Source organism: Mesoplodon densirostris, chromosome 12 (assembly GCF_025265405.1).
Source record: "Mesoplodon densirostris isolate mMesDen1 chromosome 12, mMesDen1 primary haplotype, whole genome shotgun sequence".
NCBI classification, from domain to species: domain Eukaryota; kingdom Metazoa; phylum Chordata; class Mammalia; order Artiodactyla; family Ziphiidae; genus Mesoplodon; species Mesoplodon densirostris.
Genome location: NC_082672.1, coordinates 1,413,083 through 1,484,746, shown reverse-complemented (window position 1 = coordinate 1,484,746; position 71,664 = coordinate 1,413,083). Strand labels below are relative to the sequence as shown.

The 71,664-nt window shown below is 48.5% G+C and overlaps 1 protein-coding gene across 4 annotated transcripts; it reads right to left on the bottom strand.

The window, feature by feature from the left end:
• Positions 1 to 15,459: 15,459 nt before the first annotated feature.
• THBS2 (thrombospondin 2) lies at positions 15,460 to 45,285 on the bottom strand. Of its 4 annotated transcripts, XM_060115280.1 has the most exons (23): positions 45,015 to 45,285; positions 44,642 to 44,784; positions 42,260 to 42,334; positions 40,299 to 40,855; positions 39,066 to 39,150; positions 36,290 to 36,486; positions 34,559 to 34,699; positions 33,914 to 34,010; positions 32,418 to 32,585; positions 32,000 to 32,176; positions 31,086 to 31,259; positions 30,473 to 30,600; positions 30,238 to 30,390; positions 29,603 to 29,821; positions 26,838 to 26,945; positions 25,901 to 26,060; positions 24,321 to 24,439; positions 23,462 to 23,696; positions 21,934 to 22,161; positions 21,185 to 21,456; positions 20,546 to 20,643; positions 19,288 to 19,427; positions 15,460 to 17,520 (listed from the first exon to the last, which is right to left on the bottom strand). In XM_060115280.1, exons 3-23 carry the CDS (start codon positions 42,309 to 42,311, stop codon positions 17,513 to 17,515), a joined length of 3,516 nt encoding a protein of 1,171 aa, XP_059971263.1. In that variant the 5' UTR covers positions 42,312 to 42,334; positions 44,642 to 44,784; positions 45,015 to 45,285; the 3' UTR covers positions 15,460 to 17,512. The 4 variants fall into 4 exon arrangements, with proteins under 4 accessions (XP_059971263.1, XP_059971264.1, XP_059971261.1 ...); XM_060115281.1 differs by lacking the exon at positions 44,642 to 44,784; XM_060115278.1 differs by lacking the exons at positions 44,642 to 44,784; positions 45,015 to 45,285 and adding an exon at positions 43,475 to 43,614.
• Positions 45,286 to 71,664: the final 26,379 nt, after the last annotated feature.

The following is a 71,664-nucleotide window of genomic DNA, read 5'->3' as shown; positions in this document are numbered from 1 at the left end:
CTCTCCTAAGAAGGATGTGTCTGTCTCGGGAATTGGAAGTTAAGCTGCTCATTTCATTCTGTTCACGGCAGGTGGGACCCCTGAGGACCTGACTGCACCCAGGTCCCCCTCCCAGGACTCTTTCAGCCCAACAGGCCCTGAAATCCAATGGCACATGTGTCTTTACAACCAAATCCGTCTTCTTATGGTGGCTGGAGCGGTTTCACTCCTGACATCTGTACCTGCATAAATGTGTGAGGTATGGTCCCTGTTCCTGATGAATTTCTGCCTTGAGAAGGACAGAATCACAGACATACTTTCAGTGCAACGTAGTAAATATTTCATTGCATTTGTTGAGGAAAAAGCCTTGACATTATAAGACAACTTTTGCCCAATACTGTTATAATCTGTTTTAGTAATAGACTTTTTTTCCAGTCTGTCAATAAAGAAGTAAGTGAGGGCTTCCCTGGTGGTACAGTGGTTGAGAGTCCGCCTGCCGATGCAAGGGACGCGGGTTCGTGCCCTGGTCCGGGAAGATCCCACATGCCACGGAGTGGCTGGGCCCGTGAGCCATGGCCGCTGAGCCTGCGCATCTGGAGCCTGTGTTCCACGGCAGGAGAGGCCACAACAGTGAGAGGCCCGTGTACCGAAAAAAAAAAAGAAGTAAGTGATATAGATGGACAAATTATATACATAATTTTTCTACCAATAATATCTGGGTTCTTAGTGCTTTATCATTATAGCAATAAGAAAATATGACACAAATGGAAATATATAGCAATATGCATATAACTTTTGCACAAATATTGCAATTCACCAAGTCTTTCCTACATTCCTTTACCTGTGTCTGTCATGTTGTATAATTTAGCTGTACAGGAAATTGCAGAGGACGTGGGAAAGGGATGCTTTAATTTACCAAAATCTCATACTGATTTTACACAGCAAGTCCACGCAGAAAACACCCAGCCCCCAGGTGAGTTCTGCTTTGGGGTGTGCCATGGGTTCTTGCTCAGGTTAGAAAAACATTAGAGCAGGGGCGGTGAGATGAATTGGGAGATTGGGACTGACATATATACACTAATGTGTATAAAACAGATAACTAATGAGAAAAAAAATAAAAGGATACACTTCAAAAAAAAAAAGAAAAACATTAGGAACAAAAGAAGCTGTTAGGCTTATGGGTTCTCACTTTCTACAGCTAGAAAATATAATTCCCTTTCCACATATTAGCTAACAATTCTGCCCCTCTTAGAAATGCAAGATTTATTTCTCATTTCTCATGTGGTTTGTGTCTTTTAAAATGTGAAGTCACCTCACTCTATTTTGAGATGGTCACCTGTCTGAAAGGGGCACCTGTAACTTCAATGATGGTTCTGAGTTCCATGTTGGGAGGGTGTTTCCCAAGGTGCCTGTGAAGGTGCGTGTGTGTGCATGTGTGTGTGTGCGTGTGTGTGTGCACACGTGTGTGTGTGTATGTGTGTTTGCAGGGATGAGGAGACGGTTCACATGGGTAAACGCTGCCCTCATATCCATAAGGTATGTCACCCACAGGTATTTCATAAGGACACTCTCCTTTATTCCAAAGCATATATTCAAAAGAAAAACAAAATGTAATTGTCTCAAATGACTTGTAAAAACATCTATATATATTATTAAACCTATAGTTCTCTGAAAGAAAGCACAGCATGTTTGGAATTAAAGTAGACAATACTTTTGCTTCCATAAGTTTAGTTTATTTTCAGGAAAACAGTGATGATTACAGTTTAATATAATATAAAGAGAATATGAGCATATTTAGGCAATGTAATGTTTATAAAAAATATACAATATGAGGAGAAGTCTTGATAGTTAAAACATGAAGAAATAAGGCCTCAAGATTTTGTTTAATACTTGGCTTATTTTATGTCATGTACTTAGGTGTGTCTATTTTTCATGAAAAGTCTTTCCTCTGGTATCTCTGCTGTGGCAGGAGGATTGTCGGGACTGGGGCTCTGGTGCAGCAGGAAAGTCACCTGGTCCTTCTTCAGCCCATCTTCCCTCAGCTGTAAGAGGAGGGGAATCACCCCCCCCCCATCACCCAGGTGCACAACTTACACACAAAGCCCCGATGCAGCTGGGGTCCTGGCAGGGGTCTCCAGGTGCTATGCACAGCCCTGGGCTCCTGGGGGGTTGTGGAAGAGAAGGGTCCCCAGGCTTGGGAGCACAGAGGCCACCCTAAATCACAGGCCAGGTCTTCAGACAATGGAAGGCCGTTCAGGGCAGGGCTCAGGTCTCCACCAGAAACTGGAAGGGAGATAGTAACCTATGAGTCCGCCACTAGGGAAACCCTGTGGTTACCTCGACTGGACACAGGGCTGGGCTCAGTGGGAGACACTGCCTCCCCAGGACCAGGGGTACTGACTAGACACAGGCTGTGGAATTAACACCCAGTGAGCCAGTTTGGGGAGGTCAGGCCCTGCGTCTGGGTAGGACGGACCCACAGGCTTGTTGTGGGGATGGAGTCATCTAATGCGAAATGCTTGGTGAACTACAAAGCTTGTCTATTTCTAAGGTGAAATCTATTGACTCCTTTACTTCCTGTGCATGAGTGCCGAAATTATTACCGAAGAGGATGAAAACGTGCTCTGGTTCACACAGACCCGCGCAGGTGCCCGACGTGACTGCCGTTAACAACAACACCTGCAAGACGGCCCGTGTGCCCGAGCCCTCCCCGGCGACGGCTCCTGCCCTGTCCTCACAGCTGTCAGTCACGAATCCTGACGTTACCTCTTCTCTGCATGCACCCTCCTCTCTCCCCTGGTCCTAAGAGTGTGAGATCCATGAGGGTCGGGTCTCTGCCAGAATCATCACGACCACATCCCACACACCTAAGTGTGTCTGAAACATATAGGATTCCAGGAAACATTGCTGAACGGTGAGTGAATGAATCTTTCCAAGACCACAAGTGATCATTCCTCCTCTTGGATTCCTTAATCCTAACGTTGGAACCGCTCCCCACCCCCATGCTCCTACACAGTGAGCGTCCCCTCTGACAAGCTGAGCATCTCACAAGCCCTGGAGTGCAGAGGGGCACATCTCTGGGGGGTCCAGCAGTCCTCAGCCCACAGGGTCTCATCACGCCCTGGATTTGCCACAGCCCCGGCCACAGGCATGAGTGTCTCCGCAGCCCATCCTGACGGGCCAGCGCTCCCTGCCACATCATTAGCCTCACAAAAGGCCCCTGACTGGGGTGCTTGTGGGGACTGTGGCGGCTGGAGGCCATCAGCCCCAGGAATCCGGGTTCTTCTTACTTGAATCATCATAATTGCACTTTTCTGGGAAACTTGGAATCTTGATGTCTGACAAAATTCATATTATTTATTGAAGGTGAATGTTGCAACTTGCCTTTCATAATAAAGTAAAAGCTGGATATATTCTCACTAGCCATTAAGAGAACCACAAATTATTTGCTGATTTGTTTTCATAGAAATATTTTTTAAGTCATGTTTTGGCAAACAGCGTAGTAGCTCTTTCTGGGTTTTGAGCTTTTCTTGAACAAGAATTCTGGACTTAAAATGTTGAAGACTACTTCCATTTAAAAACTAAGATAACTTACAAAACACTGTGAGAAGATGAACACTGTATAACTTAGTGTCATTAAAAGATGCAGATTCTCAGTTTATTAAGGTGAAAGGGAAACACACACAAAATAAGCTCAAAAGAATGGTTGCAAGAACAGAAGTGGGTCTTGAAAACAAAACACAGACAAGACTGAAAGCCGTCCAATCCCGGCAGCAGGTGGGGCCCTGGGAACCCTGATGTGGCCCCGACAACGGTCCCTGAGTGTGGAGTTTGGGGCTCAGGGAAGGGAGACAGGAAGCAACGGACCACCAGCACGGCTCGGGGCCCAGCAGACACTCAGAGGGGCTCTGCAAGCCCGCAGGGGTCTTCCCATTTCTCAGATGAGTAACTGGATGGTTTAGTCAGAGCTACATGGCTCGGAGATGACAACACACCTATAATTTGTGCCTGAAACCTCTGTTTCTCATTACAAAACAATGTCTGCCTTTTACAAATGTTAACTTCTGTTCATGCGTGCAAGTTATTTTTTAAGTAAAAGATTATAAAATAATAGCCCAAGAGTCACAGGGTCAAAATCAGAGACCCTGGGTTCCTCACATATTTGCTTTATGATCTTACACAGCTACTTACCACCCCTTTTTCGGGTTTTCGTTTGCAGAAAAGGGCAATTCCACCCTCCTGGACCAGCTCATTCGTTATCAGAAATAAGTGAGAAAATAAGGTATCAAAATGTCTAGTTTTTCTTTTTACAAATGAATCAGGTTTCAAATGTTATTTTTCTCCATCTGGAATGTATTTGGATGGCAATTTCTCTTTCATCATTTTACCGCTGAGCAGGGTGAACAGCGTAGAGCAGGGCTGGGGGACAAGAAGCACAGAAGCTACAGAGACCCCCAACCCACTTGACCCCTGACCTTCTGCCTGATGACCCTGATCCTCACCCGATGATCCCAGATGATCCCTGGGGTCTGACTCCTTAACCATTTGAAAACACACTGGAACCTCCCTCCACCCTCTGGTTAAACTCAAGGTTAGATTCACCCTGCCCTCCATCCCTCTTACTTGATGCAAAGATCGGATCATGAAGACACTTCCAGCTGGAAGATGCCACAGGGTGGCCCGTGCCCATCTGCTTGGTGATGCCCGAGTCTGGGAAGGTCCTTGCATCTCCTTCCGCAGTTTTAACAAGTTTTCGTGGCCCCAGCCTCTCTCATCCTCCCTCTCAGAAGAACAGCCCCATTTCCCCATCGTAACGGATGGCTGAGCCCTCGGTCGCACCTCCCGAATCAGAGGACAGCATCTGTGCTCTTCCGGTTTCCTGCTGCATTGGACCCTTCTGTACCCAGGCCCTTCACAGGGCCCATCTTCATTTGTTCCACGGACGCTTTTGCTTCTTGTGGGCAGGTGGCCTACGCTGACACCCCGCTTCTCTCCTCTCCCCTCGGCTCCAGGTCGCGGGTTCCCCTGGGCTCTTTCCCGCAGAGCCCGCGTGCCCATCTCCGGATGTGAGGGCTGCTCCACCAACGTCTTTCCCTGGGCCTCCCTGCGGGGAAGCCCGGGCCGGCCGCCCTTCTCTGCTCCTCCCCTCCCCCCCTTGCGGGCCCGCCTGATGCGTCCCCACATGCTGCCACGGAGGAAACGGGTTACTGGGGGTGGGGGGGAAAGGTGGGGACCACGGGAGCTGATTTCAAATTGTGCCCCGTTTCACTCCGTGTTGCCAAATGTCTTGAACTCTTTTAAACAAAATCCCTGGTATCCTTATGCTGCAAAGACAGTCATGCCCCATCAGAGGTTGGTGTGAGGAAAGAAGAGAGAAAAATAACACGCCTCTGATGTGGACACGGGGACGTTTGTGGCGTCTGTTTTGTGCCTGGAGTCAACTCCTATTCTCTCCATCTGGCCGTCAAACTTCCTCAACAAATGATGCAGGGTCTCTTCCAGGAATTGGGGAATCCTTTCCAGAAGCAGATTCCGTGTGCTCCAGGAAATCCCAATGTATCACATGAAATGCTGTTTCAAGCTCAAAATGGTGAGCCTCTCAGAAAACTCTTCTAAGCTGGGAAGGTTAGACTCCAACCCTTTGAGGAAAGTGGCAGAAACACATGTTGGACACCAGAGAACACCATCAGCCCTGGTCACATCACTGTGGTTCTGTGTCCACTCCATCTCTTTGGTGGCAAATCAGCTGCATTTGGAGAGGAACAATGTAAATGCATGGCTTTGCACTGTCCTGCAGGCGGGACGGGGCATCCTGGGTGGTGCTGTCTGCCTTCGCAGGAACATGTACACATGGCCCCAAGGTAGATGTCCAGTGTTCCTGAGCTATGCCCGTCCCCTCAGACCAGCCCCAGCCTGAGGTGCAGCCGGGTGGACACGGCCATCCCTCTCTGACCCTCCCCTGCTCAAGCACCGACATTCTCCCATGTTCATCCTCATGGCCTCCTTCTTCCTGCTTAGCCCACAGGTGGGTGCAGCCCCAGTCATGGGATGATTAAAAGCACTAGGGGTTTGGGGTTGGGGGGCAAATGGCCTGGACTCCTTCCTTTCAGAGGGACCTCTGGTTCCTCAAATGAACCCGAGGACTATTGAGCTTGAATTGCCCACAGCAGTGACCCCTTGGTGACGGACATGTTAATCCCCTCTGTCACTTTCCAGATCCCACTCCAGCGCCCGGAATCACCTCCAAGATAAGTGGCCTGATCCCAAGCCCATGGCCACACTCCCCTTTGGGGCAACCAAGCTGAGACAAAGCCCAGCTGCAAAGTCTCCTTGGTTACTGGAGAATCGACAGAGAAACTAATCGTATCATCATAAAAGCCATAACCTTCAGACTCTGTTAGCATCACATCATGACCATCCGGCACTCTGGGAATGAAGCCGTCTGGCTGTCCACACGCTTCACAGGAAGCCCTCGTCCTGCACAGGCTCCCGGGTCTCCCTCTCTGCTGCCCCTTTGTCTGTGCCCCGGGGCTGACTGTCCTTGCTCTGATAGCACAGTCTGCTTTTAGCAAATCAAACTGCAGGGAACACATTCAAGCTTTTAAAAATGCATTCCTTTGGAAGGTTACATCCAGGACATCTTGATTAGGATTTGGGTGTTTCTCCTTCAAGGTTAAGGCTTGGGGAGGTTCCCCTCCGTGAGGACGACCTCACCTGAACCAGGCCCACCTGAACCAGGCGGGCTCATCAGGACCGAATTTTCCGAGGGTCCCACCTTCTCTTCAGGCTCAGAGGCTCCTCACAGGGGGACTGCATTTCTCACGCCTCCCCCATGTCTGGCAAGAAGCAGGGGGGCCGTGGGAAAGTGACTTGAGGCCTCCTGAACCTTCTCCAGGCCTCCTTGGCCTGGTTTGGCTCCTGCTGGAGATTTAAGGGAAGTCCCCGCTGTAAGAGTTCACATTAGCAAAGGCTGTTTGCCAAGTCCCTTTGCCAGCACGCTGTCCCCCGGGAGGACCTGCCCACGTACATCCACACAATGGTACGCATCGTAGGTGTCATAGTCTGAGCACGGGCTCGAAGAAGAACTTCCAGACACCAAGTATTTTAGAAAAGAGTGAGTTTATGTAGAACAAAGAACAGAGTTAGTGAGGTCCTGCGAATCCAGCGGCCGACTTCCTGATGGACCAGGGAGAGCCGGCCCCCTTGGTGGGCTGGTAGCCAACCTTTATAGCCTCAAGACAAAGAAACTTCCTGCTGGCAGGATAGCATTAGGTGATTGGTCAAGATCCTACAAGGTGACTACATGGTGATTATTTTGCCTAATATGGAGTCCGGGGCTGTCCGGTTTAGGTCGGGAGAGCCCATGGCAACAGTTGCTATGGGGGCTAGGTTAATTCTGGAGTTTTTGTCCTGTGTCCTTGATGTAGTGTGTCCTTGATGTAGGGCTCCACAGTAGGGACACCGGATCCCGGGAGCTTTTCTTCAGACACTCCAAGCTTGTTTTCTGTTCTTTTAGGAGTTTTTGTTTGTTTGTTTGTTTGTTTTGCGGTACGCGGGCCTCTCACTGTTGTGGCCTCTCCCACTGCGGAGCACAGGCTCCAGACGTGCAGGTTCAGCGGCCATGGCTCACGGGCCCAGCCGCTCCGCAGCATGTGGGATCCTCCCAGACAGGGGCACAAACCCGTGTCCCCTGCATCGGCAGGCGGACTCTCAACCACTGGGCCACCAGGGAAGCCACTTTTAGGGGTTTTATCCAAAGATGTTTTGAATTTGAGTCAATAATTTTCCTCCCAAGGCAAATAATGGTCCGTGATGGAGACAAAGGTGATGGCTTACCCTCTGCTATCGACTTGATTTGGGACAAAACTAACGCACTTTTCCCCGGCGTGTGTTTCTTGTGTCTCCAAAAAGTTCACACGGTAACGGCTTCTGAGCAGAGTGCCTTCTGTCCAGAACCCTCCAGTCGCCTTGTGTGCCTTCCTCCTAAAACACGGCGCAGGTTTCCTTGACTCGCTCTGGGCAGGATCACAGCGGGGTGTCTGGTCACTGCTCACGGGCAGCGTTGACCCTCTTCTCCTCCAGCTGAGGGAACAGGTGTTGGAAACGGCATTCTTGGTTGAGACGGTCTTTGCTTCTCTGACCTCATGGTTAGACATCATCCAGCTCTCAGCCAGACTTTGGCAGGGTGGCCGGGGCCTGGGCTCTGAGCCCGAAGCGCCCGCCTGTGGTTGTGACCACAGGCCTTTATGTCTCTGTCCCTCCAGCCACTGTGAGCACAGGCCTCGTGACCCTGCTCGCTGAGCGCACGGAGGAGGGGGAGGAAAAGAGAGCTGCTCTGTGGGGAGCAGGCCCCGAGGCACTGGGGGTCCGACCCCCCTGCCTTGTCACGTGGGGGCCTCCTCACCGCCTCGGGTCCTCCTCCCGGGCCCAAGTCCGAGCCCCACTGCACTGAGGCCCCGACTTCTCCACCACCACGCCTGCTGCCTTCGAGCGGCCCCTCCTCTGCTTCCAGCAGCGCCTCTCCTGCCCCGAAGCCCCTTCTGCTGGGCTTCCTAATCCTTCAGGCCACCGTGTCCTTTCTGTCTTCTAGCCACTCCAAAACAGCTCCGATGAGCAGTTTCATTTATTACTGTTACTGTTAATTTCATTTCATTCTTGCGCTGGCCCCTTAAGGACTCTGTTGTTCCTGCCGTACAGTAGAGAAGGAAACCGAAGCTCAGAATGGTTAAGTCACTTCCCCAGAGACATACAGTCAGTGTGGGGCTGAGCCCCGCAAGGAGCGCAGAGTCCTGTGCTGCTGCGCTCTCGTGATACACGCCTCCAGAACGTTCACGTTTCTTCAAGGGCAAACAGAAACTCATAGTTCCACTTCAGTGACTGCTGACTTCCTGTGAGTTCTCTGCTAAGAGCGTTACATGGACCTGGTACATGAACACATCACAGCACTCGGGGAGCACTCGGGGAGGATGTCCTCCTGGCACACGTGATAAAACTGAAGTCCCTGGGGTTTAATAACTCAGCCAAGCCAAGTGGCCAGTGCCCTGGAATTTGGGCATTTTCATCGCTCATGTCATACAGCCTCCCAGACACAGAGCAGCACGGAACAGCACACAGAACATTATTCACTGATTTTAACCCTTCTCTGGGTCACATGGTGATTGGATTCAGCTAAGGTCTTGGATAATATGAGATCTCTAACATTTAGACCAGCTGGGAATCCAGGCGTGGAAGGCCCGTCCCTCCCACAGGCCTGATGCCCTGGCCTTCCACCTGCCTCTAAAAGCCATTCAGCAGTGGAGGTAAACCCGAGTGTCCATCATCCTGTCCTGGGGCCGCCACCCCTTCCTCACACCCAGCCTGTTCACAGGCCACGTAGGGGTAAGGGCCCTCGCTAACTCTGGACGTCGGCCCGTCTCATCTCCTGGGAGCTCGGAAAGGAGCTGACGCTATTCCCCCACCTCGCAGAGCATGAGTGAGACTCTGTGAGCAAGTACCACCTGCACGGCTGGCAGCATCAGAGCTAAAGTCAGAACGTGGGTGTCCTGGCTCCAGAGTGTGTTTCCAGCTCCGAAGTCACCGGGGATCAGCAGGAAGGGGACACAGGTGGGCCTGGGAGGAAGAGGGACCAGAGGTAACGAGCAAGACCCCCAGAGAGGGCGGAGGGTGGAGGGCGGCTCGGAGACAGCGTCCCAGCTTCTCCCTGTCCTGTTCTATGTGTTTACCTTAAACCTTTGCTTATGCAAAACAAAGCATCAATCTAAGTTCTCACCTGACCAGTTCATTTACTAGGTACTACAGTTGTGATCATGTAGTTCCCATTTTTACATTAAGGTGAAATTCATGTCACATAAAATTAACCATGTTCAAGTGTGCAATTCAGGGGCATTTAGAGCACTCACAATGTTGTAAGACTATCACCTCTGTTTAGTTCCGGAACGTTTTTATCTCCATGAAGGAAACTCTTGTACCCATTAAATAGTCACCGCCATTCCCTCCTGCCCCAGGCTCCCGTCACCACGAATCTGCTTTATGTCTCTACAGATTTACCTATTCTGAATATTTCACATAAATGGAATCACACAATATGTACCCTTTTGTGCCTGGCTTCCTCAATATTCAGTATAATATTATTTAGGTCCAACCGTGTCATAGCAGGAGTCAGAGCTTCAAACCTTTAAGGCTGAATAATATTCCTTTGTCTGGAATCCATTCATCTGTGATGGGCATTTGGGTGGCTTCCACGTTTTGACTGTTATGAGAAGTGATGCTAAGAACATGCATGACATGTCCTTGTGTAAGTTCTTGTTTTCAGTCCTCTTGGGTTTATACCCAGGAGAGGACTTGCTGGGTCACATGCTGTCCCTGTGCTTCACTTCTGGAGGAGCCACCAGCTGTCTCCCACAGCAGCGGACCTGCTTTACAGCCACAGCAGCAATACGCTCGGGCTCCAGCTTCTCCGCATCCTCACCAGCACTTGTCCTTTTTATTATTTTAGTGGGTGTGAGGTGGTACCTCGTGGTGGTTTTTCTAGTGACTGATATTGAACAACTTTCCACGTACTTGATGGCCATTTGTGTGTCTTTAGAGGAATATCTCTTCAAAGTCACTGCCCATTTTTAATTGTTTCCTTTTTTTTTTTTTTTTTTGCCTTTTGTTTTGGGGTTAGAAGAATTCTTTATATATTCTGAACACCAGACCCTTATCAGATCTATGATTTCTAAATATTTTCTCCCATTCAGTAGATTGTCTTTTTACTTTCCTCATAAGGTTCTTTGATACAGAAATGTTTTTTAATTTGATAGAGTCCAGTTTATCTGCTACTTTTTTTTTTCTTGTGGTTCATGCTTTTGGTGTCATATTTAAGAATCCGTTCCCAAATCCAAGGTCATGATGATTTATTCATGTTTTTGTCTGAGAGTTTGGTAGTTTTACCTCTTATATTTAGGTCGTTGATCCATTTTAAGTTAAGTTTTGTATATGGAGTGAACTAGGAGTCAACTTTATTCTTTTGCATGTGGAGATCCATTTGTTGAAGAGACTGTTCCTTCCTCACTGACGATCTCAGGACCCTTATTGAAAACCAATTGGCCGTGAATGTCTGGGTTTATTTCTGGACTCAGTTCCAGTCTATTGGTCTGTGTGTCCGGCCCAGTGCAACACCACACTGTTTTGAACACTGTACCTTTGTAGTACGACTGGAAATCAGGAAGTGTGAGTCCTCCAACTTTGTTCTTATATTTCAATTTTGTGTTGGCAATTCAGAGCCTTGCAATCCCATAATGAATTTGAGGATCATCTTTTCCACTTCTGCAAATAAAAAGTTGTTGGAATTTTGATAGGGATTGAACTGAATCTGTAGTTTGCTTTGCATAGTATCACTGTCCTAACAATGTTAAATCTTGCAGTCTATAAATGTGAGCTCTCTTGCCATTAATTTAGGTTTTTGTTAATTTTTTCACAACGTTTTGCACTTTTTATTATACAAGTCTTTCACCTTTTGGTTGAATTTAGTTCTAGGTACTTTATTGTTTCAAATGCTATTGCAAATGAAATAGTTTTCTTAATTTTATTTTCGTATTACTTCTTGCTGGTGTATAGAAACACAACTGATTATGTGTGTTAATCTTGTACTCTTCAGCTTTGCTGAATTCCCCTTTTATCCTCCAACTTTATTGAGATATAATTGATACCTTTAAACATTGTTTTAAGTTTAAGTTGTACCCCCACATCCATTAGGGTTTTGTACACCCATATCCATTTTTTAAGTCCCCCAATCCATTAAGAAAGAAAGAGCTTGGGAATTAAAAAGAGAAATTACCTATGAATGAGATATCATGGCATTCCAGTAATGGATTTTAGAATAGTCTGATATTGTATTCTTTAGCAAACAACATGCAACAGCCCAAAAGGATAATCAGCTACATGAATATGTTTTAAGAAACTGCCAGGATGGACCATGTTAACAAGTCTCCTTGTCCAATTATTTAGGACCCAAGCTTTGATCAATCTGGGGTTGCATGTCCTATTCTGGAACTGGCTCGGCTCACCACAGCATGGTGAAGGTCACTCCTCCCCAACATAGCAAGAAACTCCAAAGTCCGGTAGAATCCTCCTGATGCTAGTCTCCTAATTCATCCTTCCCAGCAGCAGAAACCTTTAGCTGAAGTGCCAATGACTCTTGTGTGCAAGATGGTAATTTCTAAAGAAATGGCTCCTTATGGAGAGGCTGTATCTTCATGAGTCATGTGTATGTGTGTGTGTGTGTGTGTGTGTGTAATATTAAATATGTCATTAAATATTTTAATATATTCATGAATTCTATATTAAGTGTATATGAATATGTTTTGTATATACAGTTATATATCTTGTTTAATAATTGTAATTATTCCTGAAACTATATTAAAGAAAAATAATTCAAATTTTTTAAATTGAACTATAGTTGATTTACAATGCTGTGTTAGTTTCAGATGTACAGCCCAGTGATTCAGACCTTTTCAGATTCTTTTCCATTATAGGTTATTATAAGATATTGAATATAGCTCCCTGTCTTAATCCTTGTGATTTATCTGTTTTGTATATAGTGGTGTGTATCTGTTAATCCCATACTCCTAATTTGTCCTCCCTCCCCCTTCCCCTTTTGGTAACCATAATTTTGTTTTCTATGTCCGTGAGTCTGTTTCAGTTTTGTAAATAAGTTCATTTGTATTATTTTTAGGTTCCACATATAACGGATATCACATGATATTTGTCTTGCTCTGTGTGACTTACTTCACTTTGAGTATGATTATCTCTAGGTCCATCCATGTTGCTGATCATTTGAAAGTTTAAATGGGAAAAATTACATGCATTCTATCCCAACCCAGGATAACTAAACAATTTTCACAGGTAGAAAAATAAATCCACTGAACAACAAAACACATTTATATAAATAATAAACAACAATTTGAAAGTAAATTAATAGTACACAAAATGAAGCGCAGTCAGGTATTATGGACTACACTTTTTTCCTCTCCCTACACTACGTTTTTCAAAAATCAGCCCTCTGGGTGTAGACAGCTGTCTTACAGTCAGACTGTCTTCTTACCATGAGGCTGTAGCCCAGAAGAAGCCCCTCTGGCCATAAAAGGCTGACCTCCCAAGAGCCTGGGGTCTGGGAACTGAGCCGGTGGCCAGGGTCTGAGATGCTGTGGGTGTCTGTTCCCCAAGCTGACCATCGGGTCCCATCCACCCTCAGGCACTTATATAAGCGTGTTCACTGGGATGGCCTCTGACCGAAGCTATTGTGTCAATGGTGTGGAGAATGTGTCTTTGCTGTAAACGTCAGAATCTCACTTCTCATGTGTATTTGGGGTGTTTCGTGTGTTTCGTAGCCACTCTACGAAACAGTGACAACTGAAAGTGGTCCAAGTTTCCAGGCCTCTTTACGGCTGAGGGACCTAAACTGGAAGGTAGTCGGGGAGGCCAGACTGTAATCTCAGGCCCCCTGCCCTGGTGACCGGGGACCTGCGTGGCCTCCACAGGGCTCAGGGCCTCCTCCATGTCCACCACTCAGGCGGCCACACACAGGGGACCCTGGATGGTGAGGACCCACGTGGGGCGAGCTCAGCCAGGGTCAGATGTGGAGGCGAGACCCAGACATCTTGGCAGGAATTCTGCGGCTTCCCCAAAGCTGAGGTCCCTGACTGCCCAGCAGGAGTCTCTGTCACCTCTGGACCCCTGCCCTCTGCCAAGTCACTCCCCTGGGAACGGGGGCCCAGGCTTGGCCAGGCCCAGATAGCCCCGCTATTCCCTCTGCTTGCCCCGGGATTCTGGGGCGTGGTCTGTGGGGTCCAGATGAGGATCCTTTAGTCCTTAGCAGAGCCGTGCAGGCATCCATGATTGCATGACTGGAGCTATGGAGCTGTTGGGTGGCAGCTCCTACGTGTCCCCTAAGCCCACGCACCACTCCGCTCCCGTGGCCAAAACGCCACTTTGTGAAGCTCAGACTAAGTGAGCAAAACCTGCCTGAGACGTTTAGACCCACAGCGACCCCCGGGCAGTGCGAGCGGCTGGCAGCCGGGGGTGGCGGAGAGGCGCTGCCTCCACTCTGGACCCTCAGCCACTGCAGACTCCACACTCCCTGGCTGCTGTGTCATGGGAGGGTGAGCTGGCCTCTGGACCCCTGGGACCCCTGCACCTCGGGCTGGATCCCCCCGTTCAGAGTCACCCCCAGCTCTCCTAGATAATGGCTCATGAAGCGCGGCCTGAAGGTGCACAGCTGGGGCAGGGTGGGGCTTTTTGTCTCTTCTTTCAGGGACAGTGACTATGCACAGTTTTACCTCGTGTGTTAGAACCTCACACAAAAGGAAAAGACACTCCACAGGGCTGCCCTGCATGTGGGTCACCTAGTCCCCCGTTAAGCCACAAAGACACTAAAAATTAGTTCTGGGACTACCAGGGCGCTGACAGGGAATCTGTCAGAAATTTGTATTTTCAATAAACTTCCCCCAAAATCTGAATGTGTGAAAACTGTATCTCGTTTTAATGTCCTGACTTCTCAGCATCGTTACTAACACATGCTATACTTGCTGTTTCACCAGCGAAGTGCACGTTAGGGTCTCCCAGTGGCTACATTGGACCCACAGTCCAACCCTCATCCTTCTCCTATCTCCTTGTTTCTAAACTTCTCAAAGACCTCTTGGGTCACTTCTGCAGGTCTAGTCTCTTCCTCCATCTCCATGTCCCCAAGTCCACCCATTCTCAACACCATTCAAGGCCGGGGCCTTCAGCTCCGTCCCGTCCCCTCAGGAGGCCTCTTCCCTAGATCTTGTTGCTTCCCTGGCCGACTCCTTCCAGCCTATTTCAGCCAAACACGCTTGTTTTCCCCTCCGTCTCCCCGCTCCCCCTGCATCTCTCGCTCTCACGTTTCCCCTATAATTCCCTACAATTGACGCCACCGTAATGCTCAGAAGTCCCAAGAGCAGTGGGGCAGCCAGAGACACCCGAGGCTGCCATGTGGCTCTCCTCTGAGCGCTGAGCAGCTGGTTGTTGTGCACGTGATGTCATGATCTGGCACGTGTCCCCCCGAGTCTTCTGCTGCTTCTTGCTCCGGCTTGGAACGAGACTGGGTCATGGGAAGCACCGCTTGTATTGATGAGGTGCCCCTCGTGTTGCCCCCTTTTTCTGAGTCATCTCAGTGGTGCTGACACTCACTGCACTGCTCTGTCCCCTGTCGGACAGCAAGAAGCAGCCGGAGGATGGATTTCCTAAGGTCGTGCCATAGCGCGTGACCCGGGCGTCTCCACAAATCATGATGAGACCTGCCTTAAACAGCTTCTTTCTGTGAGGACCCCAAACGGCCTCTCAGCCTGAGAAGTGCACGAGGAAGAACTGTCATGGAGGAGGCTGTCCCTGGCCCAGGAGACAAGGCATCAGCCGGGGTCCCTCTCCTTCCCCCCGGCAGGAGCCCTGCTAGCTCTTTAAAAAAGGGAGAGAGATTCATTTATAGAAAACCTTTTTACAATTTATTTCCTCTTATGAATCTTTGAAGTATAAAAATGAGGCTCTAGCTAAATGCAGGGTTTCAGTGGTGAAATTTTGACCATGTGAACAAAATAAATAAATATTTACAGTCTTTGTCAAAACAAAAGAAGTTTCATCCATCTGTACGAGAAGTTTGTTTAAAAAAAACATAAATAATTTACAAAAAAAATATGGTACATTCTAAATATTCACATCATCATCATCCCACGCCACCGTATTTTCGGCCAAACACCACCGACACAGAAGACCTACACACTCTTCACAATTGTTACATTTAATGAAGTCTCCCAACACTTCCTTGTCTTGGGAATACAGTTCCACCAAAAAAGTAAAAAGTGCAGCAAAATGAAAAGAAAAATCAACCTCAAAGGAAGCAACAAATGTAACTTTATCAGACGGCACGAGCAAATGAAGACAAAGTCATGGACCCTCTCCCTACTTGGCAGAGGAGTGAAATCGCTATTAACAGGAAGAGGAGAACAGTTTGTCCGCATAAGATCAACAAGACAAAGTCTTCTTCCTAAACCCCTATGTGGAGTGAGATTAACTAATATTTCCTGCAGAAAGGTCGTGCAACTTAAAGCAAACCATAACTCAAACCTGTGTATATTAGTATATGACTGACTAGGGGGTATGTCTGCCGAGAGAACACTGGCCTATCCTCGGCATTCCCAGTCTCTACAATCCTATGTACAGCAGAGAGAGACCACTAAAAAGTACTGCGTTAAAGCCACCAGCAACAGTATATATTAAGGTTCCATTATAAACTCTTCGTTATTATTTATTTATTCTATCACATTTTGCAGCATGTTTTAGGATGACAACATAATATAATAAAGTCTTGTACTTTGAAGATCTTTTGCTGTAACTGTATCTTTATATTATTATATGCTAGTTATATGTTTCCTTTTAGATATTATACTTACATAAGTGCTACTTGTCATAGTTAAAATAAGTTATTGGTGAACGGAACTGCATTCTATATTCACTTAATAAATATTAGCACAACATTTATAACTGGAACCTTAATGGAATGTGTTACCAAGTTAGGTAAAAGCAATCCGTCCATAGTCTCAAAGCCTAGAATAGGGATTAGATGCCAACATGAATTTGCTGATTTCTTTGTCTGCTGACTCTTCCCCAGCAGCTGGGAAAGGAGCTCCAATGAGGATTCTAGGGATCAGACTTCAGAATCAAGTGACAACTGGCTACGAGTTCCCTCAGGTCCACAATGGCTGGAGGGGCCAACCACAGTGGCAGCACTTCCCTAGGTTAAACCCTCACATAGACGAGGCTTTGCCAGGCCCACGTCTGCACCCACATTAGAGCCATTTTGCAAGGATATTCCTTCTTTGATGCGACAGCATCAATGAGGGCTTCCATCGTAGGACAAGAGAGTGGGGGAGGGGTGTTCATTTATTCCCGTAATGAGTTTTGATATTCCAATTAGTTACTTGACATCCCACATATGTGACTGGTATCTCCTGACCTCTTTCTGAGAATGGCATTACTTCAGACTTGAGTTGACCCTTCTTTATAATTGACCTAATAGGATTTGGGTGCTCTCACACCGAACTTAAAGAACTGGAAGTAGTGTAGCAATATTAAGCATAAATGCTTAATTTATGATAATTGCTTATACACAATATTCCCTTCAACTCCATATACACATAAATAAAATAAGTACTTACATTTCATATGTAAACGTCATTCTTTTTAAACACATAAGAGAAAACAATGTAATATCATGCTCGATTTTCACTCCACATAAAGTCTCATGAGTCATCAAACTGTTTTTCCTGCAGTGGGTTGGATGTTCATCTTTCGTTTCCATTAATATTCATCCTCTGAAGGCACGTGGGCTTGGGTTGATAACAGGAGGTGAAGAACCACTCAAGGTTGGGGTCAAGGACAGGAGGTCGGCTAGAGAGAAGCTGGGAGCATTGGAATGGACTGAGGTGTCTGGGTAACAGCGTCTACAGTACTTTGCTGGAAATACAGCAAATCTTGTTCAGACATCTGCAAAACACAGTGAACAGAATTTGGGAGATTGGACCATGCATTTTGTTTTGCTTTATTTTGTTTAACTATAACCTAAATATCACTATTTCTATTTTTTAAAAAAAGGTTTCCACAATATGGATGGATGTGTGAATGGTTGAATGAATGGATGGATGGTGGATGGATGGAAGGATTGATGGATAAATGGAAAGATGGATGGATGGATGCATGCATGCATGCATGCATGCATGGATGGGTGGGTGGATGGATGGATGGATGGATGGATGGATGGATGGATGGATGGAAGGGTGGGTGGATGGATGGATGGAAGGATGGATGGATGGATGGATGGATGGATGGATGCATGGGTGGTTGGATGGAAGGATGGATGGATGGATGGAAGGGTGGGTGGATGGATGGTTGGAAGGATGAATGGATGGATGGAAGGATGGATGGATGGATGGGTGGGTGGATGGAAGGATGGATGGATGGATGGATGGACGGGTGGATGGATGGGTGGAAGGATGGATGGATGGATGGAAGGATGGATGGATGGATGGATGGATGCATGGGTGGTTGGATGGAAGGATGGATGGATGGATGGAAGGGTGGGTGGATGGATGGTTGGAAGGATGAATGGATGGATGGAAGGATGGATGGATGGATGGGTGGGTGGATGGAAGGATGGATGGATGGATGGATGGACGGGTGGATGGATGGGTGGAAGGATGAATGGATGGATGGAAGGATGGATGGATGGATGGGTGGGTGGATGGGTGGATGGATGGATGGATGGATGGATGGGTGGGTGGTTGGATGGAAGGATGGATGGATGGATGGATGGATGGGTCGGTGGATGGGTAGATGGATGGATGGATGGATGGGTGGAAGGATGGATGGATGGATGGATGGATGGATGGATGGATGGATGGATGGAAGGATGGATGGATGGATGGATGGATGGAAGGATGGATGGATGGATGGAAGGGTGGGTGGATGGATGGATGGATGGACGGGTGGGTGGATGGATGGATGGGTGGGTGGATGGGTGGATGGATGGATGGATGAATGGAAGGATGGATGGATGGGTCGGTGGATGGGTGGATGGATGGATGGATGGATGGATGGATGGATGGATGGGTGGATGGATGGATGGGTGGGTGGATGGATGGAATGAAGGATAGGGAAAAGAACACTTCACCAGAATCAAGAAGACAAATCAACATTCTTGTGTGATTTTTGAGAAGTATCTCTGAGCCTTACTTACCTTATCTGTAGAATAGGGATATTTTCATATCTACATGAAGACACAGGCTTAGACCACACAGAAGCCAAGTTCTCTTCCAGATCTATAATATTTTGATTCAAATATGCTCCTAGACTGATAACTAAAGAGAAACTTTCCCCCATTCTTCCTTCCTTCCTTTCTTTCTTTCTTCCTTTCTTTCTTTCTTTTTTTCTATCAAAGATAGCAATCTAAAATGCCATTAAGAGCCCAGAAGGTGTAGAAAATATAAAAAGCTATGGGATAGAGTAGAGTGGGACAAGTAGAGCATGTGGATAACTTAAAAGTGTTTGTCCTACCAAAGACATTCACACTGAATTTAAAACAAACAAACTGACAGACAAAACCAACTCAAGCTGACCAAAACAGAACATCTGCCTGACAGGCCACCAGCTTATTTCCCTGATGTGTAGCTTTTGTAAAAGGAAAAGTAAAATATGTGTTCCTTCCCCATCCTCTGTGCCACTCACGGCCCCAATGAATAATGTTCTCACACCCACCTCTGCATTCATATTTCAGGTCCGAGAAGTAGACCATTTCTTGAGAGAAGACAAACAGACCCAGCCGCCCACCAGCGTAGGTTTGGTCATAGATGGGTCCTGAGTCCGCCATGACCTGTTTTCCCTCATGCACTAAGACTCTGAAAACAGGGAAAAAGGAGAAAGAAAGAGAATGTCAGCTCTTTGAAGCACATTCACCAGAGGGCAAGAGGTCAGTCTTCTCCTCATGAGGCTGGCCAAGAGTAACACAGCACCACCCCAGGGCCCTCCTTCTTCCCCATGACTCACTGACAATCACCCACCCAAGCATCCAAGTTGTCTCCACCTTCAGGAGCCAGGAACAGTTTAGTGGAGTCAGGAGGCCCCTCCCTCTGCCTAACCCTAACTCTAAGCCTCCCCCATGTCAGCAAGCTCCTGGCCTTCACACTGCACTAGAACCACGAGCTCACCTGCTTCCTCCCCACAAATTGTGAGCTGTGTGATACCAAGGACCAGGTTCCACCCTACACGTACAGATGCACTAAAGCTTCCCTGGTAGGAGAGGAGTGAACAAACAGGGACACTCCACAGAAACATCACACCCCTGGCACCAGCCTGCACCTCCCCTTCTAAGATGTGCTTGTTGTCACCAAGGACACGCACACACTCCTGGTGAAGAATCAGACTGGCTCATGCTCTTAGTGACTAAGTTTAACATTGCAAAAAATTTAAATCATCTGTATTTCGTTTTATAAAACTAGAAATTGTCCCAGCTTAAAAAAAAATGTTGATTACAACAGCTGTCATGCCAAGAGAAAAACTTCTGTTGGACTGATTTGTCAAAGTTTTGTTCAAGATGTGTTTTAAATTCAGCCATTCACAATATCAGAAATAAATAGGAACCTGTGCACCAAAGAAATCACATGCTGATTCACAAAGATGCAGTTATTTTAACAGCACTTTCCCTCCCTTGCCCATAATGTTCATTAGGAGGAGAGATGCTTATCACTTTCTGGGTTATTTTAACAAGTTTGATTTTTCTTCTCTTCAACAGTTTTGTTTTTGCTTTTTGCTTTTTTAAAAAACATGAAGAAGATGCTGGACAGAAAAGAGACAGCACTTAAGGTGGAAGAATCCAGGGAACAGCATACAAGTTAGAATCCACTTTGGCTTATTTATCTGTCAATGTTCTAACTTACCATCCAGTGGAAAGATGTTCTTGGAATGTGAAAATTACTTGGTAGAAATACAGCCGCTACTGAGCTACCCTCTCACCTACCTTATGTAACCTGTCTTAGGTCTGTGGGTCAGATGCCACCTGTAGGCAGTGTAGTCCTTCCAGCCAATATTTTTGGGGTCATGCCATAACGTGCGAACCTGAGGAAAAACATCACTTGTGAGTATAATTGACACCCTGAGCCTTAACCACAGTTTTACGGCACAAAGGGGGGAGACGAAAACATTACTCTGCTAAGTAATCCCTATGGCCCCTGCTGCCACATCTTCCTCCCATATATTTCATATTATGAATCTCTAGCATGAGAAAAATCCACTGATAGGGAACAATGTAGCTCAGTGCAAAGAGCACAGGCACTTGGGCCGAGTCACAGATTCTCTACTTCCTCAACGTGGGACCTTGGGTGAAACACTTAAACTTTTGAAACCCTGTTCTCCCTATTTCTATAAGGGAGTACGCCTACGTTTCATGTGCAAGAGGATTACCAATTGTGTTTATCAAATCACCAGGCATGGCATCTTTAATAAGCGAGGTACCCGATAAAAGATTATTAAAAGCACCGTGACTTGAGGTAAAATGAACAAAGACCGAGGTGGGGGTACTTTTGCAATGGGCAGGTACTGCTCTCCTGAAAGCTCACAGCAGCTGCCGGCCTCGGTCAGCAGAGACCGTCCTCCTCACCTGTCCCTCTGTGTTCCCCGTGTGCCACAGGGCATTCCGCAGGTGCTCGCCTGTCCCCGTGGTGGAGTTCACCACCTTGAGGGACACCCCTGAGTAGCCGTACGCCCGGGTGGGCTGGTCTTCCCAGTAGGTCTGAGTGACCTGCTTCCACATCACCACGTAGAAGCGGCTGCTGGACTGGTAGCCAAAGACGAAGCCAGCATAGTCGTCATCCCGGTCTGTGTTGACGTAGAATGTGCCGCTGAAGTCGACTGACCCAAACTCATCGAAACCTGGGGACCAAAGGGAACATTTGGTCACAAAACCAAGTCAGAAACAGCCTTTTAGGAAATTACTGGATGAGCCCTGGGACCACTGGATGCAGGTGGAAAGAGGCTCTCCTCTTCCATCTAACTCAAGGTCTGTTGCTGTGGGATTAACAACACTTGTGGAATTTAATCTTTTTAGATCCCACTTACAGAGTTATGGCAGAGCTTCACCACCCTAGGTAATAATTTACAGACCAAGTCCATAAAATGAAATGGCTTGCTGGATATTAAATCACGGAGAATTTGGAGAGGCAAATAAGTGCTTCCCCAAGTTCTCCCATCAAAAATATTTAGGCAGATGGTTTTACAAACCAAGGGAGGATGGGGGCTACCAGAAAGACCCACTGCTCTTGTCCACTCAGTTTTAAAGGGCAGCCCACGTGCTCCGTGGGCACCTTACAGGCAGGAACCGCAAGGGGTGGTGCGTATTCTAAGGCTCACCAACAGCGATGCCAGGGTCGGAGTTGGCCGTCTGCACCAGCTCTTTGCCTTGATGGCGAATGACCCAGTTGGGATCGATCTGAGTGGTGCCCTTGGGGTCCAGGTGGACCATCTGGAAGTTCCTGAAGTCTGTCTCACTGATGGCGTGGTTCTCAGGACACACGTCATCAATATCGGGGATGTTGTCATTGTCAAAGTCGTCTTTGCAAGCATCACCACGCCCATCACCTGTCACCAAGGACAAGCAGAGAAACACGCAAAGTAAGGGTTTGCTGTCCGCCTCTCTGTGTCTGAGAAAACTTAGCACATGATTCTCTGAAAATTCAAGGTTAGGTGCTTGGCAGGACCTGGACCTGCCTTCCTGGACCAGTGCCTGTAATCTCTGACATTTCACCCCAACGCTGTGAGGAGTCTGGATGCTCTTTTCAAAACGTTGCTGTGATATGCCCTGCAGCAAAGCATGCCATAATCCAGTTCCTGTAGCATCATTTCTCACTTCCTTCTGAACTTGAAACTGGGGGTACAAAACCTGAACGCTGCCAAGTGAAATCAAGCTGAATTTCCAGCTTTTTTCTCTGATAGTCTTCAGAACCTCTACTATTACCTAAATCACCCCTGCCTGTAATCTGTTTGGCACTGAAAGCAGAACTCCTTCATGAAAAATGATTTCCCTAAGGAGATGTGGACTTCTGTTTTTGGAGGAAAAACAGAACCTCTAATGAGGTGGGGATGCGGCCATGGGGCCGTGGACCAGCCTGGCACACATAGAGATGCCTGCTGAGACCTTCACGGCCATGCAGTTCATGGTAATAGTGATGATCCAGATGACCACTTACCACTGCAATTAGGCCATTGCAGTGCCTACTGCTTTAGAAGGAGAAAAAGATACCAAGTTCAACCGAATTTCCATCACATCCTTCAAACTATCCTTCAGTTCTGTTCAGTAACACACATCCACGCACTGGGTGACAGGCACACACTCACGCAAAAAAAGAGCTTCCAAAACCCCTAAGACATCCCTGAGCACACCAGCCTTGCCTCCATCCCAGCCTCCCTCCTGGTAAAAGGCTGCTCAGTAGCCAGCAAGTGCCCCCATGCCCTGCTGTGGGGACTGAAGCCGTCTGTCCTCTTGTCAAGAATGAGCTCTGTGCTGCTCTTGGGATGGGGGGTGGTCCTTGGAGCTGCTCTTCAGTCAGTGAGTCTCCACGTGCCTCTGGGTCATGTGGGCTCAAATACCCCACACCCCATCTCATCCACGGTGGATGTGTATCCTCCAGGCAGCACCCGGGTTAGCCAGGATTGCACCCACAGGCTCCAGCAGTTGCCAGAGGACAACCAAGCCACCACTGAGCCCAGCTGTGCACCTGTCACATTACCTGCCACACTACCTGAGACTCCTGCCCCCTCCAGAGCCTGTGCTAATGGGCCACTTACTCACGTCAGCAGTCGGGCTACATACTTCTTTCTCCCGGCATTTCGCGCTCCTGCAACCTCTCTGCCTCTGCGGGGCAGCTGTCACAGGACCTACCGTCTGAGTCCTCCTGGTCGGGGTTGGCGACCAGCCGGCAGTTGTCCCTGTCATCGGGGACCCCGTCGTTGTCATCGTCCGAGTCACAGGCGTCCCCCTTGCCGTCGTGGTCGTGGTCAGCCTGGTTGGCGTTGGAGATGTAGGGGCAGTTGTCCTGGTTGTTTTGGTGTCCATCCTCGTCGATGTCTTCGTTGTTGTCACACTGGTCTCCCACGAGGTCATTGTCCACGTCGGTCTGGGAGACAGAGTTTGGGGACAGCAGCATTGAGCATCCATCCAGTGAAACAGATGCCAGGTTGAAATTCACCAAGGGCACGTGGCCTGTACCACCTCACTCCCAATGTGAGCCGTGACTGCAGAGAGGAAACGGCCTCCAGAGCCAGGACTGGAGTCCAGGGATCTCTCCATCCTAACCCACCTCCCTACGGGGATTCACTTTCTTTAAGGAAGACTGGAAAGAATTAGCTGCAACAGAATCAAGTCCTTTCTGACAACATCTGCTGCAACACATTCTAGGAACTACATCAGTATGTTATGTTCTCACCGTGTCTTCCAAAGGCAAATCTGGAAAAGCAGCCAATTCCTATGTTTGCATCAGGGAAATACGGAGATAATTAGATGAAGACTCTCTCCTTTCAGACAGTGGGACAAAGGCACCCACTCCTCTGGCCCATGACCACGGAGATACGAGTCATGCTCAGACCCGAGTTCAATGTTTTAATTACAATGATTGAAAAGCCTGTGCTGTCGCGTCCTGGCAGATGGATTGAAAGCTGCAAAGCCTTGCATGTTCTGTGACTGAGAAGCTCCTCCATCCCCGCTGCTCTTAGCCACACCTGATCAATCACCGGTCAATCACCTGGTCTGGGTTGTGCACCAGGGGGCAGTTGTCGCAGTGATCGCCCACGCCGTCCCCGTCAGTGTCCCTCTGGTCAGTGTTGTACACGTAGGGACAGTTGTCTCGCTCATTGAAGACATCTGTAGGATTCAGGGGGAAAATGGAAGCATAGGAGTTTAGCAAAGGCACGTTGCTTTTCCTATCGCAGTAAGCAACTTGCGGCCAAACTTTTGTTTAATAAAAAATGATCTAAGAAATCATAAAATGTAAAGATTATTAGACTCATGGCAGGTTTCCCATTAAACTTAAAACTCCCTTAGTTTGAAGCAGAACCAACTCTCGGAGGTTTCTGGATGACATTACACACGGAGGGCTGATGAGTGAGTCATCACAGCATAAACATCCGAGTCCTCACGCTGACTATTTGCCCTAACGTCCATTCAGAAAATTTGCATCGCGCTCCCAGGACCTGATCAGCTTCCGGGGCTCCACTACCTCATCTGTTCCCTACGTTAGCAGGAAAATAACAATGGCAGAGACTGACAGGGGGTTTAGCTATAGTGCCTTATACCCAGAAATCTGAAAATAGATAATGAATTTCATCAACTTTGGGGTTATGAAAACTGAGTTAACGGTAATCAGGCTCGAAGGGCAAAGCAAAACCTCACAAGTCAGTGAGTCAGCAGGAAAGCTTGAGCCAGGCTAGGCAGCTGTCTTATCCTGGCAGGTGGGGGAAGCCAGGGGGCGAGGCAGTGAGAAAGGACCCCTGAGATATGCAGGGGGTCAGACCTCACAGACGGAGGATTGGAGGAGATGCCCGGCTGCTGGAAAGCCCTAGAGAGCAGCACGGCCGGACGCTGTCTTGGCGCCAGTGGAAGCTGGTCAGTGTGATGCCAAGTTACACCAAGAAAATAGCCAGGAGACAAAAGCAGGTGGGGGTGGGTGGGCGGAGTCAACGGGAGCGGGTGTGAGTCTGTCCAAGCTGCTTCCTGAGCGTCAGACACCCAGGGCAATGCTGTGCCGTGAGGTGTGGAGCTCGTGCCCGCGGCACTGGCATCTAAGGTTAAATAGCCTGGTGGTGTCGCAAGCTTCTGAAGTCCGGGGATACCTGGAACCCCTCGGGGAGGCTCTGCAATGAATGATTCAATGAATGGTTAGAAATACAGCATGGAGGGAAATAGGAGGGAACACAGGAGGGACAAAGCTGTCCTCAGGCCTTTCTCAGAAGCGCGGCTGGGTCAGGACAGGGAACTGGGCTCCTGGGGCTGTGAACAGAGGTGGACCTGAGAGAAGACACCAGGACTGGGCACAAGGACACGGGACAAGAGCTCGGGGTCAGGAAAGGAAGATGACAAACACGTAGTTTTCCAAAGGGGAAACTAGGCTGGCGACCTGAGGCCGGCGACCCCTTCCAGGAACCCACGCGGACAAGGGGCCAAATGAGGCTGGGACCCTATGGGCAAAGCGTCATGAATCATTTTGTCTCACGTTAGTGCACAGGGGAAGCTGGGCTTATGCAGTAACACGGAATAAAGCATGGGGTCTGGGACCACCGCCGACCGTGAGCCCTGAGGCACGTCAGGAGGACGCGCGGGACTGACCATCTCCATCGATGTCCACGGAGCAGGCGTCGCCCTCCCCATTGCTGTCCGTGTCGATCTGCGCCAGGTTGTGCACATAGGGGCAGTTGTCACAGCGGTCTCCAACCTCGTCTTTGTCGTAGTCAAACTGACGTGGGTTGAAGACAAGCTGGCAGTTGTCCTAGAGAGAAAGCGAGGGAAGAATTTAAGAAATAGGGTAGGGATGCTTGTTGAATTGCTTATAAAATGGCTTAGCACTTACAGGCTATGTATTCAAAGTCGATCAAGATAATCTAGGTAACTACAAAGTGTTGGCAAAGGGAGCCATTGCTGACACTTTCTTGATATCAAATGATTTGATAATTATTTATGCATCTGTCCCTACGAAAAATTTTGATATTTTCTATAGCAAAGGTGATCTAGCACATATTTCATGGTGAGGATAAAAACATAAATGTCAAGGGAATGAACGAATGAATGAGTTAATGGATCAGTGGAAGCCAGATGCAGTAAACCTGTGAATAAGAAGTTAGCCTCTCTATCTCTGCTAGTGCCGAATTACGGACTAACATGTCAGATCACTTATGTTTGCAACACTTCTCTCAGGAAATGGTAACATCTAAATTCTGCCCTAAAGGCTGGGAGTGGCAACGTCACTTATCCCATGCAGCCCCCATCGCTGGCACCCGCCCCAGAAGCAGAGGGGATAAGTCCCTTTTATGCAACTAAAGGTAAACAAACGAAACCACTGAAAGCGCCTCTGGCAGAGGACCCCAGGCGGCTCCATGCTCCGGCTGCCTCGTGTGCTTGTGCGAAGGACAGACGTTCCCTGTCGGTGACTTTCTGCTACTCGCGCAGGAGCGCTAAACCCGGCAGTTCACGGGGACCCCAGGGTGCAGAGCACGGCGCTCCCCAGCTCCTCAACCCGAGGGCAGGTGCTCAGGTGGGGGGGACCCACCTTCTCATCGCTGACGCCGTCATTGTCATCGTCATCGTCACAGGCGTCCCCGATGCCATCCTTGTCAAAGTCTTCTTGCCCAGAGTTAGGCAGGAGGGGGCAGTTGTCCTGCAAGCAGAGGAAGCAGGCTAGTTACAAAAACACTCCCAAGAGCCGCCTTCTTTCATATGAGATAATGAGGGCGGAGCCGGCAACACCAATGCCAGGCTCCTGTCCTCACGGGAGCAGGAGGACGGAGACCCCGCGGCGGGGCCGGGGCCCCACGTTTCCCCTCAGGTGCTGCTCTAGGACCGACATCACCACCACCAGTGAGTTGAGGCAAAAGAAGCCTGTGTCCTGAGCTCGGGATCCCTGTATGCAGCTGAACGACTGCGGGAACCAGGAGAGAATGAAAACACAGGACAGGGCAGAGCCCCCCGTCCCACTGCTTCCCACAAACTCCAAGCATCCATCCAAGAGCCAAGGTCATAAACCTTCAACCCTCAGTAGCCAACAGGTGGCCTAGAGTCTCTGTTCAGGAACCAAGGCCCAGCTCCCCAAACCATCTCCCTGATTCAGCTCTGCCCAAGAAGTGGAGAATTCCCATAACGGGAGAAAAAAGTCATTTTATTTCAGTCCAATGATATAAGGACTCAAACCCGAGCTGTACAGACACTTCAGCCTGAGGGAGCTGGAAACACCAGGAGAGGGTCCACGTGACGGTGTTTCGATGCCATTAACACAGGTGTCCCAGAAGCCCCAGGGGTTCAAGTGGGTCTGGGGTCTGATCAGAAGCACAGCCCAGGGCCATGTCTGGAGCCAAGCTTCACCTCCAGCCCGTGAAGGAGGAGAGCATATTCCTGTGGTGTGGACACAGGTGCTGAGGGAGGGATTCAGCACCTTTGCAGAGATGAGTAAAGGAACCTCTCAGACGGGGTGAGTGGGTTTCCCATGAACTGTCTTACTTTCGCATCTGTTTGTTCCCATAAGTTATATTTAATGCAAATACAATGTGCAAATTGTGCACATTTTTTTCCTTTTCTTTTTTTTTTTTTTTTTTTTTTTTTTTTTTGCGTACGCGGGCCTCTCACTGTTGTGGCCTCTCCCACTGCGGAGCACAGGCTCCGACGCGCAGGCTCAGTGGCCATGGCTCACGGGCCCAGCTGCTCCGCGGCATGTGGGATCCTCCTGGACCAGGGCACGAACCCGTGTCCCCTGCATCGGCAGGCGGACTCCCAACCACTGCGCCACCAGGGAAGCCCAAATTGTGCAAATTTTGATGTGCCACCTTTTTAGTTATTAAATTCCTGTCTGAAGTTCCACAAAAATGAAAAAAAAAAAAACAAAAAAAAAAGGGTGTCCTTAGCCTCGTGGACACCTTCCATTGTTCCTGCTACGGTACCAGGGCATCCTGGGTCCCTAGTGGAAATCTTCATCAATAATCACATCCAATAATCACCCACTTCCTGCGGGGATTTCCATGCTTGACACCTGACCTTGTTAGGTCAGGGAGATACAATGAAGGTTGCAAACTTTGTCTCTGTTATTTCAAAGCAGATTCACTTTTTGTTTCAGTCAACATCTGCCATCTTTAATCAAGAGGGCGAAAGATAAAATTTCATACTCTCTTACTCAAAATTCACAAGAATAAATAAATATTAAAGAGATTAATATATTTACTTTTGCAGGTAATGTCTTTTGTGAGTTTGTAGTATTTATATTTCTGAAGCTTCTAAGGTATAAAACGTCACTAAAACGTTTCGGTACACCTTGTTTAGTGGTCTGAATGGTGGTCCCCTAAACATATGCCATGTCTTAACCTCTAGAACCTGTCAATGTTACCTTATATAGCAAAAGGGACAACTGTCCCTACGTGTATCACCTTACATGGTAAAGTTAATATCACCTTATATGCAAAAGATGCGATTACTGATATAAGGCGTCTTGAAAGGACGAGTTTACCCTGGAGTATCCAGATGGGCCCTAAATACAACCACGCGTGTCCTTATAAGGGCGTCAGGGGGAGTTTGAGACAGATGCACAGAGGAGCAGGCAGAAACAGAGGTTGGGATGATATGTCCACAAGCTACGGACACCTGGAGGGCCCAGAAGCTGGGGGAGGCTGGAAGGACCCTCCCCTGGGGGAGGGCGGTCAGCCCTGCCACACCTTGACCTCAGACTCCTGGCTGCGGACCCTGAGAGGATGAAGTCCTGCCGTTTACAGCCACCAGGTTTGTGGTCATTGGTGACAGCTGCCCCAGGAGAGGACTCCGCCCCGTTACAGGCCCTAAGGAAGCCCCACTCATCCGGGGGCCCTAACCGCTTCCTGTGTGCAGCGCATGGGGGTCTTTGCAAAGAAAAGTGTTTGCTAGACTCTGCGTGACCGTAGCCCGGCCCACCTGCAGACCTCAGGCCCCCATAGCCTTGGAGGAGGGTGGGGCCTGTTTACATCGCCCCACCCCCAGTGATTTCAAGCCTCTCTTTGTATTCGGTTAACAAACGTGTATTAGGCACCGCCTCCTCTCCCAGCTCCCAACAATCAGCTGCTTTTCCAGAGTGATCCTGGAAGTTGCAGAAACCCATTAGGCAGATGCCTTGGAGGGGCTAGTGGGTGGGCAGTGACAGCCCCAGCTCCCGTCAGCTCCTGGGGTGGGGACCACGCAGAGTGCAGGGCCCACAAGGAGCCTCCGACCGGTTGGACCCGTAGAGGCCCCTCCAGGGGCACAGCTGCCCCGAGCTGGAACCACTGGGGCCTGAGGAAGGGGGAGCCCCTGCCACACCCTCACCTTGATGCAGTGGTAGGTGGCATTGGTGGCGCAGACCAGGTTCTTGTTGGGCCAGCCGTCCAGGTCCGAGTCCTCCCCGCAGATGAGCCCGTCGCCCGCGTAGCCCGTCTGGCAGGCGCACTTGTACACGGGGTCGCTGAAGTGGCCCAGGTAGATGCACTCCGCGTGCCTGTGGCAGCGGTGGCTCCTGTCCTTGCAGGGGTCCTCCGGCTCACACACCTGCGGGCCGAGCGCGAGGACGCGGGCGGACCCTGACCCTGACCCTGACCCGACGGGAGGCGCGCGGAGGGCACAGGGCTCCCGGCCGCCCACAGCATGCTGAGGAGGGGGCAGCGTCCGGGGACCCGGGGCTCTGCCCCCCTGGAAGGGCCCGAGCAACGGCAAGGCCACGTCAGGCCTCCGGTGGTGCCTGGGGTCACGGGGAGACCACGAGTCCCCACCCTGGGCCTCTGGGACGCTGTGCGTGAAAACTCAGCCCCGTGGTCCCTGCAGGTAGGGTCGCGCTGGCCGGCAGAGTGCGACCGTCTCTCCCCCAGGCGGCCGTCCCCGCTCCTGTCCCGTCCACCCTCCAGCTCCAGCTCCCGCCTGACTGTCCTGCCGTCTCTAACAGGAGCTCGGAAGGCTGAGCCGCTCACCTGCTTCTCCGTCCTGGCCGCCTCCAGGCCGACGCCGAAGGGCTGGCTCCCCTTGTAGCGTGGAGGGCAGGGCAGGCAGTGGAAGCCGGGGTTGGTGTTGACGCAGCGGTGCGCCTTGCCGGTCGTGAAGCACATGTCGGTGACCACAGCACACTGCGGGGACCAGGGGGCCAGACGTGAGCCCGCGCTCCCCACCTCCGAGGGACGCCCCGCCGCCTGGGGAGGGGGCACCCACCTCGTCCAGGTCCTCGCAGTGGGTGCCGTTGCCCAGGAAGCCCAGCGGGCAAGAGCCGCAGGACCAGGACCCGTCAGGGAAGCTGCGGCACGCGGCTCCGGGGAAGCAGGGGTTGGACAAGCAGCCGTCTGCACGGAGGAAGCAGAGCAGAGTCAGCAGCCGCCACCAGGCAGCGCCGTCGTGAGCCCACACACGCGGCCCTGGGGATGCCCCCACACACTCTGGGGCTCAGCTGTGGAGAAACTGAGTGAGTTAGGAAGATGCTGGGAGCAGCCACCAAAATCCACCACCTCCGAGAGTAAAGCGTCGGAGAGGTAGGGGGTTACGGGGCACGCGTGCACTGTGACCGCGCTACCTACGATGTTCCATTCTGCACGGCATGCTTTCTGCTTTTATGTAAAAATGCCAGAGGAACATAAAGCAGAGGGTAAAACTTCATGTGTGTAGAACTGATTTTTCTTCTCTGTATTTTCCAAGCATTTTAATACTCTTAATCAGAATTAAAACCCAGTGGTGTCTTCAAAGACGCCTGAGGCTGGAGCCTCCAGGCCCCATGACAGACGCCCATCAGCGGAAAGGCTGGAGGCTGCGGGCCCGTCCCGTGCACACCCACCTGCGGGGCAGCTCCTCCTGTTACACATCTGATGCTCCGTGATGTCGCCGACGCAGTCCTTCCCCCCGTGCTGGGGCTCCGGGCTGTTACAGATGCGCGTCCGCTCGCGGATTCCTCCGGCACAGGTGACCGTGCAGGCCGACCATGGGGACCAGGGGCTCCACCGACCGTCGACTGGGGGAGAGAGGACAGAGGGGTCACTCGGGGGACGCGGCCCGTGCTGGGGGCTCAGGACAAAGAGCCTGGGATAAGGCCGTGTCTCCACACGTGGAGGAAACCTGGTAGGAATGTCCTCTCAGGACCATATGGTCAGGAGGGGTCCAGAGGGTGACAGTTCACTTGTTTTTGTTTTGTCTCCGGGAAGGGAAATCACACAATCTTTTGCACTCAGAACCTGGGACCATTGACCGGGGGCCGCTGGCTATGGGTCCACCCCTGCCACGGGCAAGAGGTGCTCACGTCTGAAAAGCTGTGCAGAGCTGAGTTTCGTTTTAAATGGCTGTCACTCATCATCAGTACAGGTAACTCAGTAGGGAGAAGAATCACAGCACAACCTTTTCTGGGTGAAGACCCTGCCCCAGTCCCAGAGCAGGCCTGGTGCGGGGAGCACGTGTCCTCCCAAACCCAGGCCCCAGGTGCCCCAGATGCAGGGGAGGCTGCCTCCTGAGACCCCCTCCTGTGCCTGCTGTCATTTCCCCCTCGGTCCTGGCCTATTTCTGCTCCATCGTGGATTAATTGGAGCTTGTTCAGGGGAGGTCAGAGCTGAGCACGGTGATCAGCATCCACCCCGAGGCCCAGCTTCCAGAAACCAGCCAACCGAGAGGATCCCAGTGCCTTGATCTTGCAGGGCCACACCGGGCCTGTGTCCTGTTAAAGGCCGGCCCCGAGCCCAGACCCCGCCCTTGTCCACTCACCCGGGCAGGGCGGGCCCTGGCAGGCCTTGGTCTCGCGGCCGCTGCCCTTGCAGCTCCGCCCGCCCAACTGCGGCACTGGTGAGTTGCAGAGCCGGATGCGGGTGACATTGCCGACCCCACAGGTCACGGAGCAGGAGGACCACGGTGACCAGTGGCTCCAGCCACCATCCTGCCGGACTAGCACATGGAGGGAACAAGGACATCAGAGGCTCAGGGCGCAGAGAGAAAGGCAGGGCTGACCCGTCCCGGGAGTCTGCTCATCAACCAAGCAGGAGCGGGGAGCCCAGCTGGGGAAGAGCAGGATGCTTGGGCCAGGGGGAGCACCTCCCAGAAAAGGCAGCAGCAGGGGTTCTCTGGACCCCCAGGACCCCAGGGGCTGGGCCCTGTCCCCCCCTCCGGCCCGGCCTCCGACACTCACTGCGGTGGTCGCACTTGCCCAGGCTGCACGACCGCGTCTGGATGGACGGCCCCAGGCAGGTGTTACTGGTGACATCGCAGGACCGCCCCCTCTGCTGGGTGCCAGGCCCGCAGGTGACGGAGCACTCCGTCCACTCCGCCCATGGGGACCAGCCTTCCTCGCCGTCTGCTGGGGGGAACAGCCCTGCCCATCAGACCTCCCCAGGGACCGCCCCACACAGCAGAGCCCAGCCCTGGGCTCCGAGCTGGATGCCCCAGGTGGGCGCTGGCAGTGGGCAGACACCAGGGCCACCCCAGGTCTGTCCCAGGGTCAGAGCGCAGGGGCCACACTCCCAGGAAAGAGGAAGCAGGGGGATGCACAAGGAGCTTGGCCAGAAACCCAGCGTCTACTGGCAAGAAAGGGGTCTGTGGATGCTTCTAACGGCTTCACAAAGGAGAGCGCTGAACCCTGCCTGCACAAGGTTTCGCCTGAGTTGCTAAGATGTAACTTATTTCCACTTGAATCTCCATGTGCTGATTTATATATGGTGATGAAACTTCAATTTTTGGTTGAAATTACAGGACACTAAATTTCATTCCAAATACTTTAAATTGGAACAAGTTAAATAAAAAGGCAATTTCTTGCCAAGAAATTCTTCACAGGAAATTATCAATCTCTGAATAACAGAAAAGTTGTACCTTAATGCAAGAGATCTTTCTGGTAAATAGTAAATGCTATGATTCAACGTCCCAGAAGCAGCAAGATAAGAACTTGAGGAGACCCTTCCTGGGCTTTTACTCAACAACATGAAACAGCTCCCTCTGGGCAAAAGTGGACCCTCAGGCTCCTGCAATCACACCGTTACTCTCTGTAGCATGTCCGATTTGGTCTGTTTAACACCTAATATACATCAGGCACTTTTGTACATTTGTGCTGTTTATTTTCATCCTAAAACTAACCCTGTGTCATGCGGACACTCATTCTGTATTTTGCAGATTAAGAATCTGAAACCTGGAAAAGCCACATTTTGCTCAGATTCATGGCGGGGCAGAGCCTGTGCTCATGTCCATGGGCTCCCCGAACAGGGAAGCTGTCCAGCCCCACCCGGGTCACCACACTCAAGGACCCCCAGACCAGGATGAGGACCAGAGAGTGAAAGACAAACAGGACACGCAGAGCAGGTTTCAGAGAAAACAACCGATTCAGTCAACGCTGCTGATGACACCACGAGGAAGGGGGCGGGGAGCCGGGTGTGAAGGAGGCTCAGACGCTCCAGGGTGAGCTAGGGGAGGGGGACGGGGGACTCGAAACAGAGGCGGGGGCTGTGGCTTTGGACCAGCACAGGAGGGAAGGCTGAGGAGGACCAGGGTCACCGCGACTCCGGAGCCACGAGCATCTGGGCGCTTCAGGAGGACCTCGGAGCCCCGGCCCCTGCGAGACCATCCGACACAGACCCACACGGTCACACAGCCGGGGCCGCTGGGGCCGAGGCCGCCGCCCGCCCACCGGGCACTCACCGTGGAAGCAGGAGGGACAGCACTCGCCGTCCACAAACGACGGGTCGGCGCATGTGGCGGGAGGGCATCTGATCTGGTGGCAAACGGTTTTAAATTTCTACAAGGAAAAGAGGCATTTATGTCACTCATTTAAGAACATGAACACTGACCCAGGGCTTGACTGGAAGGGTCGGCGGGAAGGCTGGAGGTCTCTGCCCGCAGACCCCGCCGGTTACAGGGACGCGAGTGCATCTCTCGCCGCGCCGCACGCTCCACAGGGCCTTCCGCACGCTGCCGGCGGGAGGATGCGCAAGGTCGCAGCGGCGTCCAGCGTCCAGGCCCCCAGCAGTGGAGACCAGGTGGCAGGACATAAAGAAACAAGTGGCATGTCGTGTTGTGGGCAGTGACCCCCATCCCCAGCGGCTTGTGCGGAACCCTAGGCCCTCGCAGGACCGAGTTGTATCAAACACAAACAAGCGGGGGACCGGCCAGCCACCGGGTGACACTGGCCGCACCCTCCCCGGCTCCCTGGGCGCAGAACCACGGGCCCACTCGGGCCTCATTGCAGGTGGCCCCCTTCCCCACGCCCCACGTGCAGCACGGGGAGCATCGAGCGGGAAGCCTCCAGCCCGGGGCCACCACCAGGAGACCGTGTGCCCGTCTCACCTTGCAGGTGCACTTGGTGCAGCTGTCCACCACCCAGGTTTCATTCTCCACAAAGAACCTGCCGTCCTGCCAGCAGGCGGACATGTTTCTGGTCTTGGGGGGTCCTCCAATGAGCTCCCAGAGAAACTGGTTGTCATTTGACTGGAAAGTGGAGGGAAAGATGTCAGCATGGCTGCGCAGCCATCGCGCATGGGCGGGTGGAGGCCGCCCAGGCGTGAAGGAGCCTCATGCTGGACCACGGGGGACGGGGTCCCTCCCGCCACCCGCAGCTGGAAACTAAGGTTCAGTTCTTGAATTCATCCATTCTTCCAGACAGACACGGCTCTGAGAGCACAACGGCAAAGGCAAACAGACAGAAACCCTGCTGTCATGGGGGCTCCAGACGGCAGGAAGCAATGCCAAGTTGTAAAACAATTCAACTAAATGGAAGTTACACCATCTGTCCCATGAGCACGTGTGTTGTCACCTCCCTCCTTCTAGGCACCCTGCTCCCGCTAACATTTCTGAACTGAGGATAATGGGCGCTTTGAGAATCACCCAAAATGTATGGACCCCACCCTCCCGGCGCAAAATGGACAGAAACGCACCATCTGGACGTTTTTGTGTGATTCAGGGAGCTGGCGAATTTCCTTAATTCCCAACTCCAATGTAGATAAACTTCTCCCGAAGCTCTTTTCAGCTGAAAGCCAGACGCGTCAGGGGCAAAGGCTCCCCCGCTCCTGTCTCGGCCTCCCTTCTGCAGCCCCTCCCCCGCTGGGACCACCCGGACGCCACCAGCACCAGCAGGGCTGAGGCTCTGTGCCCTGAAGCAGCCAGAGAGTTAGAGGTCACACGCCACGTGCAGCTTGTGGGAAGGTCCTCCACATTTATGAAGAGCCCCGCCCAGCAGGGCCCCCGCCTGCGGGTGTCCCTGGTCTCGGCGCCCCCAGCCCTGGAGGCTCCATGAAGTGGCGAGCGCTGGGAGGGGAGGGTTCTCTTACTCCCCCTCCCGCTCCTGTCCCCACCCAGCACGTGGTAGAACATTCCAGAAGCCACACTCTTCGTGGGTACTGCCCGGCCAGCGCCCTAGCTGGAGCCCCATCCAGGACTCGAGTCAGAACCTGCTCAGGGCCCTTGGGCGGGGCAGAGCCTCAAGGGCCTGGGGACCCCTCCCCTGGGGACCCCTCCCCTCTGTTATTTTTTCCTCAGCCTTGCTCCCCGCCCCCGGACACAAGCTTCCTTCAGGCCGAGCTCAGCCTGGGGACTACATCGTGGGAGGATGGGCCAACGGAGGCTGCTTACTGCCAGCAACCCGCTCTGAGTCCTAAAGCACGCTTCCTAAGACTTGAGGCACGTGTTCTCCCCCTTGACGTGCTGTGGAGAGGAAAACCAATTTGCCTGTTATGACCTCGTGCCTTCAGGGACAGGCTCGACTCTGAACGCCATTCTTTAAATGAGCGTACCTCCCTCGTGTGCAGGCTTTCTGTTTCCTGGGAGACGAATCCCCAGGGTTGAAGGACTGAGAGGAAGGCTCGTGGCCCGTGAGCACATTTTCCATAAGCATCCCTCTCCCGCCCTCTAGCCACGCGGCATTTAACCACACATCCGGGACCGTCAGCCTGTTCGTCCAGGGAGCCGGGTGGTTACTCCTGGCTAGCAGTGGCTAGTCGGGGGTAGTGGTGGATACAGTGCTGGTTAACGGTGGATAGTCGAGGTTACTTGTGGTCAGAGGAGGGTCCCCGGGGCACCCACCACTTTGCGCAGGTTCTCGTGGAGCTGGTTCACGATGACGTGCAGCCCTGACAGCTCCCTGATCATGCTGCCCAGCTCTTCGCAGGAGTGCTCACACACCTCGGGGCCCTTGTCCTCGCTCCGGCCCACATGCTCCATGGAGACTGGGGGGCTCAGGTGCAGCGTCTCCGTGTTCTCGCTGATGGCGTTGGCTTCAGCTGCGTGGAAGACACAGAGCAGTGAGCCCGCCGGCCTCTGGCCACAGCCTGGCCGGGCCCGCAGGGCGCTGTCCAGAGCACTTGAGCTACACGGGCGCCCAAGAACCCGAGAGCTGGTGGAGGTGTTTCCCATTATGGCCCTGCTTGTACCAAAGGGCGCTGCTCACCTCACAGCACCGTGGGGACTGAGCCTCAGACACCACCCATCAGCAGAGCGAAAGGTCAGCTCGGGGATGGAAAAATGCAAAAAGCATCAGAGACCTACATCTGCATCATGCATTGTGTTCAAACTCATTAGAGGCAACAATTTCCTGTTTTTCTTGTTTTTATATAAATATTTATATAATTTATTATCTAAGATAAGTTCCTTCTTTTTGTCCCCCACCCTAAACTTGTTTCCAGCCCCGTATTCTCCATAAATTCCAACAACTCCTTTCACTCCTCATTTATCCCATTTTTCCATCCCAAACACCTTTTCTGTTGGCTACTGCATTAAGGCAAATTCAGTTCTTTTCTTGCTAAATGAGTAATTTCATCATTTCTCTGCTGGCCTCACGAGACCCCCAGAAAGGCAGAATCCCAACCATGGGCTCAGAGCTCACTACCCCAGAAATAGTACAAGCCCCTGGAAGTCCCTGAACATGGGACACACACACGGCTATGCCACTAGTTACAAAAGTGATCTGGGCAAGTGCCGAGACGGGTGTCGCCCTCGGGGGAGCCTGGCCAGCTGGGATGTGGCCGGCAAGCCAGCCCCAGCGTCCTCTCTGCAGTGATGCTCAACTATCTTGTCCGATACATTCCATTACTGAGTTACGACTTGTCAATGTCATAATTCCGTCAGACAGTCTATGATCGAGTTTTGTTATTTGGTTGTAAATCCTGTTGCAACTCACATTGATACCTCAGACTCACCAGACCTAAAACCATATATAACCATACAGACATAAGCATATTAATCACTACATGTATGTAGAAGAATAAAAATACAGCAACAATAAAAGTGCCTGGAAGTCCCACGACCGTCTCATGGAAGATGGGCAGAGCCCTTCCTCAGGATAGGACATGCCCCGTTTGTGGCATGCAGGACAGGGACCGGGGTGAGGGCCAGGTCCACTCTCCCCCCCATCGAGGGTCAAGTGCCCCCTTTCCTTTTCTCTGTCACAGAGACGTGCCCACCCCGCCGGGTGACCGCTTCCAAGGATGCTAAGCTCTTATCTAGAGACAAGCAAGTCTCCCTCCGCCAGGGCCCCCGGGACCACCTCCTCTTTCTCTGTGTCCTGTGGGATGTCCGTTAGTACTGTCTTAGCCTTTTTAGAACTTTTGCTTTTTTATGACCTCAGCTCCCCGCAAAAAATGTCCATGAGCTAATCCAAAGGGGCTGATATTGGCATTTCAGCCGGAGCTGGCGGTTTGGGATGGGATGTGGTCCAGAGCTTCAGAGGCTGTGGTGCTCAGGGAGTTTGGAGCTGAGGGTGTGTGACAGGAGGCCTTATAAGGTCCTCTCACTGCACAGGCCACCAAAAGTCACAGTTTAATTTCTTTCCTTCCCTGAGCTCAACTGGCCAACTGTTGACAGACGCACAGATTGAAAGGTGGACGGCCTTGGATGGAAGGACGCAGATGCTGCCCCTGCAATGCCAGTGCTCGGGGCTTCGGGCTCTGAACCGTCAAGCCAGCACTCCGGACACTCCGGGGTCAAGGGCTGGGTCACAGAGCCGCAACTGTGCATTACAGACATCAAATCCTATGTATCCTTACGCATGGATCCATACAAGAACAATTTATATTTGCTTACAGTTGACATGAAGAAGCCTTTTAATGGAAGTAAATCAGAAAATGGGATCACGTGGCATATAAGAGCCTCTTGTGTGGGACTCAGCCTGGGGGCGGGAGGTGCGCTGCTCTGACGCTCACAGGTCACTCCCCCGACAATTAGCGGGCCCTCCTGGCACCTCGCTTCTTTATTTGTAAAGTGAGGAAAGTGGATGAGCCCAACTCAAGGGGTTTTGAAGATGAAATGACACATTGAATTCAAAAAGCCCCAGCATAGTGACCTTCAAATATCAAATGCTCAAGACAATGTTGACAAATTATGGTTGAATGTAAATTCAAAATGCAATTAACAGACAGCGTGGGATTATCTATCAGTGATTCAAGTGGCATCCATTTTCATAATAAGGCTGTATCAACAGTTGTGAATAGTATAAAAAAACTTCCATAAACTAAGTTGGACAAACATCTGTGGTGTTATCTTATTAAGATGATCTTCACACATCAGTAGACTGGAATAGTTGCATGTATTTAAAATCATGTTAAAATGCCAGGGATTTATTTTTTGGCATGTAAAATGGATTATATTGGATAATTAAAATATATTCATAATTAATCCTTCAAGCAATGTATTGTTTCAGAGGCCAACACATCCAGGCTGACCAGCGAACTCATTCAAGGCCATGGCGGCACTTGAAACATATTCCAACATGTTTACTTATGTCCCACCAGCCCCTCCCCACACACCAAAGGAGGAACCCATCAGAGGTGGGACATGGGACACCACACGCAGCTCAGACACCTACCTCCCTGGCTTTGCTGACAACCCTTCTTGCTCAGAAGATCTTCCACAGAGTTTTCAAACACTAAGTAGACGTTCTGCAGCAAACCCTGAAATATGTACGAGGAAAGAAATGGAGATGGATGAACAGCAAATGTTCGATGCCACATTAAACGATATTTCAAAATTACAGGATGTAAACTTATAGCAGTGAGAACATTTTCTTCTGTGCTTTTATCCTCAGCAGGTCTGAAATCTCATTAATGGGTTATCTGTATATGTTACTTTGAAGCTTCATTTGAGGCAAGAGGCAGACAGCGGGGTTGACCCGAGGAGAAGGAAGAGTGTCTTAGAGAAGGGGTGGTGGCCCCCAGAGGGATGGCAAGGGTTGTCTTCTGAACACGCTCAGGGGACAGCGGGGACCACACTCTCTCCACAGGGGACTCTGAGGGTGCCTGGTGTTCCCGCATGCGGCCTTGGGTCTCGGGAACGTGCACTGCTCCAACCACAGAACAGACGGTACAGCTATGAGACCAGGCCGTCCTCCCGGTGACAGTGAGGGGCTCGTCCCAGTGGGGCCAGTCGGCCACGTGGGCCTGGGGGGCTTCCTGACAATGGCCAGAGACCACGACCAGCATCTCTAGGCCTTTACTGAAATAACTGAGTCTAATCATACATTTATTTGCAAAGAACACACACACCTGGAGGAGAATAATTACTAACCCTCTGCTGCAGGTTCTAACCACTTGCATTTAGAAAGATCCTCTTGTAAAAAATATTATAACTGAGGTGAACATGGAACGATTCCCTCATAAATCAATAGCCCCTTCCTTAGAAAACATAGTTTTCTCTCCTGTCTTCCTGTCATGTCAGTACTGAGCTGGAATCTGGGGGTCTGGGATTATAGAGACATTTGAATGGGGTTGATTCCTCAATCATCAAATTAATCTTCACTCAGAATATTGGTGACCATTTGCGCAGCTAAGAAAGAGCACCTATGACAGCTTGCTCTGCTCACTCCTGGTTCAGAAAGCCATGTGTGCTGTGTGTGCATGTAAGAGTGTCTATGAGTGTGTGTGCATGCGTGTGTGTATGTGTATTGTGTGTGCACTTGTACATGATTGCATGTGCCAGTGGGTGTGCATTGTGCACGTGTGTCTGCTTCTCCAAGGCCACCCCGACCCCTCAACAAGGCAGCTCACTAAGCGGGGCCCCCGCTGGGGTCCCCAGGCCCTAGGCTGCGTCCCGCAGAACCTACCCTGAAGTGACTCTCTCGGGCGGGGCCCTTGGCCACGTACATCCTGCTCTTCTCCGTCTTCAGCTGCTCATAAAAGGGCTCGTCCAGCGTGAAGCTGTCCATCAGGTCGCAGCCCACATAGAGGCTGTAGGTCTCTCCGGTCACCTGCACAGTGATGTTCTTCCACTGGGAATCAGCCAGGCCCACGTCCTCCAGGGAGATGACGTGCTGGGTGCCGTCCACCCAGTACGTGAGGTCCAGGGTGTCGGCGGGGCCATTGGACACGATCTCGAACTGCCTGTGTGTGGCGCCTGGGCCCTCCAGTGCCAGCAGGGTGCCCCTGGACTTGCGGTCCTGCTTCAGGCTGGCCGTCAGGAAAAAGCCCTCCTTCCGCCGCATGGCCTCGGTGATCCGATCCAGGTGCTCCGCGCTCACCGGAGGAATGTAGTCGAAGCGCACGAAGCGGTAGGCGGGCACGCTGGGGTCCGGCCCCCGGAACTGCTTGGCCCCGATGGTCTTGCGGTTGATGTTGCTGATGCTGAAGAGGTCAAAGGCGGTGTCCTCGTCCTGGTCGCCGGCTGCCCGGGGAGCAGAACAAGGGGGTCATGGGGAGCAGTAGGCACAGGCACCCTCATCTCGGGACCCCAAGTCCCCCCCTTCCTCGCCTGGGTGCTCGGGCTTTATTCCTCAAAAACCACTGCTATCCTCACTCCCCAGACATCTGCTTCCACAGGACCAGCTCCGCCCTTGACCAGTCAGGGGCCCTCTGCTCAGACCAGCTGACACTTTGCCCAGCAAGCCTTCCTCCAGGAAGGATGCAGCGTTCGGGTCATGCTTGGTCCCACCTGCTCCCGGACCAGGACCCTGGCCACCTGCTCTTTCCTGCTCTTCCACCCAGAGCTGAAGCTCGAAGGTGACCTTCTTTCTAGCATCTGATTGCCCAAAAAGGCATCCTGCAGGGCAGTGCACCTCCAGTCTTGCCACTGGAACATTATTAGAAAGCAATTACATTTCATGTCGCTTTCTTAGACAGATCAGCTGACTTGATCTTATCACGTGGGAATCCCTTATTTTGTAGAAAGACATGCTCCCACTCAGGGCTCACCCTGCAGGGGAGCATCTGAGAGATGATGAGCCGTAAGGCTACAAATGAATGGTTTTAAGTCACTGTCTAAACTACTGGAAGGAGTCGTTGTCAGACCTCACCAACTCCTAACACTTTAAGTCATTCACAATAATTTTCTGAACACAAAGTTTAAACAGAGAATAACTTTTCATCTAATACTTGGTAAATTAAAGCATTATAATACACAGTGCTGTTGACAGAAGTGTCATTTTACTACCTGCAATAGAGATGTTTGCCCATATATCAAAAAATCCTTAAAATAATTAAAACCTTTGACTCACCAATTTTACTTTGGGAAGCTATCCTAAATATATAATCACAAACTCTAGGATATATGTATTCACAGCAGTATTCCATGAGGCATCATTTATACTAGTGTAGATGGGATGTGTAAAGTAAACGGGAATCGACCTAAAAATACTGGGGGTTACCTTCTAATGGAATATTATACAGTCATTAAAAATCATGTTGTAAGAAAAGAAACACATGGAAAAATATTTTTGATACATTTTTAAGAGCAAAAAAAAAATGGGAAGGAAAGAATTTATAAAACACCAAAAAGTTTAGTATGCTGTAAATATCACATACGAAAAAAGGCAAAAAGTGCCCAGCAAAAGACTGCATCTCCAGGTCAGAGGGTATCTTTCTCTACCACCTGAATTTTCCAAAAATAAATGATTTCCTGATGTATGGACTCAAAACTAATTGAGGATTTATCTTAAACTAAGTTAAGAAGGTTCCAAGAGGTGAGATGCTCCATCCAGGCCTCCACTTTGTCCACCCTCCTCCCACAGGTGAGGCTTGCTCCGGGAGCCCAGGTCACCAGGGCAGGGGGGGGGGGGGTGTCCACACTCACCCTGAGCACTGTACCAGGGCCATAAGGCTAGCAGCAGCAGCGGCCACAGCATCCTGCCTCTGCCCAGCTGAACCCCTGCAGATAAATCAGACCCGTTACTTCTGAATACATAACCTCAAAGTCTAGTGTAGATTGGAATTTTTACTCATATGACCATTTGAAAAGAATTTGTATAGGAAAATCAGAAACACATGGATTTGTGAGCAGTTAAAGCTAGATAGGAAATGTGCTTTTCAAATGGATTCTTCTAACTGTAGCTGGTATTCACTGGTCTAGAATTTGCTGACAAGCACTATGCTAATGACATCCTAAATATTCATATTATTTAACCCTCATAATGACCTTGGAGGCAGCAACTACTGTTATCATCTCCATTTTACTGATGGGTAAGTGGAGTTCAGAGAAGTTAAGTGCTTGCCCAGAGCAATGATGCTACTGAAAGGTGTAGCCAGGATGTAAACCCAGGAAGTTTGAATTCAGAAAAATGTCAGCTTGGGGAAAATAACCTATGAAGACGTTTTGTGTAAATAGCCAAGAAAAAAGTTGCACATGACTTAATTAAATAGAATAAATATTAACTGTATATGAGTTAGAAGTAAACTTAGTTTGGTGATCATAATTACAAAAAAAAAATAGCCTTCTACTTAGTAATCATTTTTGCTTTGCTTTTCTATTTTCCTGAGGGCTGTTTTTCCATTCTTGAGGATTCTCAGTTGGCAGGCTCAGCAGACACTGGCCCAGAAGTCAGAGACTGGCCAGGAGCCCGTTCCACCGTTAACCCCTGCTCAGCCTCCTGGTCTCCCCACTGAGCAGCACATGGTCCCAACGCCCCTCCAGCGATACACTGCGTCCCACTGAGGCGAAGCCAAGCTGGGACCCGCACCCCTCCCTGTTTAGGGCTTCAAAGATCCTGAGCTTCTCAGTGATGAAGAAATCCAAGGAGTCCCCTCTCCAGAAGGATTTGGGGACCTAGAACTACCCATTCCCCCCAAGATGGGGACCATCCCCTGGGGAAGCAGGGTCCATGCAGGACCCTCAGGTTTCCCCATGGGATCCAGACACTTGCTTTCAGTCTGTCCACAGCAAGTCCAGAATTTCGCTGAGTTCCACCTGCACATCGAGGAGCCAGCTGTGTACCCAGGCAAGCCCCTGCCGGGCCAGGCTCAGAGCTGCCTTGTCAGGCACCCTCTGTGCAACCTGGGGAAACTTACTTACCCTCTCTGCTCTCAGTCTCCTCCTCTGTAGAATGAAGAATAGGCATTTAAATTTTCTACTCATGGGGTTATTGTGAGAAATAAATCAAGCAAGTTAGTGTCTGTAAAGGCTTATGAAGCCCAGCAAGCACAGGGCGCGTGGCCGTTCATTGGAATGCGCTGTCCCATGACCACCCAGTGCAGTAGGAGTGACAGTAAGGAGGTTGATAGGACTCCAGAGGGCTGAGTTACACGAGTGAAGCCGCGTAAGGGACTTAGACCAGCACTTGGCACTCAGTGAACACTACGCAAGTGTTTCAGAGTAAACGGTGGGCACGTCTGCAAAGCTAGGGTCTATTCCCCATTCAGCCACACATGCACCTTTGTCCCCTGAAGACAGCAGTGACCACTGTCTCTGGCAAAGACAAGCTCCATCCAAAATGTAAATTTCCAAATTCTGGAGGCTCAGCTTCCTATCAGCCTCAAGGGAGTACGCTGAACTCTGTTGCTAACAAAATCAAATCCTCTGATTCTAAAGCAGAACTATCAGCACTCTGCCATCTATCCCATCTTATTTCAGGGGATCACGACAGCAAAAAAGAACACAGCAGGGTCGGAGTCATGGGTATGGCTGGTACAGCCTTATAAGTCCTGTGTTCTTAGAAGGCAACACGTATGATATCCTACGACACACGCCATAGAGACGGGGACACACGCTCCCACATCCTATGCCTCACTTCACACATTTAGTGCTGTTTAAGGTCATATTTTTTCCAAAGGAAAGGTTTCCAAAGCCTTCTGCAACAGAATATCATTAGACCTTGTAAAGATCTTTTTAAATTCTTTTTATATCAACAATCAAAGCAAACATAACTTCACTGAGAAATACCTCCTTCCCTCGGTGGAGACTGCGGTGATTTCCCCAAAGGAACCCAACTCGGATTTACAGAAGTCACGCTAATTCCCCTCTGCCTTTTCATCTGCAAATTATTCCCCAAACTTTCAAGAACAGCTGGAGTCCACGGGCATTCAGAACACTCTTCACAGACTTACTAAATATTATTCATTAAGAACATTCAAAAACACTTGTCAGCTGTGAAAAATGTTTAGAATTTGTCTCTATAACCTCTCTGCTTATTTTTCACATGCTCAGGAACAATTTTTTCTAGTTTCTTTCTCATGACCGCACCTCAGTAACAAACTTTATGTGGAAATGTCTTATTTTGTAGCTGAAAACAGAAGCATCTGCCCCAGTTTCCAGGCAGGTACGTTCACGAAAGTAACAAGAATCCTCAGGTGATGTGAAAGCCCAGGAAGGTCACAGCATCATCCCTGCAAACAAAGTGCTGAAAATGAGTTTACTTGCCTCAGTTCCCCAACTGAGCAACACAAATACAAGGTGAAGACATGTTTGCTGTTTAGGTGCTAATAGGCATGCCCCCTCCTCACTTTAAACTTATTCTGCACTTTCTCCTTCTCCCCTCTTAGAATCAGAAAGAGCCTTTTCATGAAAATTAAACTACAATGAAAAGTTTTGGTGAATTTTTAAAAAAAGCTCTTACCTGGTATGTGGAAAACCTGCAGGGATGACTCCTCTCAGAGTTGGGAATGGGGTTCAGGAGGTATGAGGGTCTGGTAGGAGACCCAGCCCCACTCAGCAGAAGAGCTGGGCTCAGAGCTCGGCACCCTCCGGGCAGCAGGCGCTCCTTATATGCGCTGGGTCCTGTGTGGGGCTGTCAGTCAGACACACGCGGAAGCAAGCTGAACTCACTCCTTCGGAGAAATGACATAATTCCTCCTCTGATCTCGCATTTGCTGGAGCACCGGGCACCGGTCCGGTCCAGCCTCCCCCAACCCCCATAGCCCCACCCCTGCTCCGACCCGCAGCTGGGGGACCACAGAGGAGAAGCCAGATGAGTGAGGGGAAGACTGACTTTTCCTGTCTTCTCTCAGGAAATAAAATGCTATAAATAAAACCAGCAAGATTGGCTGGAACTCCCCTTTTTGCTTAGGAGAAAGAATGCAAGTTGTAGGCTTCAGATCTGGTTCACATTACCCAAAGTGAGAATGGTCTTTCTAAACCAAATAAGTAACAATCAATAAAACGCAAAAGAGTAAGTGGGTGGAAATAATCAGTCCACCTACTGATGAAGTTAGACGGATGAATTCATGTATCATGTGCGGAAGGTATGATATTTAATCTAAAAGGAAGTCAGCACATCACCTAGATGACAGAGAAACAGGATGCGGAATTATTTTCATCCAAATTCTACTTCATGAGCTCAGCCTGGACCCCATAGGATGGCCTCTCCCTGGGGACGCCCAGTGTGCGGCCAAGAACCTCTGGCACAGACTTTCCCAGCGGCATGAACAAGCCTTAGTCAGCTTCCACAGGCTCGCTTACCAGGACAGCCCGATGCGCGGGTCGTGCAAGAGGAAGCCTCGAGAAGTAAGAATAGCAACAGCCAGGCTCCCTGCCACTTCCCAGAGCTCACACATCCCCTGAGGCCAGGCTGGGCCCTGGACGGAGGGAGGAGATGGATGGGAGATGGGGTGGAGTGGGCAGAAAGGGGGGTGCCTGGTGGAGGTATGGGCGGAGGAGGGGGTGGATGAGGGAGGGAGGGAGGTATCCCCAAGGCCAGGCTGGACCACAGACAGAAGAGGCGGTGTGGCCAGCTGCATGGGCCGGCGACCCCCGAGGTACCCGGCAGCGGTGTGGTCAGCGGTCAACAGGTCAAGTCTCAGCTAAAGGGTGTTAGAGGGAGTTTGCTCTAAGCCACCTTCGAATCTGATGGGGTAACGTTGCTGAGGGACCTGCATCCTCTACACCTGGGTCCCTGCCAGGTGGGGACCACGGAGGGGCAGCAGGGGCACACAGAGCCAGCCACACTGCAGTCCAGCCAGGGTGTCACTGGGGGTTTGGAGGATGGAGTGGGACAGGGACAGGGCTTGTAACCGAGCAGAACCGTGACCTTGGCCCACTGTTTGCATTTTCTGAAAGCCTTTGTTTATGGTGACTGTACATTTATTACTGGGTACACAATATCAATTTCTGATGTACAGAGAAAGAAGAAACTTGACTCAAAGAATATATAGTATATGTCTTGTTCAAGGTAAGATATCTTGCTTTTGGTCAACTAATTGGTGACACAGTCATCATTTAAATTAAAAAACCTGGACTCTATGTAAATAATTTGATGTCTCGGACTCCAAAGAAGAATGTATAACCCAGTTTCCCTGAAAGCCTTTTTAGTGGAGCATTGTTGATTTGCTAGTTGACCTGATTTTGCTGACAGGTTGGCTGTTCCTTGTCCAGAAAGTGGTGGTTAAACCCTCACGCCCCATCTGCCAACAGGCGGAGCCGTCAATGCCTTTCTTCATCTACCCACCTGTCTGACAGCCACTCACCCAAGGAGCTTTAAGACAGGAAGTCCTGCTGTGCTGAGCAGCTCAGGAGCACACGGGGTGAGGAAGAGTCTCACCACCTTCATGCTTGATGAGGAGAACAGACCACAAGCAGCGCCAGGTCAGAGGAGTGCTTGGCCAGAGGGATCGCCTTGCTGGAGCTCCAGAGAAGAGGTTTCTTCCAAAGGGGAAGCTGGACTTGGCAGTTCTGCTGCACAGGGGGCATTGGAGGGTGGAGCAGGCACAGAAGGTCCTGGGCGGCCACCACGGGACAGAGGGATGTGTGACCACGAACCACAGAGCAAAGTCGGTCACAGCAGGCAAACGGGAATTCTGAAGAGTTAACGGACACTGGAGCAGAACATCAGTTTTCAGGGGTGAGGGAAGTGTGTGCGTCTAACAGCAGACGGGGAAGAAGGGCCCAGGCAGGCTGGTTCACACCCCCCAGTGCGTGTCCACCTGGAGCCTGTGACCTCACACTGTTTGGAGACATGCTCTCTGCAGATGAGGTCGTACTGGAGGAGGGTGACCTATGTAGGTGACTGGTGTCCTTATAACAAGAAGGTGACTGGGACACAGGACATCATGTGAGGACAGAAGCTGAGATGGGAGGGATGCAGCCACAAGCCAAGGAACCTGGGGATCATGCAGCCCCAGAAGCAGTAGGACCTTCCCAGAGCCTCCGGAGGGAGCACAGGCCTGCCTGCATCTGGACCTCAGATGTCCAGCCTCCAGATGGTGAGAGAATTCACCAGTGTTGTTTCAAGCCACCCAGTTTGTGGCACTTTGTTACAGCAGCCCCAGGAGACCAACGCAGATGCACTGCCAGGTTCCAGAAACTTTCATTTTCACAGTCATTGTGGGAGGCCCGGGGGCAGTGGAGTGAGGCAAGCTACGTCAGGACAACAGGACCAGCTACTGACTGGGCCAGTGACCATCCCCCGCTGGGGACGGGGTCAGCCTGTCGATGACTCTGAGTCTGATCGGGAATCAGGGGCTCTAGGATGAGGAGGACAGATGGGGGTCCAGGCAGGTCCTGCAACGGGATCAAACATCACCCTGTTTAGGACATCTACACAGAGGGTGGGGTATGGGGTGCAGCTCTCACCCCAGGTGCCTAGGCTGGGCTGTGTTCCCACAGAAGTGCCCAATGCAGGCATAATCCCCCCAGTCCAGCCCCACTGGGCAGGTGCCCAGTTCCAGACACTGGACTTTAGATGGATGTGGTCCCTGGGGCAGGAGGGGGAAGGACGGGCGGGATGGAGAGGGCACCAGAGCAAACGCGTAGGGGGCCACGCCGCTGACTCCAGATGCCTGGAGAAGCCTCTGGAAAAGGTGTCTTCGTGGCTCTGGAGCAAAATTAGAATTTACGTACCAAGGAAACAGGGTGAGATTCCCGCTCATTCCTGGCAGCTCCCTGTTTGTCAGAGACTTCCAGTCACAATGAACACCTGAGCATCAGCTGATGGCCATGGACCCTGAAGGAGACGCGGCAGGGGATTCACCAGAAATGCAGGACGGTCCTGGCACATGTGGGGCCGTTGGCCAGAGAACGGAGTCTGCTCTGTACCAAGTGCTGCAGATGCTCCATAAGTACCTTTTGAGTTAGAGAATGAGCCATTGGGTTCACAAACAAACAAACAAAATGACCTCTCTGCACTTCTCATGGGAAAACTCTGAGCAGCTGAGGTTTGGGTGGAATCGAAGGAGGGTCAGCCCAGCGCGGCTCCCTGGGGCATTCCGAGCACCCCTCACTCCGGCATCTCGGTCACTGCGGGAACCGAGGGGCTCTGGAGGTGAGGGCGGGGGGCGGGACCATCTGACCCTCACAGTGCTGAGCCGGTGGAGTGCTGAGGGGCGGAGTCGTCGAGGGCGCAGGGCCGGGGCCGGGAGCAGGGAGCTAGGCGCCCTGGATGGAGACACCGCAGCTGCAGGCATCTGTTTCCTCTTAGGCTCTCCTGGCCCTGAGTCAGCGAAGGGCTTTCTCACCCTCCTGTGGGCGGAGGTTTCCCGGAGCTCGCTCTGCTCTGCCCGACAGCAGAGGAGAAACAACCGCGTGTGATTCTGACGTGAGGGTGCGGGGGGCCGGGGGCAGGAGAGGATCCCTGAACAAAGGGTCCTGTGAATGGAGGCCAGGCAGGACGAGGTCGCGGGTTATTTCCAGTCCCGGCGGGAAGGGAGCAGCCGCCCAGAAATGCTAGGGGGTGAGGAGGTGGCCAGCGGCCTCTGCCCACGTGAGGCGGGGCAGAACCTGAAATGGGGCAGCGAGAGCGGAAGCCTGGATGCAACCCCAGGCCGTCTGTGACACTGCCAAAGCCCCGCCCTGGGCCGCGGCTTCCTGCCTGTGAGACAGGCACACCTCCAAACCCACCGGGTTGGAACCCGGTCTGCGCCAGTCCAGGGCTCTGTGATCTTCTGGCAACATCAGCAGGTGGAACGAGGTCCCCCTCCAGGGTCCCCAGCACGCGGTGGGGATGCTTACCAAGCAGGGGACACAAGTTTATGGCTCCAGGCCAGAGGGCAGAGAGCCCACAGTGACCCCCGAAGCTCTAGTCCCACAGCACAGACAGTGGGGAGCCGGGGCTGCTCTCAGGCCCAAGGCTCTGCTCTGTCCTCCCACCGGCGCTTCTGAGCTACGAAACGCCAAATCTCTGCACTTTCCCCATGTTTGCTGCTTTACAAAGCCTCCGAGACACTGTGAAAAGACAAACGTTGCAGGTTCTTGATCCAGTGGGGGACCCCGGGGATCACAGGGACCTGGCTACAGCAGCGTGGGGCCCGGGCGAGGCCAGGCAGTGCTTTCCGAGCATGCCGGACTCCTTTCCTCAGCTATGTCCTGCACCCCCACACCTGACGCTCAGCTGCCAGTGGCAGGTCTCCTCCTGGCTGGCCTCCTGGTCTCCGGGCTCACTCATCCGGTCATTCTGTCGGGTTTCAGGCCTCACCCCAGCCAGGCCCAGCCCCATCTGGCTGTAGACTCACCTGTCCTACTTCTTTTTTTTTTTTTTTTTTTTTTTTTGCGGTACGCAGGCCTCTCACTGTTGTGGCCTCTCCCATTGCGGAGCACAGGCTCCGGACGCGCAGGCTCAGCGGCCATGGCTCACGGGCCTAGCCGCTCCGCGGCATGTGGGATCTTCCCGGACCGGGGCACGAACCCGCGTCCCCTGCATTGGCAGGCAGACTCTCAACCACTGCGCCACCAGGGAAGCCCCACCTGTCCTACTTCTGTTCAAACGCGCCATCGGATGTAAACCCACGTCCACAGAAGCGGGACTGGTGTCTTCACCTTCCTTATCCACCGTCCACAGAGGATGTGGCTCCTCAAGCCAAGGCCGGTGAGTTATCCTGATCTTACGTCTCCCTGGAACTCCGGATCCCACATCTGCAAGGATGGGAGCAGCCCACCCCCAGCCTGGGCCGAGACGTCACTCTCTCCGTCTGTCCCTCCGGCTCCAGAAACCCCAGACCCCGCTGGAGCCAAGGGACAGGCCGACCAGCCGCTGGGATGCGGACTCCGGGGCCCCATACCTCGCTCAGCTCCCGGGAGGCAGCCCTTCTGCACTGACTAAATGACAGCGGAATGGGAGCCCCAATACCTCTCCAGGGACCTGTGAGCCCACAGAGGGCTGGGGAAGTGCCTGGTGCCCCGCAAACCCTCAGCCGCCTGCAGGGGCAAGAGAGCCTCAACCGCTGTGCCTGCCCCTCTGCAGTCATCCCCCAGAGTGACTGGAGGGACACTGCAGGAATGACACCCAGAGTGCCCTGCTGACACCCCCCCAGTGACCTCCCTCCCCAACTTCCGTGGCCGCCCCCTCCCTCCCCCTTTCTTATCTCCTTTGGGCTCCCCTCCCCTGCCCCGTCACCTTTCTGTGCCTTAAATGCTATTCTCAGGGACCTTGAACTAGTTACCCCTTCTGCCCCAAACACCCAACAGCTGTCGGACGGCTGGTTCTTTCTACTAACGTAGCTCAGGTCTCAGCTTCGAAGTCTCCTCCAGGCCCAGCCAACCAAGGCCCCTCCCTGCACCCGCCACTTCCCACTGTCCTCTTGTCTCTCAGGACCCCATTTATGCTGAGCTGCTCTGCGGATTCCTGGAGGGGGTGCCTCCCTCTCACTGGCCTGTGACCTCCAGGAGAACAGAGGGTCCAGGACAGCAGGGGCTCACCCACCCGCTTGCCAGGGCTATGGCCCGAGCCTGGGGGACGTGCCCCAGGGGTGTGGGCACAGACGCCCACTGTCGGCATCACTGAGGGAGGGATGGGGGCTCCCCTGCTGCCTCCATCCTGAGTCCCGTTTATCCTTGCCTCGTGCATCGGAGGAGGACTTCTGATTACCCAGCAGAAGTTCATCAATTAACATCTGTTTTCTTTTGCTAAGTCCATCAGTATAAAGTCAATATAGACCATGTGCCTGGACCAGGCTGGTCTCTGGGAATATTGTAGGTGTGAGGCTGAGGCTTGAAGCGGCTGACAGGCTCCCAAGGGCTACTTCCTACAGAATTCCTTGCTGAACCTGGTGGAGAGGTGGGTTACGAGTCTGAAAGCCAAGCCTCAGCCGCTGCTTCTGCTGATCAGGAAGAATCTAAAGCGACGTGAGGGCTGCTCCCTCCCCAGAACTACGCCGTCAACACCGTTTTCTCAGCCCAGGCTCCAAATCAGTCTGCGGTCAGCACCAGAAAGCTGCTTAACGAGGAACCAATGTTCAAGCGAGATCCTGGGGGACAGTCAGCAGGTGCATAGTTGGATTGTGATAAAGCAGGGAATGCAGAGAGGGAGAAAGAAAAGGGAGCGGAAGACAGTCTGGGGGCGTTTCCTCAGCTGGACCAGGAGGACCCCCGGCATCAGTAAGGAGGATCCTCTCCCTCAGGGTGGCGGAAGCTGGTCCACCCAAGGCCCCGTGGGAGCAATGTCACTGCACAGGTCCCACACGGGACACTGAGGCGTCTGCCAAGGAATCCTCCAGAAGGTGGCTGCAGCTGTCTCTGTTCCACCCAGAACCTCCAATAAAAGCTGCCCCAGATCCACCTGTCAGGTCCCCCATTCTTGATGCTGAAGAATAACCCCTGCCCTCAGTACAGCGGCAAGGACAAAGTATCCACTTAGTTTCTTTTAATAAGGATCTTATCACGCACATTGATGTCAAGTAACTCCATACAGACAACCAGTGCTTTTCTTTTTCTCAAACCCTAAAGATGGCCAAACTCTGATACATAATACACAGGAAACCAGGGTCTCCCAGCCGCCCCAGGGCCCCAAATGGGCATGACCACCACAGACACCCTGGGCCATCAACACACAGGGTCAGTGAAGGGTGTTGTGTCAACATGGTGTTTCTGCAGAGTTTCCCCTGAATTTGCTTCACTTCTTCAGGGTTTTGCTCAATGTCTTTCAGGGGAAAGGACTTGTGCCGAATCAGTCTGCGCTGTGTCCTGGGAGAATGCACACATGGTGATGGGTCTCCACAAACAGATTCATGTGACTGACATCTGTACAATGTTTTTGTAATTAGGGAGCAGGAATCTGAGCAAAGAGACAAAATGGGAAGATTTTCCGGCCAACCAGCGTTGTGCTCGCCGCCCGCTTGGTGTGTGCACATGTGCATGTGCATTGTTACTGTGGAATTCAGTCAGGAGGAGCAGAAGAATCCCAGTGATTATAAAATATCCCAGTTGGCACGACAGATGCAAATATGGCTCCCAGCGTTGAGCAAGATTAACCTTTTGCAAGGTGCAATCACAGGAAAGAGTTTAGAAGTATCTCCTTTCTTTTCAATGCCCTTGCAAGTTAGTGATAAGGCCAAATTTTGCAAGATGTCCTAAACTGCATGACCTCATAAGAAGGGTCAGGGTCTTCATTTTCTACTCAATTTTGGATCATTTCAAAAAGTATTTGTCAAACCTTATGTGTTAGGGCTCTCCAGAGAAACAGAACAAATAGGAGGTACATATATACAGAAAGATTGATTATAAGGAATTGACTCACACCATTATGGAGGCTGACAAGTTCCAGATCTGCAGTCATTCAAGCTTGAGGCCCAGGAGAGCTGATCTTTTAAGTCCAGTCCTTGTCCAGAGTCCTGGCCCCACGAGAACTGAGGGTGCATTTCCACTCAGGGCACCCAGGAAGAGCTGATGTTTCACTCAAGTCCAAAAGGGGGAAAAAGCCGATGTCCCACTTCAAAGACAGTCAGGCGAGGAGAGTACCCTCATATTCAAGGGAGGGTCAGAATTTTTGTTCTGTTCGGGCCTTCAACTGATTGGATAAGGCCTACCCACTTTAGAGAGGGCAATCTGCTTTACCTAGTCTACAGATTCAAATGTTAATCACATCCAAAAATACCTTCACAGAATAAAGCTTGGCCAAATGTCTGGGCTCCCCATGGCCCAGTCAAGATGGCACAAAAAATTAACTATCACAACTTATATGGACAAAAATCAAAAACTGAAAGAAGAGAAAGCCAAAGGATTCCTCTGATGAATGGAAGTTTTCACTGGGTATGGGTTAGTAATGAGCTCTCTAACAATACTCACACCGACAATGAATCTATTCCTCAATGACTACCTTGACCCTTCAGTGAACAGGATGAATCAAAAGTGAGCTGAAATTATTTTACAGTATAAAATGAAACTCTTTTAATTCAAACATCTGATCCTGAAAGTGTTTCTTATCCTATGAATTTCATTCTTTCAATTTTTGAAGCTATTGAAAAATGGAAAAAAATAGAAATTTTCTTTGCTTGTAGATTTGTATAAAATATTTTATTTTCCCCATTCAGAAGAGCAGTAAAAAAGAGTCCACATAAGTTCTTAATTAATTGATTTCATTTAAAAAATTCTATTAATTTGATAAAGCACCTGGCATGGTGAAAAGAATCTAGAAGTACAGTAATGTACATATTTTAAACTGAAATTGTCAATTCAAAAGTAAAGCTGGTGATCCAAAACCTAAGTAAAATTGGGTAAAACAAAATAAGTTTTGGACTATCCAACACCCAAAGCAAGCCTATGGTATAAGAGCATCATAAGACAATAATACAATTTAACTCAAATTTCAATGTTTTCTTTGTATTTCTCCTAATACCTAGTACACATATCTACAGCTACATCTAGGAATCTTTAAAATATGCCCATATTCTTATCTACACAATTTCATTTTTATTATTTTTATTTTTGAGTCTATTGTATGTGGGACTGTTTTCTTAATTTCTTTTTCAAATAATTTATTTGGTGTATAAAAACACAACTGATTTTTTTTTTTTTTTTTTTTTTTTGCGGTATGCGTGCCTCTCACTGTTGTGGCCTCCCCCGTTGCGGAGCACAGGCTCCGGACGCGCAGGCCCCGGACGCGCAGGCTCAGCGGCCATGGCTCACGGGCCCAGCCGCTCCGCGGCATATGGGATCCTCCCAGACCGGGGCACGAACCCGTATCCCCTGCATCGGCAGGTGGACTCTCAACCACTTGCGCCACCACGGAGGCCCCACAACTGATTTTTGTATGTTGATTTTTGTATCCTGCAACTATGCTGAATTTGTTTATTAGTTTCAACAGTTGTGTGTGTGTGTGGAGTCTTTAGGGTTTTTTACATGTAAGATCATGTCATCTCCAGAGATAATTTTACTTCTTCCTCTTGGATTTGGATTACTTGTATTTCTTTTTCTTGCCTAATCTCTCTGGCTAGGACTTAAAAGAACCATACTGAGTCGAATTGCTGGAGCATATGGTAATTCTGTTTTTAATTTCAAGGAATTGTCATCCTGGTTTTATATAGTGTCTTTACCATTGTACATTCCCACCAAGAGTGCACAGGGTGGCAATTTCTCCACATCCTCACCAACACTTGTTACTTTCTATTTGTTTGTTTATAATAGTCACTCTACAGTGACCATGTATGTGTGTGTATATATACATACATATATATATGCATATATATACTATGAGCATGAGGTGATATGTCATTATAGTTTTATTTGTGTTTCATGGTGTATTGAGTACAATGATCAGAAAACTCTGGCCTTAAGTAGCCTTAAACTAAGTGCTGCTGTCATCCCACCTCATGAATCTTAAAAGCAGGGCCTGAGAAGATTAAACTGTCCTCAAGCAACTTTACTGAATCCCAAACTAGAATAGAATATAAGAATATATATAGGGATATCCAGCATGCCACAAAGTAAAATTCACATCTGATATATAATCAAAGAGTACTGTATACGCAATAATGAAAAAAAATAGAACCTACAATAAGAAAAAAATTCGACCCAGTAAAACTGCCCCAGGACTGATGCAGATGTTAGAAAATAGCAGAAAATGGCAGTAAAACTGTTTTTATAACTGTATTCCACATGTTCAAAAAGTTAAGTAGATACATTGAAGGTATAAAATGCATCCAAATAGAACCTTTAGACATGAAAACTATGTGTGAGATGAAAATACATGTGTGCTTATTTCGGGCGAAAAAAACAAGAGATTAGTGAACTTGAAGTCCTAGCAAAGCTACTATCCATAAGAAAACACACAGAGAACAAAGGATTTAGAAAAATTAACAGAGCACAGTGAATTATAAGGCACTTGAAGTGACTCACATACTTGTAATTGGAGTCCCAAAGGAAGAGAGCAAAAGAATTATAATGCCCCAAACTTCCCAATGTGTTGAGTAAGAAGCCACATATTGATGAAGCCCAATGAACCCCAATCATAAGCAAAATGAAAAAAATCTATACCAATGCGCATAGTAGTCAAATTGTCTAAATCAGTGATAGAGAGAAAAATGTAAATAGAACCAAAGAAAAACAACGCATTACATATCGAGGAACAAAACTAATAATGACAGGAGATTTCTCATAAGAAACAATCAATGTAATTGAGAAGAAAATGGAGTCCAATATTTAAAGTACTGAAATTAAATATATATATTTAAGTTATATAATGTATATCAGCCTAGACTTCTATACCTAGACAAAATATCTTTCAAAAACAAAAGTAAAACAAGAACTTCTTCAGGCATACAAAATTGGAAAGAATTAATCACCAATGGGCCTGCAGTATACAAAATGTTAAAAGAAGTCTATCAGGCAGAAAGAAAATAGAAATACAAGAGGGGAATAAGAATATAAGGACACTTCTTCAACCTGATAAAGGGCATCAATAAAAATCTATAGCTAACAACATACTTAATGATAAAAGACTGAATCCATCCCCCTAAGTATGGTTGAAAAGATGCCCAGCTCTGTCAGTCACCAGGTCAATGGAAATTAAAATCTCAGTAAGATTCTACTATGTACCTATCAGAATAGTTAAAAAGCTTGACCCTTCCAAGTATTGGCAAGGTGTGGAAGAAATGAACTGGAACTTTCATACACAACTGTTGGGAAGATAAAGTCCCACTTTGGAAAACAGTTTGGAATACAGTTTGTCCATTTCTTCAAATGTTAAACATACACCTGTCACACTATCTGACCATTTCATGCCTGGGTATTTACTCAAGATAAATGAAAACAAATATCCACTTGGCTTGTACAAGAATGTTCATAACAGCTCTAAGTAATAGTCCCAAACTGAAAACAACCCAATGTCTGTCAACAGATGAGTGGTTAAATAAAGAGGTGGTATATCCATTTAGTGGAATTCTACTCATTCATAAAAATAAATGAATTAAAAATATATGCAACAACATGGATGAATCTCAGTATAGTCATGCTGAGTGAAAAATATCTAGACAAAAAGTTCATAATCTATTTACATAAACTCTAGAAGTACAAACTAATCAATAGTGACAGAACGAAGGTCAACAGTGGCCTTGGGAGGGGAAAGTGGATGGAGGGGTAGAGAAGGTTGGGTTTACAAAGAGGCAGGAGGAGGAGTCTGGGGAGAAGGATATGTCAGGGATATTGTGTGCATGTGATGATGGCTTCATGGCTATACAAATGTCACAGATGATCAGATCTTACAGTTTAGATACGTGAAATTTATTATATGTAATTATAACTCACTGAAGTCTAAAAAATAGCAGAAACTGAATAACATGCTAGAATTGGCTAGTTCCACTGTGTGAAAGCCAGGTGTAAAATTTTCATAATATCATGAACCAGTTAGTGCCAAACTGGCAGATTGTAGTTCTCCACACTGGGAGTGGCTACGTCATGGAAATCAGCGTGTTTGTTTGTGTCTACTTCTCTTGAAAGCTGGTTGACAAACATTTACCAGTACATCACTGCACTGAGAGTATAAGAGTATGGTCAGAGAATGGAGTTACCTGTAGAAATATTTGTCCTATTGATGTTTAAGAACATATAGGTATTCCACTAACACATTTGTTTATATATTTGAATAATATTAATTAATTAAATGGCGATAATTCACTAAATCATCAAACATTGAACTTTAATCTTCTATCAGGTTAAATTTGGTAAAATATTAATGGAAAAGGTCATGGAGCGCTTGCCTTTTTTTTGCTCTCTCTTGAAAAGTGGGCCCTGAAGGCAGTGACCCTAGGCCACCTCTTATTCATTCCAGCAGTTCAAAGCCAAGTCCGGAAGCACCCTGCCGTCATCTGACATCCTGTCTCTCTGCCTGGAAAGTTCTCCATCCATATTCTTGTCCCTCCAGTCACCTGAACTCATGCCTCGTTGACCTGGGTCTCAGGTTACATGAGACTTCTTTCTTATAAGCCTCTCCAGACCACTTGGACTGTGTTAGAACCACTTTCTCATGATCCCACGTCACCTTGTGGTCACCCTTTCACCATAATTTATCCTTCTGAATCACCCACTACACTGGTCTGTAAGTTTCATGAGGGTAGAAGTCATGCTTCTTCTCCAGGGGAGGTCAGCATCCCCCCAGGTGCCTGCCATGTGGTGATGATTTAATATATTCTTACAGAACCATAGATGAATAAATGATTTAATATTCATCCAAGAAAAGGGGACTCTCCTACATTGTTAGAGGGAATGTAAACTGGTGCAGCCACTATGGAAAACAGTATGGAGGTTCCTCAAAAACTAAATATAAAGTTGCCATATGATCCAGCAATCCCACTCCTGGGCATACACTATAATTCAATGGACAAAACTATAATTCAAAAAGATACATGCACCCCTATGTTCATAGCAGCACACTTCATAATAACCAAGACATGGAAGCAACCTAAATGTCCATTGACAGAGGAATGGATAAAGAAGATGTGGTACATATATACGATGGAATACACTACTCAGCCATAAAAAAAGAATGAAATAATGCCATTTGCAGCAACATGGATGGACCTAGAGATTATCATACTAAGTGAAATTAGTCAGACAGGGAAAGACAAATATAATGTGATATCACTTATATGTGGAATCTAAAATATGACACAAATGAACCTATCTACAAAACAGAAACAGACTCACGTAGAGAACGTACTTGTGGTGGCCAAGGGAGAGGTGGTGGGGGAGGGATGGGGTGGAGTGGGAGTTTGGAGTCAGCAGATGCAAACTATTGTGTAGAGAATGGATAAACAACAAGGTCCTACTGCACAGCACAGGGAGCTATGTATAATATCCTGTGATAAACTATAATGGAAAAGAATATGAATGAGTATACACATATGTATAATTGAATCACTCTGCTGTACAGCAGAAATTAACACAACATTGTAAATTGAATATATTTCAATAAAGTAAATTTTTAAAAAATATTCATCCAAGAGTCTGGTTGGCTTAAAATGACAAAACATAGGCAAAAGTCTTTGATAACTATTAAGTTCTTTAGGGAAAGATATAATTATTTTTAATTATTATTTTTAAATTATAGAAATTACTTATATGCTAAGTATATAAATGTATTTTTCTACATAGAAAAACCTCAAAAAATTCTTAACACTTGTCTACCTAAACTACTTTCTTACTTTATGATAAAATTTAACATTTTCAATAGCAGTGCAGGTTCTGCTATTGCTTTATACATGCCAAATAAGTAAGAAAAAGATCAGTTAAAAAAAAAAGAAAACTACTTCTTTGTGCAGGATTTGAAGAGAATATTTTTAATTTTGATGTTTAAATTTATTTTTGTTAACATTGGTGGCACATGCGTTAAGTAAAAGTGATTTGTTGAGTTGATGGTAGATTAATGATTGAAAATACCAAGCAGCATTTGTGAAAACAACCACATTTTCTATAGTTTTAAAGGAATCCTTTTCTATGAAACAACACAGTAAAGTATGCATAAATGTGTAATATTAGAATTTTGTCAGATGCAATGTTCCATAGTGTTTTTGCACATCTTTTAATGCAGTTCATTTTCTGTAAGTATGTTTTTAATGTTATAGCTTATGTTATTATTTCTTTTTGTTATAATCAATCCTCATTAGATACTCATGCACATTTCAAGCTTAAAATTATTTTTCCTTTTTGGTTTTATTGAGATATAATTGACATACTTCTCTGTATAAGTTTAAGGTATACAGCATAACTGAAAAGGAGCAGGGCCCTATGGTCCCTCCTCCGACATCCTGCCCCTGCCTTTTGTCTGTGGAAAAACTTTAGCCAAACAATACGTTTAATCAGAGAAGTGATAAAATGCAAAGACAAAGGTAAACAGTCGAATGAGACCAAATAACAGTAGTTTAGTCATTAAGCAAAGTCAAGGACCTTTAGTTCCTCCTCAAGGGCTATAGATCATAATCTGGGCCATGTCCTCTGAGCCGTCTTGTAGATACCGAAATCCCCACCAGGTGGAAGAAGTTAACTACACGATGACCAGGCCATAGCCATGACATAAGCTGCCACAATTCCAAGAACTGACCTCAAGGAAATGGGAACAAACTGACCCTGGAACTGAAGACTAACTGTGCTGAAAGCAATCAAGATGATGCTGATCAGACCTCCATGACCAATTTCAAGATGACTGTCAGAGCTGGCTGTGTTCTGTCTGCATGTAGTCCCCTCCCTCCGTCTATAAAAGATCTTGCCCTCTGATTGTCAGTGGGGGGATGGGAAGTGGACCCTTGGACAGGGGTCCACCCTCCCCCCCACCCCCGGTTGCCGGCATCCAAAATAAGGCAAATTTTCTTTCCACCAACCTTGCCTTTTTATTGGCTTTTGAGTGGCGAGCAACCAGACCCCAATTTTGGCAACATAATGAGTTGACTTGCATGTATTGGGAAATGATTACCACCACAGGTTAGTTAGTATCCATCACCTCACATAAATACAAAAAAAAATTTCTTCCCTTGTAATGAGAACTTTTAGAATCTACTCTCTTTAACAACTTTCAAATATACCAGACAGCAGTGTTAACATAGACATCATGCTATACATTAAATCCCCGGTACTTATTTATATTATAAAGGGAAGCTTTTGCCTTTTGACCACCTTCATCCAATCTCCCACCCTTTACCCTCTGCCTCTGTGACCACAAATACTCTGATCTCTTATTCTATTTTTTTTAAGATTCCACATATAAGTGAGATCCTACAGGATTTGTCTTTCTCTGTCTGACTTACTTCACTCAGCATAATGCCCTCGAGGTCATTATATAATACATATTGCCATAAATTAGTATACTGCACATTTAAACATCTGTTTTAGCATGATTATAAATAGGCTCATAACCATTGGCATGTGACAAGGAATCTGTTCAAGACGCTTACTCACCAACAGTAAAATGCACTGAGTACATTGCAAAAGAGCAAGTCTGTGTGCCTAATTTGTAAGAGAATTTTAGGAGTCCACAAATATGTTCTTAGCTTTAAACAGAGTACAAATATCTCTGAAACTATGGCAACCCAATATGCATAGAGTTAAGCCTGCAAGCCTTTAATATACTGATGGGGAAATTATGAATACAGTATGTGAGGACATTTACCATCTTAAATATGCACCAACCTGTCTACCCCATTGGCATCTGGTGAGGATTAGCCCAGTGAGGAAGAGAAAGAGTAGGAGACCTGCTTTTGTGTTCAGGTTGACATTCTTGGGTGAAATATTAACCTCTCAAATTCTTTACCATCTCATCTGTAAAACAGCCATAATTGTAGGATTTAGCTCATTGGGTCATTCTGAGGACTGATGAGATAGTACATCTAATACTAAATTCTGGACTAAGAGTGATCCCATGATAAACATTATCGAGGATGATGATGGTGATGGTGATTGTCATCAACTGATCCGGGGCCAGTGGAGACATCACTGTTGTGATGGTCTTGGAATTTACCACCTCTTTGAGATAGTATTTATCTAAAATGCTTATCTGTGTATTAACTCTTAGATATACAAATTCCTTTTTAAAGCCTTCTCCATTCTTTAGGGGCTTTTACACCGCTTGTTGCCAAAATCCCGCAAGGGAAGGCAAACGTGGTGTTGTTATGGGAGCTGCTAAGTGAGCAGGGACGATTGGGTTTGCAGACATTTGCATCACCACACTCGCCATGATCCAGCAGCTCGATCTAGAATGTGGCCATGGTTTCCTTGGGGAAACATGAATTCTATAATCAGTCGAGTGAATTGTATTCACTGGTTGAATGAAGCTTTCCGCTAGTAGGTTAATCTTTCCTTTAACCATAGCAACGCCCTCCCAGCTCACTCCTACAAGCAAATCACCTTCTAGCATTCTCTCCGACACCTAGTTATCAAGGCTCTAGTTGGCTTAGGCTAACCTACACATCAAACGTCCATAGATGTATAGATGCAGGGCCACCAATGGGGAGAAATCGGGAGGATGAGGACAACCAGGCATGTCACTGGATAATTATGTAAGTCACTCAAACTCCGGTGCTTGATGCCTCGTTACTAAAATGAAATCAGTGGCAGGTGACCTCCCGTTTCTCTTCTAGTTCCAAATTTCTCTGGGTGTTGAGCTGCAGTACTATATTTCACAGATTTTAAGCCCAAGCCTGTGCACTTATCCAGAATTTTACAATAAAATACAACAGGAAGTAACAGAAAGAGAACGCCAATGTTTTCTTCAGCCTTATCAGCACTACCCTTAGCTTTCTACTCAATGTGTTCAGGTTAAAAGCAGCTGTTGTTCCACAATTAGCTAACTTTTCTCCTAGTAACAGCATGCATCCACCTCATTTCTGTGTTGACCAACAGATTCAACCAGTGGACAGGCTGGATGATATTGACCATATATCACTGACACAGAAATTATGAGAGGTAATTAAATGAGCGCAATTCATAGAACTAATGGAGACTGTGACGTCTAGTTCTTAATTCAAAGAGCTTTCATTTTAATTGCATTATATAAGTGCAATGTCACTTTTGGTGTTTGAACCAACACTGTCACTTAACAGGCAACGTCTGCCTGTGTTCTCATATTTCCTGCACCAGAGGACTGTTTAAGAAAACGGGACTCTAGAACAGCCATGATTTCCTTGGGAAATCATGAATTTTATAAGGCCTGTCAAAGAAACCGCATTGTTGTCTTCTAATACCCCATTTAAGTTTACTCCCAAAAAAACCATTACAACAAAATAGGATTGTTACTCATAACCCTATGATAAATATGTTCTCATCAGTTACATAAAATGTGTTTTGAGCTGTTACTAGATACTCTGCAGAGAAAAATGATGCTAGTAAAATTTACCTTCTAAAATGTACTCATTAAACATGGTAGACACATTTATCATCATCCCTATTATTGCACGATACTTTCCCTTGAGCGAAACAGGAGCTCCAGGAAATAACCCGGTGCTGAACGCATGGTGAGGGCCAGGTGCCCTTACCTGGGCAGTATTTACGGACTGTACATTCTCCAGAAATGAGTACAACTGAGCCAGCCAGATTCTTGCCTTGATATCTTATCGATAAGAAATGTCAAACTATCTCCAGAGATGTAAAGGGATGCAGAAAATAGCATGTTTGAAAGATGTATCTGATGAACTCTTTGGAGTTGGCCAGGAGAGCCTAGGGATCTCCTTGAATGACAGAGATGGTCCTGAAGGTGTCTTTTAAGAAGACTAGGACTGGTTAAATAATTATTAGTTTTAGCTGGGTGGGGCATAGGAGAAAGGGACTGCTTGTCAACCTCAGAACCCCAGTGACTTTACAGCCACAGCACGGACCCTCCTTGGGGCCTCAGGTGGACTCACTCGGAGCCGCTGACTTTGGCACCAGGAAGGAGCTTGGGTTTGGGTCTGCTCCACTCACAGCCCCAGTCTCGTGGGACCCACACCTGCCAGAGGGTTCCCTGCACACGAGAGAGTGAGTAGGGACACGCCATCCCCCTGAGCCTGGCCTGAACTCGCCACTGTCACTTCTGCTCACGTTCTGTGACAAAAGCAAGTCCCATGGCCAAGCTGTCCACACCACCTCATCAACCCATATGGACATTGGGCAAAACCGTGAAGGATTTTCATCTGAGTTGCTAGTCAAATGACACAAACCAATCAGATGTGCTGGGTATGAATTCCTTAGATAAACTGCCAGTATAATTCACTAAATATTACAAGACACCTTGGTATACAAGACCTGTTAAATCAACCTTCTTTAAAAGATTAGGGCAAATGCATGCAAACCCTTGAACAATGTCTCAATTATTTGGTTTTAAATTGTTTTTCCATTACACAGTTGGTACTATAGAAAATGGAGGAAATAGGAGAAAGAATAAAAAATGAATAAATAATCGCCTCCCCACCATTCAGAGATAAACTTTGTTGTCTCTTTATTCCAGATATTTGGGAATATCTCTTCTTGGTTGTTTTGCCATGCATATTTTTCTATGTAACTCTAACCATATTTTGAAAATAATTTTAATACCCAACATTGACTGAAAGCTGTTCAGGTTAACATTTATTTATTCTGAAGTAATTTTCCCAAAATCAAAGTTAATCTCTGGACATAGTCAGGTCTTTGCAGAGTCAGTGTGTTATTTTTATAAAAGAAAATACAATAACATAAAATGATAATACACAAAGTAAGCAGGTGAAGCCCATCAATGATATTTTAGATCTTCAACATCTTTTATGAAGTGTTCACAGCCTTCTCTACACAGGTAATGCCTACAGCAGCCGACCTTCATACTGTGGGAATAGCCAGATCGAGTCCTCCGTCCTGCGTTCTGTGTACTGGGTACAACTTTCCTATTGCAAGTCTCACGAAGCAGCAATGTCTACATCTACTATATAGGTCTAGAGATTCCCCACTTCTAGTCCATATATTCAATTCCCTGAAGACAAAAACCTAAAATTGGATTCCTTGACTGGTTATGAACATCTACTATGTGCATGATATGTTGTATTAGAAGTTGAGAATTTCAATTTTTTAATTTACATTTTAAAATATATTACTAAAAACCTGTTGTAAAAGAGTTATGTAGGAAAATGGCTAAGAACTAGACAAGGGAGAAACACTGATTTTTCGCGGGTTATGTCAGGATGGCTCCAAAGACATCACAACCGGAAACAGTCCTTAAAGAATGCTCAGGACTCCAGGTGAACTAATAAGAAGAGAGGCTCCAAGAGGAGAAATTACATGAGCAAAGAGAAAAGACACAGATGCACATGACACATCTAGGCAAAGGAAATACTCCTGAGTTCCTGGAGCACAGGTGAACAGGAAGGAGTGAGCGGAGTTGGGGCTGCAGAAGTCTGTCCATCCAGACATCAAAGGACTTATATTCCAAGGAGCTTAGCCTCAGTTATGTCAACATCGGGGTTCTGGGTTTTGCTTGTCTGTTTTAATTGTCTGCAGTTTTTTTTTCAAATGCATAACAAATGCATACAGTACAAAATTAAAAACAAATCCCAAGCCACATTTTAATGAACAGTAGGCTCTCTCCTCACACCCACCTCTGCCTCCTAAGCCCCCGTCCGTCACCCTCTTGTCTTCCTGCTCCCTGTGTCTTGTGTGTGTCCCAGAGGTGATATAACAAGCACACACAATCACACGTTTGCACAGCACACAAGGACACATAAGCACTCCAGGGTTGGTCAGGTTGCAGAGAAGCGGACCTTATCAAGTCGTGATGTGTGAGTGCACCCTACGGAAACAGTAGGGAGGGGGTCCCGGTCCAGGATGGGCCACAGCCAGCCAGGGCGCATTGTCACACAACATTCTCAGATCCAGGCTTGGCTACACAAATTGCAAAGCCCGGTGCAAAATAAAAAGGAAAAATCATCAAGATTGGGACAGCCGAGCTTTAAACCAAGTATGAAGCCTCCGATTGAGGGGCCCTGTCTGACCACATGGGTGGCAGCCCACGAAGCTGGCCCTGTCCAATTCTGATTCTGCAGGGACCCCAGGACGTAAGGGATACCTCCAAGTTTGTCCTGAACTTGGGTCAAGGAGCTTGGTTCTCCCCACCTTTCTGTCGGTGGCCCGGGGCCAGTCTGGGGGATGTCCTCTCCTGCACCCCCAGCTCTGTGCCCACAGGTGAATCTGCCTAGTGCCCTGGAGGACCCCCCTCAGCAGGAGTAGCAGGTGCTGGTGGAGGTGTGGGGACAGACCATCATAGCTGGTGACAGGGAGTGCGGAGGGCAGGGCCCGAGGGGCTCTGGGCGGGTCTGCTGGGGTGCAACCCTGAGACCTTCCTGAACCAGCTCAGAGGAGCTGCCTCGTCCCCTGCAATGACTGTGTACACCTCACCGTTTGGGTGAATTCTTCATTTCGCCAGTGTCCCTGCTAGTGGGCATTTGGGGCGTTCCCAGGCCTGTGCTGATGTACCGCTCCCAGTCATTATCCTTATTTGTGTGCCTTTGTGCACATGTGACAGGATGGCCTCAGGACACTGCATCAAAGGGTGGGTGAATTTTTAACTTCGAAACATTGGCCAAATTCCCCTCCGTAGAATGTCCTCCAGCCAAGTGTGAGAGTCGCCAGTGGCTTTTAACTAGAGTGGTCACTTGAGCAGTTCTGCATTTTAGACAGGTCATCCAGGCTACCATGTGAGCACAGACTGGTTGGGGAGAACACCGGGGGACATGGGGAGAAGGTCCAGGCCCTGACTCAGTCCAGGCAGGAGGCTGTGAAGGCTTCCTGAAGATGAGCAGACGTGCGCAGGAGGCTGGGATGCAGAGGCCTGGGGGAGTGGAAGCTGTGTGTGGTGACGGATATGGCGGGCAGGGTCTGACAACAGAAGAAGGTCAAGACCTTCACCGCGGGAGATAGATGGGCTAGTGATAATCTGATCAAGAAATAAATAGAGACGGGGCGCTTGTTGATGAACGTGTGGGTTAGACGTCCCCCCGGAGGGGCGCAGGCCCCGGGACGTGCAAGCTGGAGCTCAGAAAAGAGGCCAGTGCAGATGCTGCTTTGGAAGGGGCCGGGCTTCAGAGGGCATCACTCTCAGCTCCCCCACAGAGAGGACGGAAGACCAAAAACTGGGGAACCCAGAAGTCAGTGGGTGGGAGGATTTGGAACGAAGGGAACTGAAAAGGAACAAAAGGAGAACAGGCAGCCAAGTGCAGAGGAGGAAAGGAGCCGGCGGGGACAGTCCCTCGGCCAAGTGAACCGAAAGTGATGCAGCGGTGTCCTTACTTGGGATCAAAGCATCGCCTTTGGCCCCATGCTGGAAAGGAAAGCATCTCTGGGGGACTCCCTGAGAGGCTGCTGATGGGAGTCTTTTGAGGACCATCAACAGGCAGACCTCCAGGACTCACTTCATCCTGCCGCTTCGAGGAGGTACACCCACGGAGTTTGAAGATTCCGGGAACACAGCTGCGAATTCACTCCATCCACCAGCTTGGAAAGACAGACTCCAAATCTTTGCGTGGGTATCCCCCAGGATGCTGGGAAGCCAGCCTCTCTCCCCGCCAGGCCAGTCCCCGCGGGAGGAGAGGACAGAGGATATCTGTCAGCAGAAGTTAACTCCCACCCTTAGGGACACAGCAGTGGGGCCTGGTTCCGTTGGGGACAAGTCAGCCTTTAAATTCTGCAGGGGCGAGTGCACTTGTGTCCTTGAAGTTCTTAGCAAACAGCAAAAAGGGAAGAGTATGATTCAATAGCATTTAACCACATACACCTTACCCATCGCAGAGCTTCGGAAACACTCTCTATAAAATAAGCCCTGGATAACCTTGCCTCCTCGACTTTTCACCTCTGCATCCCTTCTGTGAATGGTGCCTTCCCACCTTTGACCCCGTTCTCTAGCCTGACATGAGACCCTCCAGGCTTCCACTCACTCAAGACGTTACAAAAAAATGTTTTGATTTTTTTTATCTAAGCTTATTAATTTTGCAACTTCCTATGTGACCTCAAAACTGATGCTAAATCAGAACATAGTGACATGACTCACCAATTCCCAGGAGCCAGATCTCTAGAAATAAGTTTCATCAGACATCTAAATCCCCTGCAATGACATCACTTATTTTGCATAATTATTTCCCAAAACATCCTCCTTGGCAATGTTTATGTTGTTTATGCTAAGAATAAATTTTTCATGCCAGATAAACAATAAGAGACCCAAACGACTTTTTTCTCTTTCTTTATTTCCTTTTCTTCTTTCTAAAATTGAGGTATAGTTGATTTACAATATTATATGTTTTAGCTGTACAATAGAGTGGTTCACAATTTTTAAAGATTGTCCTCCATTTATAGTTAGTATAAAATATTGTTTATATTTCCTTGCTGTACAATCTATCCTTGTAGCTTATTTATTTTATACGTAGCAGTTTGTATCTCTTAACCTCTACCCTTATCGTGCCCCTCCCCTCTTCCCTCTCCCCACTGGTGACCATTAGTTTATTCTCTACATCTGTGAGTCTGTTTCTTTTTTGTTATATTCACTAGAGTGTTTAATTTTTCTGATTCCACATATAAGTGATATCATACAGTGTTTGTCTTTCTCTGTGTGGCTTATTTCACTTAGCATAATGCCCTCCAAGTCCATCCACGTTGCAGCAAATGACAAAATTTCATTCTTTATTTCTGGATTAATAAGCAAGGAGTGGTGTCATTGGGAAGTTTAAGATTTGTGCAGCCCCAGGACCAAGGACTCACCCAGACCAGGGATTCACCCAGACCTCTGTACCAGCAGTGTGACCTCGGGCAAGTTACACCACCTCTCAGATGTATTTAAATAAATTGATACATATAAAGTAACAACTTGAGCTAATAGATTTATTTTGAGGATTTTATAAAATAATTTGTATAAAACTGAAGTCACCAGGCATATAATAAGATTTTTCAGTTAATGGCACTGCTGTCATTATTTTGTTTCATCCCATTACATTGCATGTGGTGTAGTTAGGGTGGAACATGGGATGTGAATGTGACTTTAGCAACCTCCAAATAAGCACATGCGGACAGCTGTAGGCCTGTGTAAATGAGGCCTAACCTCCCTTAGACAGGCATTTTCTGTGACTTCATCAACCACTAGAATTTCTCTTGTTAATACCATGCTGAGTCCTGTGTTTTTGTTCCCTTGCATGGTCCACATCCACAGGAAAATCTTCACTATTAATTCCTGTCAAATGGACCTCGTGGAAATGTAGGTCCGTGATAAAGACACAGGAAAGGAAACTGGGTAGTTCAGACATCTTGTAAGTTGGGAATTTAACAGGCAGAAAAGAGGACTTGTTTTCTTTACTCATTTCTTCTAATTGACATGTTAGAGACCTCCACCAGGTCCCCTAAAATTGGCAAAATGTCCAGGACAAAAGCCAGGTGCAGCTGTGTCCTGCCCGTTGAGGAAGGGGCCTCGGGCACCCCCTTCTTAACAGAATAACCTGAAGCATATCGTATGCACGCCAAGACAAGGGTATTATTTGGATCCCGTCTGTTTTAACCACTGTGGAGAATGGTATTTTCAATAATAAGGAATAATTAACAGTAAAAGTTAACAGTAAATGCTGGTCTGGGTCAACTTTACCTTTATCTTGTCACTGATCCTTGAGGTACTGGACAGTGTGAGAGACAAGACAGCCACCCCACTTTCCATCTTGTGTGACCCCAAAAGGTCTAGGACAGGGCAGCTCTGAGCCAGGTGACAGAGAAGCAAAGTATGAACATGGTTGGAAATACCTGTCAACCCCTATGGCAGGGAAAGGGAACATCCTTCTCCTCGACTCTTTCCTTATCAGATTCCTTAGTCAGATTCCAGGACTCTTCATCTGTCATGTCCTCTCAGCAGGACCCCAATGGTTGAGATACTTGAGAAACCCAGGTCCTGTGTGTGGCTTTCTTTTCCATTCCATGGAACACTTTCGGACATTCATCTCACTCTGGACCCCTTCCCTGTTTCCCCTCTTCCTGAAACACACTTTAAGTGTGTTGGCCACACTCTGGTCTCCTGTAAAGTGTAACCAGTTGGAGGTCATAAAATCCTGAATGTTGGGTGTGGGGTGTAGGATCCACGGAGAGATGTCCTTTTAGGTGTTGGACAAGGGAACTCACTGCAGCCTCATGCCAACCAGAAAGCCCTGCGTTGGCTGACATCCATTCCACTGATGGAATAAAGTGGCATTTGTCTCCTCTTTTGTCATTTCTATGGGTTTACCACCCCTCATCATTCTCAGAGCAGAAGAATTAGCAATACAGGACTTAAGCCTCCATCACTAAGGAGGTTCTGCCCACCTGCCAAGATCCAGCTCCAGGAACACTTGTTGCTTTTCTCAACAGGCATTTATTCCTTTCCTTTAAATTCTCACATTTGCACTTCCATGTTCCACTTAAGTGAGAATAGTTCATTCATTCATTCATTCACACACACAAAAAAAATGAGTATTTTCTGTGTTTTGAAGTCATGCATTTGCATCTCAGGTAGCACAAACCATTATTTACCCCGATTTATTTGCCAAGAGCACAGTTGTTATTTTGCAGCTAGAATTGGCATGGCTGGATGGTTTTTTCTCTATTTAAAATGAAAAAGGAAGTCTCAGAACCCTTGCAAAGTAAACACATGTGCTCAACATACCTCAAGTTAGAAATTACATTTATTATTGGAAACTGAGTGTCCTTTGAAATGACACAAAGCCACACTGCAGGAGTCTCAGAGGTGTGACACAATGCCAGGGAATTTCCTATCATGCTCTTGGGCCCACTGTCAAAGGCTTCAATGCAGAAGACATTCTAAAGCAGGCTACTGTCATTTTTGGTCAGTGACTGTACACAATAATGAATCATTCAGTAACATAAACAATTCTTTAAGCCTCTGTATAAACCCTCTGTCCCCCCAGATCCCTGGAGGATGATAGAGCCTCTGCCGCTGAGGACACTGATTAGATCTCCACGTACTTGACAATTACATTTCCAACAGCAATGAGCTCTCTCAGTCTCTGACTCAGAAACTTCCAGATGGCTCTCACAAGATGGCTCATCCCAACGAAGCAATGAACGCAGACCAAGGGGACAGACAGGCTGCCTTGAGGTTCCAGGACAGGATGACCAGTGATGAGTCACCCGGAGACCCTCAGTGGGTAACTGGCATCCTCGTCCACTCCAGGGCCTGATCTGGAGCAAATCTGGATGGACACCAGATTCATCATCAACCGAGTACCCACACACAAACCAAGTGCTATGAGGTTTTATATACACTAATATGTAAAAAAATGGATAACTAATAAGAATCTGCTGTATAAAAAATAAATAAAATTAAATTTTAAAAAATTGAATATTTCTTACTTACCCTTTTGACATTTACAATGAGAAGGCCCTTGTTCAACACTTGACTTTTGAAAACCTAATCCTCCTATTAAAAACATCCAGCTTCCGGAGCATCTCTGGACTCCAGTCCATGTGTTCACATGAACAGTTCATACGACATACTCCCAACCATAACCCTGTGCAGTCTTTAAAGATTCATTTAAAATGTCTTTCAAAGATACAGAATCTCAGAAGAATAGTATTCATTTTAAACATCTAAATAACTTCAATCCATTGAAAACTCAAATATCAAATCTGATTAGGAAACACTGATCCTCTTCAACCTGTTTCTGAAAGGTCCTATTGAGTTGGCTGTAAGGTTCCATTGATGTGGAAATGCCCTCCCCTGAGGGCTACATGACCTTCTGAGGGACAACAATACAGTCGTCCTTCAGCAAAGCAACGATGAAACTTGCTGAAACCGCTCTGATGCAAAGATTGGAGGTGGACATTCATTTCCAAGTTCAAGCCAGCCCACTGTGTAGTATTAAACATACTGGTTTTTCAAATAGCTATTCTCAATCACCGCTCTCTGCACTTCTAGATTTTGGCTGGAATAGGAACTGACTTTGCCAAGATGCTGAGAAAAGGGAAAAAGATATGTCTTTTCCTGGCCTAGTTAAAGACAGGAAGGTACAAAACCAGGCTGCAAGGATCTGTTTTCACAAACATCTCAAGAGCTTTATTCAACGTACACTGATAAGCTGTACATAATTAAATGTTGCTTTTATTGTCGATGCATTTCCCAAAGACTTTCCATCGCACCAGCTTCCAAGGGCCAGCTTTCATCTTCTTTCACTATAGGTGAGAAGGACATGTGTTGGGTCACTGGGCGACACCAGCATCGTAACCCCATCCCCACTGCTTCACAAAGAGAGAGTATCTGGAAACTAACTCATAAAATCAATTGAAAGCTTTGTTCCATAAACAGAAGGGAAAATATGATTCAATGATCTTAGACTTTATGAATCTTACTATTGTTATGTTTTTAAGATGCTCAAGTGAAGGACAGTCAAATCACTGCATTTGCTTCCATAAAATATTGTGCTGAGAGCAACATTAGGATGTGTCAACATAGACCTAAATAGAAAACTCCTGTCTTCTATGAGTTAGAGAAAAGAAAATAAGAGGGAACACGAAAATAAATAGCAATTACAAACATCGAAAAAAAGAAAAAAGAAATATTGATCTGCAGCTCCAAACTTTCAACCACTGTGGAAACTACAAAGATGGAGAGGGTCCACAGGGGTGAA

Coding starts and splice junctions, on each gene's coding strand:
- THBS2 (XM_060115278.1), bottom strand. CDS start 43,520: ATGCCTATTCTTCATTCTACAGAGGAGGAGACTGAGAGCAGAGAGG. Junction 32,586..33,913: donor CTGTCCCTCCTGCTTCCACG/GTGAGTGCCCGG, acceptor TGTTCCCCCCAG/CAGACGGCGAGGAAGGCTGG. Junction 24,440..25,900: donor CGTGGACATCGATGGAGATG/GTCAGTCCCGCG, acceptor TGAATCCTACAG/ATGTCTTCAATGAGCGAGAC.